This window comes from Bufo bufo, chromosome 1 (assembly GCF_905171765.1).
Source record: "Bufo bufo chromosome 1, aBufBuf1.1, whole genome shotgun sequence".
Lineage (NCBI taxonomy): Eukaryota > Metazoa > Chordata > Amphibia > Anura > Bufonidae > Bufo > Bufo bufo.
The window spans coordinates 199,569,558-199,641,646 of record NC_053389.1 but is presented as its reverse complement, the minus strand read 5'-3'; the positions used below and the strand labels follow the sequence as shown (position 1 = coordinate 199,641,646).

General features: G+C 43.5%; 1 protein-coding gene across 5 annotated transcripts; it reads left to right on the top strand.

Annotated features, from left to right (window-relative positions):
* The first annotated feature begins 33,354 nt into the window (after positions 1-33,354).
* LOC121002696 (apolipoprotein C-I-like) lies at positions 33,355-51,391 on the top strand. Of its 5 annotated transcripts, none has more exons than XM_040434190.1 (4): positions 33,355-33,359; positions 49,319-49,397; positions 50,551-50,701; positions 51,186-51,391. In XM_040434190.1, exons 2-4 carry the CDS (start codon positions 49,343-49,345, stop codon positions 51,235-51,237), a joined length of 258 nt encoding a protein of 85 aa, XP_040290124.1. In that variant the 5' UTR covers positions 33,355-33,359; positions 49,319-49,342; the 3' UTR covers positions 51,238-51,391. The 5 variants fall into 5 exon arrangements, with proteins under 5 accessions (XP_040290124.1, XP_040290113.1, XP_040290102.1 ...); XM_040434179.1 differs by lacking the exon at positions 33,355-33,359 and adding an exon at positions 43,356-43,391; XM_040434168.1 differs by lacking the exon at positions 33,355-33,359 and adding an exon at positions 43,371-43,460.
* Positions 51,392-72,089: the final 20,698 nt, after the last annotated feature.

Below are 72,089 nucleotides of genomic sequence, written 5' to 3'. Positions count from 1 at the left end.
CCCTCTGTCTCTTCTTTCTTCCAAGCTATACATATTAAGGTCCTTTAACCTTTCCTGGTAAGTTTTATCCTGCAATCCATGTACTAGTTTAGTAGCTCTTCTCTGAACTCTCTCTAGAGTATCTATATCCTTCTGGAGATATGGCCTCCAGTACTGCGCACAATACTCCAAGTGAGGTCTCACCAGTGTTCTGTACAGCGGCATAAGCACTTCACTCTTTCTACTGCTTATACCTCTCCCTATACATCCAAGCATTCTGCTGGCATTTCGTGCTGCTCTATTACATTGTCTTCCCACCTTTAAGTCTTCTGAAATAATTACTCCTAAATCCCTTTCCTCAGATACTGAGGTCAGGACTGTGTCAAATATTCTATATTCTGCCCTTGGGTTTTTACGCCCCAGGTGCATTATCTTGCACTTATCCACATTAAATTTCAGTTTCCAGAGTTCTGACCATTCTTCTAGTTTTCCTAAATCCTTTTCCATTTGGCGTTTCCCTCCAGGAACATCAACCCTGTTACATATCTTTGTGTCATCAGCAAAAAGACAAACCTTACCAGCGAGGCCTTTTGCAATATCACTTATGAAGATATTAAACAAAATCGGTCCCAGTACAGATCCCTGTGGAACCCCACTGGTAACATTACCTTGTTTTGAATGTTCTCCATTGACTACAACCCTCTGTTGTCTGTCACTCAGCCACTGCCTAATCCACTCAACAATATGAAAGGTCCATGCTCAATGACTGCAGTTTATTGATAAGTCTTCTATGTGGGACAGTGTCAAAAGCCTTACTAAAATCTAGATATGCGATGTCTACTGCACCTCCACCGTCTATTATTTTATTCACCCAGTCAAAAAAATCTATAAGATTTGTTTGACATGATCTCCCTGAAGTAAACCCATGTTGTTTTTCATCTTGCAATCCATGGGATTTTAGATGTTCCACAATTCTATCCTTTAATAGGGTTTCCATTAATTTGCCTACTATTGATGTCAGACTCACTGGTCTATAGTTGCTCGATTCCTCCCTACTACCTTTCTTGTGAATGGGCACGACATTTGCCAATTTCCAATCTTCCGGAGCTCATGGACATACCCTCTACCTTATAAATAAACCTGATCTGACCGCCATTTTACATTCAGTGTTTTGCCAGTGTAGGGAGAGGTTGCTGTGTGGAGCAGGGACAGGCTGTTAGGGACACCAAACACTAGCTAATAGGGCCACAAAAGTCCTTTTAAGGACTGGTATAGGTGTGCTATCGATAGGTGTGATACACAGAGGCATGTGATATACTTATAATATACTTTTATAATGAGTCAAAAACACATAGATCTATATAGGGATCATCTGGAAGTCAGGGGCCTAGGGGCTTACTAGGTGGTCAGTGGTTAGGCTATCAGGGCCAGAATAGCACCCCCTGTAGGGCAATATCAGGGACATCATCATCTAGCCCAGGAATAGATGTTTTTTGCTTTCCCTCCGGATTGTGGTAGGACATATGGTTTCTGATTTTGTGCCGCCGACCACCTGATTTTGTGCCGCCGAGCACTTGTTATTGCCTACCACATCTATGCTTTTTGCTAAACTTTAATCATTTAATTTATTTTCATTTTGAGGAATATCTTTTCCATTCACACGTCCGCAAAATGGGTCCGCATCCGTTCCACAATTTTGCGGAACGGGTGCAGACCCATTAATTTTCAATGGGGCCGGAATGTGCTGTCCGCATTTGAGAATCTGCATCCGTGCTTCCGTTTCCGCCAAAAAATAAAACATGTCCTATTTTTGTCCGCAATTGCCGACAAGATTAGGCATTTTCTATTATAGTGCCGGCGGTGTGCGGTCCACAAATTGCGTAATGCACATTGCCGGTGTCCGTGTTTTGCGGATCCGCAAAACACTTACGGACGTGTGAATGGACCCTCATAGTAACATTATTAAAGGTTACGTTTTATCCTTATGTATATTCTAATGGATTGCCTTCCTTGTACAATGTTATAGTATACTTTCTATGTTAGAAAGTATATTATAGTGCATTTGTATTGTGCGGCAGTTGTGTGCGGTTCTGCTGCGATACTGCAGGTATATAGAGGGACAAGCGTTATTGGAACAAATAATTTCTACTGGTGTGATAGACCAGTCGTCCCCCAAAAAAACTGATTGAAGCGGGGTGTTATATACCAATATACTTTCTTTATAGTGCATTTGGGTACTGTATAGAGCATTTGCGCATGCGCATACGCGAAAATTATATTGCCGATATTTCGCATAAAAAAAAAATAATGAATGGAGATCGCAAATTCAAATAATACATCTGGTATGTCACTGCCCATCTTATGGGACTATTTGTGCACTTCTAGTAATTATTTCTTGGCTGCAAATATGAGCTGAAGGTTTTTCAGGTTCGTCTGCCATTAACCACTTAAGGACCACAGGTTTATACCCCCCTAGTGACCAGGCCCTTTTTTTTAAAAATCGGCACTCCACAACTTTAGCGGTTTATTGCTCGGTCATGCAACTTACCACCCAAATGAATTTTACCTCCTTTTTTTCTCACTAATAGAGCTTTCATTTGGTGGTATTTCATTGCTGCTGACATTTTTACTTTTTTTGTTATTAATCGAAATTTAATGATTTTTTTTGCAAAAAAATTACATTTTTCACTTTCAGTTGTAAAATTTTGCAAAAAAAAACTACATCCATATATAAATTTTGCTCTAAATTTATTGTTCTACATGTCTTTGATAAAAAAAAAATGTTTGGGTAAAAAAAAAATGGTTTGGGTAAAAGTTATAGCGTTTACAAACTATGGTACAAAAATGTGAATTTCAGCTTTTTGAAGCAGCTCTGACTTTCTGAGCACCTGTCATGTTTCCTGAGGTTCTACAATGCCCAGATAGTACAAACACCCCACAAATGACCCCATTTTGGAAAGTAGACACCCTAAGGTATTCTCTGATGGGCATAGTGAGTTCATAGAACTTTTTATTTTTTGTCACAAGTTAGCGGAAAATGATGATTTTTTTTTTTTCTTACAAAGTCTCATATTCCACTAAATTGTGACAAAAAATAAAAACTTCTATGAACTCACTATGCCCATCAGCGAATACCTTTGGGTGTCTTCTTTCCAAAATGGGGTCACTTGTGGGGTAGTTATACTACCCTGGCATTCTAGGGGCCCAAATGTGTGGTAAGGAGTTTGAAATCAAATTCTGTAATAAATGGCCGGTGAAATCCGAAAGGTGCTCTTTGGAATGTGGGCCCCTTTGCCCACCTAGGCTCCAAAAAAGTGTCACACATGTGGTATCTCCGTATTCAGGAGAAGTTGGGGAATGTGTTTTGGGGTGTCATTTTACATATACCCATGCTGGGTGAGATAAATATCTTGGTCAAATGCCAACTTTGTATAAAAAAATGGGAAAAGTTGTCTTTTGCCAAGATATTTCTCTCACCCAGCATGGGTATATGTAAAATGACACCCCAAAACACATTCCCCAACTTCTCCCGAGTACGGAGATACCACATGTGTGACACTTTTTTGCAGCCTAGGTGTGCAAAGGGGCCCACATTCCAAAGAGCACCTTTCGGATTTCACAGGGCATTTTTTACACATTTTGATTTCAAACTTGTTACCACACATTTGGGCCCCTAGAATGCCAGGGCAGTATAACTACCCCACAAGTGACCCCATTTTGGAAAGAAGACACCCCAAGGTATTTCGTGATGGGCATAGTGAGTTCATGGAAGTTTTTATTTTTTGTCACAAGTTAGTGGAATATGAGACTTTGTAAGAAAAAAAAAAAAAAAAATCATCATTTTCCGCTAACTTGTGACAAAAAATAAAAAATTCTAGGAACTCGCCATGCCCCTCACGGAATACCTTGGGGTGTCTTCTTTCCAAAATGGGGTCACTTGTGGGGTAGTTATACTGCCCTGGCATTCTAGGGGCCCAAATGTGTGGTAAGGAGTTTGAAATCAAATTCTGTAAAAAATGACCTGTGAAATCCGAAAGGTGCTCTTTGGAATGTGGGCCCCTTTGCCCACCTAGGCTGCAAAAAAGTGTCACACATGTGGTATCTCCGTTCTCAGGAGAAGTTGGGGAATGTGTTTTGGGGTGTCATTTTACATATACCCATGCTGGGTGAGAGAAATATCTTGGCAAAAGACAACTTTTCCCATTTTTTTATACAAAGTTGTCTTTTGCCAAGATATTTCTCTCACCCAGCATGGGTATATGTAAAATGACACCCCAAAACACATTCCCCAACTTCTCCTGAGTACGGCGATACCACATGTGTGACACTTTTTTGCAGCCTAGATGCGCAAAGGGGCCCACATTCCTTTTAGGAGGGCATTTTTAGACATTTGGATCCCAGACTTCTTCTCACGCTTTACGGCCCCTAAAATGCCAGGGCAGTATAAATACCCCACATGTGACCCCATTTTGGAAAGAAGACACCCCAAGGTATTCAATGAGGGGCATGACGAGTTCAAAGAATTTTTTTTTTTTTGGCACAAGTTAGCGGAAATTGATTTTTTTTGTTTTTTCTCACAAAGTCTCCCTTTCCGCTAAATTGGGACAAAAATTTCAATCTTTCCTGGACTCAATATGCCCCTCAGCGAATACCTTGGGGTGTCTTCTTTCCAAAATGGGGTCATTTGTGGGGTGTTTGTACTGCCACTGCTATTCTCCTTATATTGAGCATACGGGTAATGAGATTTTTTTTTTCCGTTCAGCCTCTGGGCTGAAAGAAAAAATGAACGGCACAGATTTCTTCATTCGCATCGATCAATGTGGATGAAAAAATCTCTGCCAAAAAAAGAAAAAGGAGGGGAAAGGCGTCTGCCAGGACATAGGAGCTCCGCCCAACATCCATACCCACTTAGCTCGTATGCCCTGGCAAACCAGATTTATCCATTCACATCAATCGATGTGGATAAATAAATCATTGCCGGGATTTTTTAATTTTATTTATATATACAAAGTGTTTGCCAAAGTATATGAACACCGCCGCCTCCTCAGCTCATATGCCTCGGCAAACGTATCTTTTACTGCAGAGGAGAAATCTCGTCTTGCAGCGCCGCATACACCGACTTGTGTGTAATCTGACAGCAGCGCAATGCTTCTGTCAGAATGCACATCAGTGCTGCAGCTGCTTGATAGCTTGGTCCAGCTAGAAGGTAAAAAAAAAACAAAAAAAAAAAAAAAACAGGCCGCAACGCAATAAATTTATTAACATTAACTTTAGAGAACATTAACTTTTATAAACTTTTGAAACAGAACAATAACTTTTTTGCTTACCGGTGATTTTTTATTTTTTTTTACCTTTATAGGACAAACCTCTCCCATGGGACAATGTGCAAAGCGCAAATCGCCCAGAGATGTGGCGAAGTACATTATGCACTTTGTCCCAGGTGAAAGGAGAGGTTTGTAGCAGCTCTGTGTGAAAGGGCCCTAATAGCCCTGTGTGCCTGTCCTGTGTGACGCAATCCCTACACTAATAGTGTACCTGAGTGTGGATCTTGCGGAAACACTCCCCTATGCATAGGGCAGGCTGGTCAGGACAGTCAGGACAAAAAAAGGTGGTGTCACGCCTTATTCCACCCCTGCTGCAGACACGACATCTTTTTCTTGGGGAACGTTGAGTTGGGGTACCAGGATAGACAGACGGGAAGTGTCTGCCATGTAGCCGGCTCACTACATCAGGGCCTTGGGGCACGGACCCTCCTGGATACAGGAGTTCCGAAATGATCTCTTCCTGGAATTTTAGGAAGGATCCTGTTCTCCCAGCCTTACTGTAGAGAACAAAACTATTATACATCGCCAATTGAATTAAATAAAAAGACACCTTTTTATACCAGCGTCTGGTGCGTCGGGAAACTAAATAGGGAGCCAACATCTGGTCATTGAAGTCCACCCCTCCCATGTAAAGGTTATAGTCATGGACAGAGAGGGGTTTCACAATGACTCTAGTTGCCCGTTCAATTTGGACAGTCGTGTCTGCGTGAATGGTGGACAGAAGGTAAACGTCCCTCTTGTCCCTCCACTTCACCGCGAGCAGTTCTTGGTCACACAAGGCAGCCCTCTCCCCCCGTGCAAGTCGGGTACTAACGAGCCGTTGGGGGAAGCCCCGGCGACTAGGTCGCGCGGTGCCACAGCATTGAATTCCGACTAGATGTAAGTGCCGAAAGAGGGCCACGCTTGAGTAAAAATTGTCCACGTATAAGTGGTACCCCTTGTGGAGTAAGGGTGACACCAAGTCCCAGACAATCTTGCCACTGCTCCCCAGGTAGTCAGGACATCCGACCGGCTCCAGTTTTGAGTCTTTTCCCTCATAGACCCTAAAACGATATGTATAGCCTGTGGCCCTTTCACAGAGCTTATACAGTTTGACCCCATAACGGACGCGCTTGCTGGGGATTTACTGTTTTATGCCAAGGCGCCCGGTAAAATGTACTAGGGACTCGTCTATGCAGATGTTTTGATTAGGGGTATACGCATCTGCAAATCTGGATGACAAATGGTCTATGAGGGGCCGAATTTTATGGAGCCGGTCATAAGCAGGGTGGCCTCTTGGATGACAGGTGCTATTGTCCGTAAAATGCATAAAGCACATGATGGCCTCAAAACGTGCCCTAGACATTGCAGCAGAGAACATGGGCATGTAATGTATTGGGTCTTTCGACCAATATGACCGCAATACATTTTTTTTTGTTAGACCCATGCTGAGGAGAAGGCCCAAAAATTTTTTTAACTCGGGAAACGGTGACTGGTTTCCACCGGAAAGGCTGGGCATAGAAGCTTTCCGGATTGGCGGTAATAAACTGTGTGGCGTAGCGGTTGGTTTCTGCCACAACTAGGTCATAGAGATCCGCGGTGAAGAACAGCTCAAAAAACTGAAGGGCCGATCCTAAATGAGCCGTCTCCACGCGAACTCCAGACTGGGCGGTGAAAGGGGGCAATACAGGTGCGGCGGAAGCAGGGGAGTGCCAATTGGGATTTGCCAGCACCTCTGGGAGACTAAGGGTTCTACGGGCCTGTGAACGCGGTGGCTGCGACAGGGGAGTTACTGCACGTGCCACCGTACCAGCTGGAACTGCCCTTCTGGTGCTCGCCACTTCACCAGGGAATACGGCAGTGCTGGTAGAAGGTCCAGGATGTGCTGCGCTGCTGGTGTATGCCGCACCATAAACAAGATCAGCGCTAGCACCACTCTCCTGCAAATGAGGGTCATCATGCAGGGTAGGCAGAACCCTGACATGGGATCGGGTACGTCTGGCCGTAGCAGGGACCTCTACCTCGTCATCCTCACTAGCGGTTAGAGTGCTACTGCTGTCTACAGGTTCATATTCTGAACCACTGGATTCAGCGGGTGAGTCGTCCCCATCGCTTTCATCCATCAGGGCCAGAATCCTGTAGGCCTCTTCAGCGGAATACCCCTTGTTTGACATTTTGGGTTCACTAAATTTAGGGGGTATTCCTCTGAGACTAACCAGGAAAAAGAGCAAACCTACCTAGTAAAAAGGAGTGCTTGCGAAGTAAAGCTGCGACCGCTAATAAAGATCCAAAAAGCTCAAAAGTGATCTTTATAGCGGCGCAGCGATTTTACGGTGTTTTGCAGTGATCAGAAAAAAAAAATTCTGTCACTGCGGCGGGGCGGACTGAACGCAAGTGTGCGCACAAGATCAGGCCTGATCGGGCGAACACTGCGTTTTTTGTAGAACCTAAGGTGACCCTAATGTACTTATATAGATCTGATTGTGATTAGTATTGATCACTTACAGATACTATATAGTACTAGTGCTGATTAGCGACAGTGATGACGCTAATCAGCGACTAATCGGTGACTGCGGTGCGGTGGGGGCTAAACTACCTAACAAGTGGCTAACTAACTGGCGGTGATGAGGGACCCTTACAGGGGGGGTGATCAGTGACAGGGGGTGGACAAGGGGGTGATCAGGGTGATCAGGGAGTCTAATATGGGCGATCAGGTGCTAAATAAGGTGTTAAATAAATGACAGGGTAATGTCTAATGTGTAGTGTGGTGATTTGGTGCTACTTACTGAGCTGCCTGTGTCCTCTGGTGGTCGATCCAAGCGAAAGGGACCACCAGAGGACCAGGCAGCAGTTATATCAGATGCTATTTTCAAAATAGCGTCTGATATAAGCATTTCATTTGTCCATTCAAAAATCTACAGCCTGCCAGCCAATGATCGCGGCCGGCAGGCTGCAGAAGAACTTGTGCACTTATGCGTTCCTGTGAACGCGCGCTCCTGTGTGCGCGCGTTCACAGGAAATCTCGGCTCACGCGAGATGACGCCAATCGGCGTTAGCGTAGCCTGGGGGAGCCGCCGCAATGACGCCTTTCGGCGTTACAGTTGCGGCAACTGGTTAAAATGAATGGGTCCCGCCGCGAACTTGCGGTTCGCGAACATTTGATCGCGTTCGCGCACCGTCCCGGCAGATGTTCGTCCACTATTTGAAAATTTGCATCATAGGTTAAGTTATTGCTCACAATTCTTCTATGGAAAATCCACAGCATTTACACCATATGTGGTGTGGGGATTCGCTTTGTTAGTTAGGATTAGCGGATGCTGTATAGAGGCAAAGTGCACAGTTCTTCAATCAAACAGAGGTGTTTATTCACATATTGGTGTATAACAAAATGCAGATAAGCTGTATGACAAAACGCAGGTGGCTTGGTATTTGTTCACACACAACGAAAGTCCATAAACAATAAAAGTCACCTTTTCTCCTGGGTGTTAATTCACACCCTGTTAGCAGTTCAGCCTCATCAAGTCCATCGGTGGCCTGTTCGCCTTTAGAGGGGCCTGAGTCCTCCAGCCCGGCTCAAACCTCAAATCCCAGCACAGCCCTCAGTTCACAGCACACAGACTCCTGAGCTCCACTGTCAGAGGGAGGTAAATCCACACCTGACAGTGCTGACTGGTTTTTATGCCTGGCAAAAACCGGCCTGGAACATGGGGAGTAGTCACCCACCCAGCACTTTGACTACTCCCAGTAAGAGCCGTCCCGGCTCAGCTATAACAGCCATGCTAAATCTTTAGGTGTCAATTAGCAATAGCTGCTCCTGACACATAAAATACAGTCTCTTACTTCACTGAGGCCAGGAACCTCGGTGACACATACCTTCCATCCACGATGATTCCAGGTACCTTCTTACAGTGGTCATAGGTAAGGCAGCTTTCACATAGTCAGTATTTAGTCAATAAGTTCTAGCAGTATTTGTCACGTTTCAGACGGCCATGAATGGTTCCTGAAACATAGTGCATGTGACAGATGCATATACTGGACCAAATGCAGCTCATCTGATCCAAACTTACTGAATCATAGTGATATATGGTGCTGTGAGTTCCTGCTTAACCGTGGGTCTATTGTCCTGTACTCACATAATGCTATGCCTCAGAACAATCTGTTATAGTGAAAGCCTGGAATAGCCAAGGAGTTAGCATGCCGTCTGTGGTTTGTGACTTTTTACGTCAGTTTGCTGGTGTAGGGGCAATAATAAATGACCCCCAAAGCACTAATCTTTATGTATTCAATGTGCAAATGATCTGGAAGAGGATATTTTGCTATTTTAATATTTGGTATATCATTATTTGAGTGTTAAAGGATTGCTGTTGAGTACAGTACAGTAGACTCATGGCCGGACAGGAACTCACAGCATCATAGATCACTAAAATACAGTGAGCTTAGGTCAGACGAGCCATCGTTGGTCCAGTAAATGCTTCTGGTACATGGACTGAGCATCACACACCGCACATGGCTGTCTGGTGAACAGAAGGTAGGTGTGCATGTGCAACTGCTCTCTGTTCACTATAAGGGACCTCGTTCTGGAGATAGAACCAGGTCCCAGAGGAGCACTTGCATCTATCTGACATAGCCTATCCTAGCAATGTGCCATCAATGTCTGCTATGGGCCAATCCCTTACATATCTGTCATGTAATGAATCTGGCAATCCGTTGTAGTTTCCACTTATGATGGAAACCACAGCACAGATGTGAACGTAGCAAGAGAGCTATAATTCTGTTCTGGAAGAACTGGCATCCGTAAAAGCCCAATCTTATTTGCATTACATACTGTACATGGAGTGTTGCAGCCTGTACAAATTATAACCTTTAAATCAAATCATTATTATCTCTGTGTCGTCATTAACCCATAGAGGACCCGCGCCGTACATGTACGGCGCAGATGTCCGTGACTTAAGGACCAGCGCAGTACATGTACGGTGCTGTGATCGGGCGGGTGCAGGAGATGCACCCGCCCGATCCACTGCAGGGGTCAGGCAGTCACTGATAGATGGACCCCTGCTGCATGCACCGACATCGGGGAAATCACAGATGCCGGCACATTAACCCTTTATGTGCCGCGGTCAGCGCTAACCGCAGCACCGTGCTTCTGTGACGGGGACTCAATGGCATGGAAGGCATGACGATGCCTTCCTTAGGCATCGTGGCTGCCTTCTGGGGGAGAGCCTGTGAGATCCAGCCACCTGGATCTCACAGGCAGGAAGCTGTAAGTGTAATACACACTGTATTACACTTACAGCCAATGCATTCCAATGCAGAAGTATTGGAATGCATTTTAAAGGGAATCAGACCCCCAAAAGTTGAAGTCCCAGAGTGGGACAAAAAATAAAGTAAAAAAAAATTACGTTTTCCCCCCAAAAAATTTAATTTTCAAGTAAAAATAAAATAAAAATCCTTTTGATAAAATAAAGGGAAAAAAAATAGGGGGAAAATAAGTACACATATTAGGTATCGCCGCGTCTATATCGACCGGCTCTATAAAATTAACACATGACCTAACCCCTCAGGTGAACACTGTCAAAAAAATTAAATAAAAACTGTGCTAAATAAACCATTTTTTGGTCACCTTACATCACTAAAAGTGCAACACCAAGCGATCAAAAAGGCGTATACCCCCCAAAATAGTACCAATCTAACCGTCACCTCATCCCGCAAAAAATGAGCCCCTACCTAAGACAATCAGCCAAAAAATAAAAAAAATATGGCTCAGAATATGGAGACACTAAAACAGCGTTTTTTAGGTTTCAAAAATGGTATTGTGTAAAACTTAAGTAAATAAAGAAAAGTAGACATATTAGGTATCGCCGCGTCCGTAATAGCCTGCTCTATAAAAATATCACATGACCTAACCTCTCAGGTGAATACCGTAAAAAATAAAAACGATGTAAAAAAAGCAATTTTTTGTCACCTTACATCACAAAAATTGTAATAGCAAGCGATCAAAAAGTCATATGCACCCTATAATAGTACTAACCAAACCGTCATTTCATTCCAAAGAAAATTAGCCCCTACACAAGACAGTCGCCCAAAAAATAAATACAACTACGGCTTTCAGAATGTGGAGACAATGCCACCTTATCCCATAGTTTCCAAAATGGGGTTACTTTTTTGGAGTTTCTACTCTAGAGGTGCATCAGGGGGGCTTCAAATGGGACATGGTGTCAAAAAACCAGTCCAGCAAAATCTGCCTTCCAAAAACCGCATGGTGTTCCTTTCCTTCTGCGCAATACCGTGTGCCCGTACAGTAGTTGACGACCACATATGGGGTGTTTCTGTAAACTACAGAATCTGGGCCATAAATATTGAGTTTTGTTAGGCTGTTAACGCTTGCTTTGTAACTGGAAAAAATGGATTCAAATGAAAAATCTGCCAAAAAAGTAAAATTTTGAAATTTCATCTCTATTTTCCATCAATTCTTGTGGAACACCTAAAGGGTTAACAAAGTTTGTAAAATCAGTTTTGTATACCTTTAGGGGTGTAGTTTCTAGAATGGGGTCATTTTTGGGTGGTTTCTATTATGTAAGCCTCGCAAAGTGACTTCAGACCTGAACTGGTCCTTAAAAAGTGGGTTTTGGAAATGTTATGAAAAATGTCAAGATTTGCTTCTAAACTTCTAGGCCTTGTAACGTCCCCAAAAAATAAAATGGCATTCACAAAATGATACAAACATGAAGTAGACATATGGGGAATGTAAAGTAATAACTATTTTTGGAGGTATTACTATCTATTAAAAAAGTAGAGAAATAGAAATTTGGTAAATTTGGCATTTTTTTTATAAATATAACTACTTTTTTTGACTCAATTTTACCACTGTCATGAAGTACAATGTGTGACGAGAGAACAATCTCAGATTGCCCTGGATAAGTAAAAGCGTTTTAAAGTTATTACCACATAAAGTGACACATGTCAGATTTGAAAAAAATGGCCTGGTCCTTAAAGGGGTTGTCCGGGTTCATAGATGAACCCGGAGATACCCTAATTTTTACCCAGGCAGCCCCCCTGAGGCTAGCATTGGAGCATCTCATGCTCCGATGCGATCTCTTGCCCTGCGCTAAATTGCAATTTCATATTACTGTAAGGTTTACAAAGGCCTGAATGAAACTGTTTGTTTGGACTCTGGAATCTGCCCACATCCTGGTTTACATGGAAACTTGATCCATTAGTCTGTATAATAGCAATTGTCTGTAGTCAGTCTAACTGGGAACACTTGAATTCACATTAACTCTACGATGTCCAGGTAATGTACAATAGGGGGTGCTCTTGAGTCATGGTTAATCCATTATAAAATTACTTTGAGCGTCCTCACTGCTTTGATACAAGTTCCTCAGTCAGAACATAGGAATATTCATTATAGGTCAAAGCTGGCTTTCTACATGGGCGCCAATACAGCTGGAGATATCAGGATTGTCTGGGGCTTAAGGATAATGTCACAAACAGCTTTTTGTGGCAGTTTGTCGAGCCAAAGCCAGGAGGGGAGAAGCATATGTCCTTCCTTTATATTTCTCTTTTCCTTCCAATCCACTTCTGACTGGCTTAAAAAATTTCCACAAAAAGCAGGAGTGGAACTAGAAAAGTCTGGGTCCCATAGCAAATTTTTGAATGCCCACCTCCTAGCAACTTCCCCACAACCCCCACTAATTGAGACCGCCCATGTTTGCTATACAACATCCCCACACACTCAATCATGTAAAAAATATGACAATACAAAGCTTCCTAGCAATGGACAGGAGGAGGAGTTAAGAGTTTACTTTACAGCATGCCACTCGGCCATGTATGCCCCTTTAGTGCTCCACCCAGTAGTTATTTACCCGTAGTGCCCACTTCACAGTAGTGATGCTCTCTTAGTGTCCCCATGCAGTAAAATGCTCCCTGAGGGCCGTTATACAGTAGTCATTCCCTCTTACTGTCCCCACACAGTAGTCATAACCTCTTAGTGCCCAAACACTAGCTATGCCCCCTTAGTGCTTCCATATAGTAGTTACGCTCACTTAGGGTGTCATTTATCAAACTGGTGTAAAGTAGAACTGGCTTAGTTGCCTATAGCAACCAATAAGATTCTTCCTTTCATTTTCCAAAGGAGCGGTCCAAAATGAAAGGTGGAATCTGATTGGTTGCTATGGGCAACTTAGCCAGTTCTACTTTACACCAGTTTGATAAATGACCCCTTTAGTGTCCCCCTTATGACATATCTCCCAACCTTTGAAAAGCCCAAGGAGGGGGAAATACCTGAGCTGTCCAAGGACAGTGAGACAGACTCTGAAAATAGCAACTTTCCTACCGGATCCAGGATGACGGGGAGGGCCTACATTAACGCTAGCCCTTTAGTTCTCCCTTTACAGTAGTACTGCCCCCTTACTGCCCCCTTACAGTTTTGAAGACCCTGTAGTGTTAATACCATAATAAAAGTAATACTCACCTAGCCCCTTTCCCCTGATGAACAGGGCACATCATGCTCTCCATAATAGCAGGCGTGATTCAATAACATCATCCCTTCTGCTGAGCCAATCAGGAGAGCACAAAGGTCGGAGGATGATCCACGGCCTGTGCTCTTTCCTGTTTAGTTCGCCAGGTGTGATAACATCACAGCATTGTGCTGGGCCCGAAATCCTTACTCTGCGTGTACTGGCTGGCGAGTCCCATGCCTGACGGTCTGGGCCCCTGTGCTGCTTCAGGCCCCGTAGCAGCTGCCTGCTGGTCATTTATCATGCCATTTACACCAGAAAAATTTTGGTACATGCCAATTGATGCCAGTTGAAAATTTTGGTGCATGCAATTTATGTGTGACTTGTTTAAAGATTTGATGCCACTCTTGCCATTTTTTAAAAGTGGGTAAGAAAGTGAGCATGGTTAGCTATGTTAAGTACGTGCATGCCAGGTTTATCAACTTCGACTTTTTTAAAAATAGCAAATAAAGTCCCAATTTTACTAAAATGGGGAAGGGGGTGGGCGTTCAAAAATTGGAGTACGATTTCTAGACAAAATAGCCATATTTAAATATACAAAGAATAACATTCATTTGCTGACACCGGAATTAGAGGAATACCCAGATCGGTAAAGAGGAAGTTTAGTAAAGAATCATAATGATACTCATTGAATATCTAACGAACACAACATACAAGTGCAAGGATCTATGGCACTGAAATTCTGGTAATTATGTGATTCTCCACACTGCTAACATTGCAGTTCTCATAGAGAGGAGAGTCCTTCATTTGGTTGCTAAATTTGGGCCATTTAAGCACTGTTTGCGGCTAAAACAAGCCAAGTTTGCCAGGATTTAGGGGCAAATTTGGGACTGATGTCAAATATGGAATCATTGCAAGGGTCATGGGAAGAGGATGAGGAGGTCTAAAGCACTGGGCTCCACTGTCTTGGTCAACATGTCTTTGAGGAGACAGTTGATGGTGATTATGGTGTTCATCCTTTTCATGTTTACTGCGTTTTTTTTAGGCAAAATAATTAGAGGAATACTCCTCTTTCAAAAGAACAATTTACAACACTCCAGAGGTAAAAGCCACATAAAAAGTTGAGCAACTTTGTAAATACTTTGCTTTACTTATCGTGTCAATGATGTTGAGTTGCACAATGTTTTCTTCTCCGTTCATATCTACAGACAAATTCTTGTGTAGCTGTCGAGACATGTTGAGATATTGGCATGTTTCGTTTCTAAGCAGCTGGAGGCACAAATTGCTGGCTACTTATGTAGTAGAATGAAAGTTTCAACAATTTTCTAATATACTTTGGGCTTCAACTGAAATATTTCTGCTTGCTGTCAATGAATGGAATCATTCTTGATTACATCCAGAGGTTGAAAATCTGTTTTGGTCATTTCTAGTTGATTGATATTTGATATGGCGTATTAAAGGGGTTATCCCCTTCCGCACCCAGGCAGCCCCTTTGATATGAGCATCGAAGCATTTCATGCTGTGATGCTCTCCCTTACCCTGCGCTAAATCGCGTAGGGCAAGGGCTTTTTCTACAGATCCGGTGAGCAGTGAGCCTGGTGACGTCACCGATACTAATGGGTGCATTAGTGCTGGTAACATCACTGGCAACACTGCTAGGCAGGAGCCTCCGCCTAGCAGTGTAAAAATATAAACAAACAGCCACAGTGTAGGGCAAGGGAGAACATCGGAGCATTAAATGCTCCGATGCTCATCTCAGAGTGGCCGTCTGGGTAAAAAAGGGGATATGTCCAGGTTCAGCTCTGAACCTAGACAACCCCTTTAAGCCATGCACCTGTGTGAACAGTATATATCCCTGACTTTCAACCTCTAAATGCAAGAAATAAGGTTTGCATATACTGACTGCAAGCAGAGATCTTGACAATTGTGCAGAGTTCAAACAAAAAGTATTGGAAAGTTTAATGCAGATTTTCATGTGGAAAAAAATGCAGAGTAAAGCCTCATTCACACGTCAGTGTTTCACGGACGTGTGCTGTACGTGTTCTCCACGGACAGCACACGTCCCCATTCATTTATTGTGTGTATTCAGACCTCAGTGTTTTAGCGCGGTCCGTGGGTCAGTGTTTTTAGCAGGGATGCATGCTCTATTTTGTCTGTGCTCACGGATCCATCACGCCCATTATAATCTATGGGTGCGTCAAAACCACGGATGCCATCCGTGTTGCATCCGTGTTTCACAGATCATTAGGAAGAGATGCTTTGAAAATTATTTTTCAGCTCTTCAGTGTCAGTGAAACACAGATGACACATGGAGAGCAAAAAACTGACACACGGACCCAACACGTATCCTTCACGGACAGCTTCATGGATGCATGACTGACCACCTGCTCACGGATTTGAGAACGGACACAGACGTGTGAATGAGGCTTAATACAGTACTAGCAAAGTGTATGAAATTAGACAAATCTCATGTACACCTTGCTGTTTCTTTCTATGCTGAAATTGACCTGTCGTGTGGATTTTTGAAATCCTCATCCTGTCAATTCGTTTCTGCAGATTTTTTGTGTGTATTTCACCTGTTGTGATGTCAGGATGCCTCCACAATATTTTTTTCCTGATATTTTATTTGTTTTAGAAAAAACACCAAGAAATTCATACATTTTTAAGCATTTATTGCAGGTAGACTTTTTTAGTCACTCACAGCTTTTTTATGGCGTTCTTTCCCCCCAGATTTTATTCTTCCTATGTATATGGAAAAATGCACTGACAAAAAGACTACACCCAGAGCATGCTGCAATTTGGAAAAAAAAAGCCGAACGACAGAATACCAAGAAACTACCTAACCCTCCCCTATAAAAAAAAAAAAAACCTCAATATTTGTAGGGCATTTTATATTTTACTTACCGATATATAACATTGAGATGCAGCATTTTTCATAAGAAAAAACTTAAGAAACATAAGAAAACTTTTTTTAAATAAAACATAGTATGACACCACACTGGGAAAAACATGTAGTGTGACACCACTCTGAGGAAAAAACATATTGTGACACCACACTGAGGGTGACCGGATGGATTCCAGTAGATCTTTTAACACTGTGCTAACAAGAAAAACTCCTGGCAGATCGTGGGCCACATAATTTGCATAATGTACTGCAGCCTTGTAACATGAATAAGGATGATGTCACTTCCCTTTAAGACAACCTTAAGGGCTCATGCACACCAACATGGTTTTGGTCTGCATCTGATCTGTATTTTTTGCTGATCGGATGTGGACCCATTCACACTGTGTGCTGTCCGCATTTGTATGTCCCTTGCACAGCCCCACAAAAAATAGAACATGTCCTTTTCTTGTCCCTTTTGCAGACAATGATGGTACATTTCTGGCAGCAGGCTCTTGGCCGGTATCTGTGTTTTGCCGATAAGCAGTCTGCAGACCACAAAATCGGCAACGGCCGAGTGCATGAGCCCTAAACCAATTAAAATTGCATCAGATAAACACAGTTGCAATTACAAGGGCACTCAAGTGCCGTTTGGGGAGTTTGGCAACCCCCCCCCCCTTTGGACAGGTAAGTATGCTCCTCTTTGCAGGTCTGCCCAAGAGGGGGGTTTGCCAACCCCTCCTTTTCCCCCAATAAAAGTGCACAACCCTTTTAAGAGGTACCATAGTTCTTGGTGGTTGCAGCACACAAATTGGAGCAAATTCTTGAATGTTGTGAAGGAATTTTACTTGCCAGGCCTCAGTTTGTCTGGCAGAGACCAGGCCCTGACAATGTTGCCTCGTACAATCTCACTCAAAAGAGAGCACACATGTCCAATGCAAATTTCTCACTAAAGTCTCACCCCACTGTCAAGCTTGCCGCCAAGCACTCTTCCTGCCAAAAGCTCCAGAGTCCCTACATCTTAAGGGTTCTGTTTCTCACATACTCTGCTCTTTCTCGACCAATTGGCCACAGGACACAGACCACACCTCAAGTCTCCATGCTGCTCATGCTTTAGTCTGAAGGGCAGCTAGTCTTCCATAAAGCTGTATCAGTAGTCCATCAACATGTATCCTAATCCCACCTAGAAACTAACAGCCTCCCTTCTTGGTTTTAGCACAGCACCAAGCCCTGAAACCAAGCTGTCTATTCCTAGCTACATTAAGTTGATATTACTCTTCTCTGAACTTCCCACATAGCAATTCTCTGCCAGTTCTTAGGCTACTAATGGCCACCTGTCAGTGCATCAGCCTTTCTGCGAAATGTCTTCAACACCTTTGGTTAACAAGGCAGTTGAACCTCCTTCCTTTCCAGGACTTCAGTCCACTTATAAATGTGATCTTTTACGCAGATCAGCACAGACCTTATGTCATGCTTTCAGTTCTCCACCTCCCCAGAAGAGTATCAATTTCCTCTCCTGCCCTACTGCAGGATGACAAGCTTGCTCAAAGGTGCAGAGTTAGTTTGCTTAGTTACATGCGCATGCCCTCAGTAGCCTGACACCACACGCAGTTTGTCTGCACTTTACCTGAATGGTGCCAAGTGTGGTGGCGCACCATATTGGTGTCACCAAGGTCTGTCTACTTAGCTAGCACCAGACTCTTCCTGGGCTTAGCTAGTCAAACATAGTTTCCACTGTTACTGTCCATAGAAGGCTCTCACTTCCAAGCAGCCACAGCACCAAATTCACAGCCATTTACAGTGCTTGAAAGAGAATTCATACCCCTTGAACTTTTCCACATTTTTTCATGTTACGGCCACAAACTTAAATGTATTTTGTAGGGATTTTGTGATAGACCAACACAAAGTAGCAAATATGTGTTAAGTGAAAAGAAAATGATCAAAATCAGGAAAGTGTGGGGTACATTTGTATTCAGCCCCCTGTACTCTGATACCCCTAAATAAAATCCAGTGTGACCAATTGTCTTCAGAAGTCACCTAATTAGTAAATAGAGTCCACCTGTGTGTAATTGATACTTAGTAGAACTACAGCTGTACTGTGAAAGCCCTAGAGGTTTGTTAGAGAACATTAGTGATTAAACAGCATCATGTCATAAAAACCAAAGAACACAACAGACAGGTCAGGGATAAAGTTGTGGAGAAGTGGATAGCAGGGTTAGGTTATAAAAATATCCCAAGCTCTGAACATCTCATGGAACACTGTTGAATCCATCATCCAAAAATGGACAGAGTATGGCACATCTGCAAACCTACCATGGCTGTCCATCTAAAATAGCAGCTCAGGCAAGGAGAACACTAAGTAGGGGAAGCAGCCAAAAGGCCCATGATCACTCTGGAGGAACTGCAGAGATCTACAGCTCAGGTGGGAGAATCTGTCCACAGTCACAGAACAACGATTAGTCGCATACTCCACAAATCTGGCCTTTATGGAAGAGTGGCCATTTTTGAAAGCAAGCCAAAAGAAGTCCTGCTTGCAATTTGCCACAAGCCATGCAGGGGACACAGCAAACATGAGGAAGAAGGTGCTCTGGTCAGATCAGACCAAAGTTGAACATTTTGTCTCCTAAATGTAAAACGCTATGTGTGGCAGCAAACTAACACTACACAACACCCTGAGCATACCATCCCCACCATGAAACATGGTTGGTGGCAGCATCATGCTGTGAGGATGCTTTTCTTCAGCAGGGACAGGGAAGCTGGTCAGAGTTGATGGGAAGATTGATGGAGCTAAATGCAGGGCAATCCTGGAGGAAAACCTGGTAGAGGTTGCAAAAGACTTGAAATCTGGGTGGAGGTTCATCTTCTATCAGGACAACATCCCTAAACACACAGCCAGAGCTACAATGGAATGGTTTAGATGAAAGCATATTTATGTGTTAGAATGACTCAGTCAAAGTCCAGACCTAAATCTCATTGAGAATCTGTGGCAAGACTCAAATATTGCTGTTCACAGATGCTCTCCATCCAAACTGACTTGAGCTACTAGATGTGGTAGAGGCTACAGCGCTAAAGTGCCACATGTGCCTTTCCCCGCAGCGCTTCCTCCTTCTGCCTCCTTTCGTCTGTGACTCTGTGACCAGGGTCTACTGGGGGACCGAAACGTCAGAATTTAAGTCACTCTTTTGTTATATTGTATCTCACTAAGGATTTGAAATAAAGATATATTTTTTTGCATTTGACCAAAGAGTGTGCAGTGTTACTTTGTTACAATTGATTTGGGATTAAATCCATTACACTTTGCACCTGACCATCCTGGACATCGAGTACAACCCAATACTATTCTCCAGATATGGTAGATGCATACCCCAAAAGACTTGCAGCTGTAATTGCAGCCAAAGATGGTCCTCATTCCGCGCAGTCTCCGCCATTGTCCTGTGAGCTGAGCATAGGAACAGATGTGGCAAGCGCTCATGTGCTAGGGACAGTGTGGCTGAAAACGATAAATAGAAAAATATTGGAGAAGAAGAGTGCAGGGAGACTTATTCTGTGTCACTTTTATTTATTCCTACATTTACTTATTCCTACATCAGCAGTAACTATATCTCAATACCAATAAGATGGAAGCCTTTATTATTCCGGTGCCAGCATGCCTACCAATACCATCCAGTCTGCACCCCTTAGCAAGGCCAGGTCTTAATAATGACCATCCTCATTTTTCGCTGGCTTTACTTCTTCCAAATCATCCTTCAAAGTCTCCATGTCCTAGAAAAGTCAGAAAGATTCAGAGAGAGGAGGAGCTGGTTGTTCCTGATGACATATTCTCATCGATATTAGATGATGTGGAAAAGGAGGAAAAGCAGATGGCAGAAGGGCTCTTACCTATAGGACTGGAGATTGCTGGGGTTGGAGAAGTTGGTATGACAGAGCTGATTAATATTCTGTGTTTACTGTCAAATAACCTGGAGTACATTGCAGGCCAGAACAGCAATAATTTGCATATTGTGCCTCCACCTAAGCAGCCAAACCCCATACCAGCAACAGCCCCTGTTTAAAGGTGCATTAAAGGTGCTGCACAGCCATCAACAATGAAGACCAACTATACAGTGCGGCCTTTATTAATTGGCCACTCCATTTGCCCATACCCTAAGGGCCCTTGCACACGACCGGAGCGGCATTTATCGTGCGCACGGGAGTTTACAACATCATAGATTACAATGATTCTGTGAACGTTGGGCCGCCCGCGGGGCTATTGTCCCGCACTCATAAGAACATACGGAACCGTATGTCTCGGAGGGCATACGGTCGTGTGCAAGGGCCCTAAGGCAGAGTTGCCTGGGTATACCTGATTTACAGCGATTAGTGACTAATTCATTTGTAACAAATCAAATTTCTTGGCTACGTTTGGCAAAGTTGCCTAATCAAAGTTTTCTAAACTTTTAAAAACTTCTATCTCCAACATAAAAAACCAAAGTTATGTAGCTTTCCTAGTAACTTTAGTAAAGCCTCTGTCCATATATGTCAAATTAAAATGACAGTAAATTTGTAGAAGGATAGAGTATAGTCCATTATCTGCAGAAAAGGGTATCTGGTTCACCCCTCTTATAGCCTTGTGCTCTCCATTATGGGAAGTGTATTTTGGTTTTTAAGACTTTTGTAAACTCTACACTTCCATCAACATATCACAGCAAAGGACGGCTTGTGTAGTCAGTGCACTTGCGGTTGGGCGGGCGGGTGTATGCATGCAGATTTGTAATAGTGTGTGTTTACTAGAAATAAATATTTTTTAACTTTGTGCGTATGTAAGAGGTTTACACAAGGTTCTTATTATCTGATTGTAGGGGAGAGATTGCAACAAATAAGTAGATTATTAGACATAAAATCATGACTTTGTCCAGAGGTCTAGGAAACAAGTACAAAGGTTGCATCACATCCCCCTTCCATGTCATCCTGAGCCTTTAGCACTGATTACATTGCATTGATGACAAGGAAAATAAAAATGAATAAGAAATAACTTGAAACAACTTACTTAAAAATTTCCAAATACTACACGTAGTTATAGAGAGGAATATACTGAATACATGGACAGTCCCTTTAATTCAGACCCCTTCCTCAGACTGATGGTAGCAGAAAAGGCTGAACACATGGTTGTTTTCTGTCAGACACTACAAAGGGCAGAACAAAAAAAAACAAAAAACACCTGGTTGTTAACTGTCTTTAAATTGATGGTTGGCAACCATGCTGTGCAGTGTCCACAAATACAACATGAAAGAACGAGAGGAGATACTGATAATTACACCCAGTATACGGGACAGGAGAAGAGGTACTGTGCTGTATATTCTGTAAATACCCCTCATTATACAGGACAAGAGAAGAGGTTCTGTGCAGTGTCCATATACACTCACCTAAAGAATTATTAGGAACACCTGTTCTATTTCTCATTAATGCAATTATCTAGTCAACCAATCACATGGCAGTTGCTTCAATGCATTTAGGGGGGTGCTCCTGGTCAAGACAATCTCCTGAACTCCAAACTGAATGTCAGAATGGGAAAGAAAGGTGATTTAAGAAATTTTGAGCGTGGCCTGGTTGTTGGTGCCAGACGGGCCGGTCTGAGTATTTCACAATCTGCTCAGTTACTGGGATTTTCACGCACAACCATTTCTAGGGTTTACAAAGAATGGTGTGAAAAGGGAAAAACATCCAGTATGCGGCAGTCCTGTGGGCAAAAATGCCTTGTGGATGCTAGAGGTCAGAGGAGAATGGGCCGACTGATTCAAGCTGATAGAAGAGCAACGTTGACTGAAATAACCACTCGTTACAACCAAGGTATGCAGCAAAGAATTTGTGAAGCCACAACACACACAACCTTGAGGCGGATGGGCTACAACAGTAGAAGACCCCACCGGGTAACACTCATCTCCACTACAAATAGGAAAAAGAGGCTACAATTTGCACGAGCTCACCAAAATTGGACTGTTGAAGACTGGAAAAATGTTGCCTGGTCTGATGAGTCTCGATTTCTGTTGAGACATTCAAATGGTAGAGTCCGAATTTGGCGTAAACAGAATGAGAACATGTATCCATCATGCCTTATTACCACTGTGCAGGCTGCTTGTGGTGGTGTAATGGTGTGGGGGATGTTTTCTGGGCACACTTTAGGCCCCTTAGTGCCAATTGGGCATCGTTTAAATGCCACGTGCTACCTGAGCATTGTTTCTGACAATGTCCATCCCTTCATGACCACCATGTACCCATCCTCTGATGGCTACTTCCAGCAGGATAATGCACCATGTCACGAAGCTCGAATCATTTCAAATTGGTTTCTTGAACATGACAATGAGTTCACTTTACCAAAATGGCCCCCACAGTCACCAGATCTCAACCCAATAGAGCATTTTTGGGATGTGGTGGAACGGGAGCTTCGTGCCCTGGATGTGCATCCCTCAAATCTCCATCAACTGCAGGATGCTATCCTATCAATATGGGCCAACATTTCTAAAGAATGCTATCAGCACCTTGTTGAATCAATGCCACGTAGAATTAAGGCAGTTCTGAAGGCAAAAGGGGGTCCAACACCGTATTAGTATGGTGTTCCTAATAATTCTTTATATGAGTGTATACAGAATAAGAGCAGATACTGAGAATTACACCCAGTACACAGGATAAGAGAATTGGTACTGTGTAGTGTTCACATATACAGAATAAGAGCAGATACTAAGAATTACATCCGGTACACAAGATAAGAGAAGTGGTACTGTGCTGTGTCCATGTACATAGAATAAGAGCCAATACTGAGAATTACACCCAGTATACAGGACAGGAGAAGTGGTACTGTGCAATGTCCATATATACAGAATAGGAGCCGATACTGAGAAAATACACCCAGGATACAGGATAAGAGAAGTGGTACTGTGCAGTGTCCATATATACAGAATAAGAGCAGATACTGAGAATTACATCCAGGACACAGGATAAGAGAAGTGGTACTGTGCCGTGTCCATATATACAGAATAAGAGGAGATACTGAGAATTATAACCAGCATACAGGATAAGAGAAGTGGTACTGTGCAGTGTCTATATATACAGAATAAGACCAGATACTGAGAATTACACCCAGTATACAAGACAGGAGAAGTGGTACTGTGATGTGTCCATATTTACAGAATAAAAGTAGATACTGAGAATTACACCCAGTATACAGGATACGAGAAGTGGTACTGTGCTGTGTCCATAAATGCATAATAAGAGCAGATATTGAGAATTACACCCAGTATACAGGATAAGAGAAGTGGTACTGTGCAGTGTCCACCAATGCAGAATAACAGCAGATACTGAGAATTACACCCAGTATACAGAACAAGAGAAGTGGTACTGTGCAGTGTCCATATATACAGAATAAGAGCCAATACTGAGAATTACACCCAGTATACAGAACAAGAGAAGTGGTACTGTGCAGTGTCCATAAATGCAGAATAAGAACAGATACTGAGAATTACACCCAGTATACAGGACAGGAGAAGTTGTACTGTGCAGTGTCCATGTATTCAGAATAAGAGCCAATACTGAGAATTACACCCAGTATACAGAACAAAAGAAGTGGTATTGTGCAATGTCCATATTTACAGAATAAGAGCCAATACTGAGAATTGCACCCAGTATACAGAACAAGAGAAGTGGTACTGTGCAGTGTCCATATATACAGAATAAGAGCCAATACTGAGAATTACACCCAGTATACAGAACAAGAGAAGTGGTACTGTGCAGTGTCCATAAATGCAGAATAAGAGCAGATACTGAGAATTACACCCAGTACACAGGACAGGAGAAGTTGTACTGTGCAATGTCCATATTTACAGAATAAGAGCCAATACTGAGAATTACACCCAGTATAAAGAACAAGAGAAGTGTTTCTGTGCAATGTCCACCAATGCAGAATAAGAGCAGATACTGAGAATTACACCCAGTACACAGGATAAGAGAAGTGGTACTGTGCAGTGTCCATATATACAGAATAAGAGCAGATACTGAGAATTACACCCAGTATACAGGACAGGGGAAGTGGTACTGTGCAGTCTCCATGTATACAGAGCAGTTACTGAAGATAACACCCAGTATACTGGACAGGCAGCCCCTCTGAGTGGAGCGTCAGAGCATTTCTGTGCGATGCAGCGCAGGACAAGGGCTGTTTTGTTTATATTTTTTACACTGCTAGGTGGAGGCTTCCACCTAACAGTGTTCCTGGTGACGTCACCGACACTAATGGATAAGCTTTATCACTGCCCTAGGCTCACTGCTAGGTGGAAGTCTTCGCCCAGCATTCCCATACAGAGACCTGGTAGGTCACCGGATCTGCTGAAAAAGCCCTTTTCCTGCGCAATTCAGCACAGGGCAAGGGAGAGCATCGGAGCATTTCCACTCAAAGGGGTTGCCTGGGTGAAGAAGGGTTTATGTCTGGGTTCAGCATGAGCCCAGACAACCCCTTTAAGCATCAAAACTTTTTTTTTCCTCTTTGCATTCTGGCGATCATATTGTTTTTATTCTTTGTTCAGTTTTTTTTTGGTCAGTGAAGGTCCCCTGATCATACTTTTACACTCTAATGTTTTAGAGGTTGAGTGATCCCCTTTAAGTGCTATGTCATACCTTCCCATATTTCACAGTTTCTTTTGGTCAAGTTTCATGGTGCGATAAATCTGTGCTTTTATTGTAGTGGACTTAGGCCAGATTCACACAGGGCACTTTTGTGTGATTTCACTATGTTCTAGGTGTGGCATTCTTGAACTACTTGTTCCCGCTGATTTTCAAAGAGGAAACTATTTAGCATATGATTAGTTATGTGGATTCTTGTCATGTAACTGTATTGTTACTGTCTTGCTTCTAAAATTCTAAATTAAAAATTTTATTATTTTGTTAGTATTTTGTAAATCCACCTTTAGCTTTCAACACTGCCTGAATCCTTCTGGGCATGCTATCGATCAGATTCAAGCATGTCTAGGCCGAAATCTGTTCCCAGGTCTCTTCTACATGTTCCCAATGTTGGTGCATACTGGTCGAGTCACTTGGGTATAAACACAGCTTTTTCTTCAACTCTACCCACAAGTGTTTGATTGGGTTGAGGTCTGGGGACCATGGGGGCCAATCCAACATCTTTACTTCATTGTCATTGAAACATTTCTTCGTCAATGTCGACATATGCTTCGGGTAGGTGTCCTGCTGGAACACTATGTCGTCCTTTTCATACCGATAGTACTAAAGTGTACGAAGTAACTCATCTTGTAGGATACTCACATATAGCTCAGCATTGAGACCACCATCTATCCTGGTCTAGTATCTAATGCCCCATATCATCGGGCTTGCTCCACCAAACTTGACAGATCCTTCAATATCTTAATCCATTAGCCCTCTTTTCCCTTGTTTCTTTTAGACCCATTTGCATCCATTAGAGCCCAGTCAATTCCTTTCCTTTCATCTCATTGCTCTAAATCACCCATTTCCAATCTTCTACTATCCACTGTTCGTACTTTTTTGCAAACTTCTTATGACGATATTGAAGTCGAATATACAATTAGCCCGAGCACTCTCACCGCAGCTGTGTTTGGCCTGCTACACCACTTAGCTTACAAATTCCAAAATTCAAACCAATGGCCAGCTATTAATATAACAATTCAATCCATTTAATATGCACATGTGCAATATCACCATAAATAAAAATATAAAAGCATGCAAATGGCTATACCATATATTAATATAGTATATGTATTTAGTATATTAATATAGTATAGTATTAATATAGTATAGTATTTAGTATATTAATACTTAGTCACAGTCCCCCTCTCTTTGCATGTGTGGAGCTCTAGAGAATAGTTCTGTAGCAATTTGATATCCAAAGTCGCTCCCCCGGATGGGGTATAGATAGATTTGTATTCCCTCGAGCTGGATAATATTGTTTTAGATTAGTTTATATTCCTGCAATAGAGATATTCTCCCCACTTGCAATCACGTACTTCACATATACAAATCGCTGTATCCTCAAAAGCCTGGGCAATCGATCCACAGTAAGTATTATATAGTTGATTACCAGTCTGATATTGAAGTCAAGGCTTCTTCATCTTTTTTTGGGCCACCATTCCAGACTTGTGCAATGCGTGTCGCACGGTGCATACATGGATGTCTGTGATCTCGCTAGTACGAAGCAAACGAACCACCTCCACTGCCGCGTTTATCGCAGCAGAACTGATAGACCTTGTGATGAGCTGACTTGTTGACTCCGATATTTTGCCTGGACGTCCACCTCTTGGCTTTAGAATGGCTCTGATTGGTTGCTATGGACAACTAAGACAGAGTTACTATTAGGCAGTTTGATTTGGAGATATTGGACGCGGCTACGTTTTCGTGGGCTGCCCTGTATATGCGAAGTGGCTTGTACTATTGTACCAATGCTGTTATATATCAACTACCGATGATACTACCCTATATGCAGTACAAATTGTATTACCATGTATGAATTATAGCCGGCACTATTGTATGGATACTGTGAGTCGTACTATTGAATGGGCACTATACCAAACACTAGTTTTTGGGAAATGAGACGGGTATTACAGTATCTATATGGTGAATGGACCACAGTCTGAAAACATAGATATGTGTGCCAACCATTATACTCCACCTTTTTTACTCTATTATACAGACCTTAAAGTAATATTTTATTGTAATGAATATGTGATCAGAAACTGTATATTGCTAAGAGCTGAGGGTCGGGACAATTATCAGGGACATACATTCCTAAGAATGCTCATTCCTGATAACTGACCAATGTAAAGGTACTGCCGATCACCTGACACAGGAGCAAACATTTATTTGTTGGGTGCTCACATTGTTCAAGCAGCAACAAAAATCCTCGTTTGTTGGCATGACATTACCCAGCATAAATCGTGATGTGCTGCCAACAAACAATGAAACAGTACGGGGAAAGAATGATCATAGTAACAATCGTTCATCCCCATACATCATTGGATGCAGCTGAGCTGACTAGCACTGTGTGGCCTGGAATGAACTACTATATTCCTGATCAGTTCCTGCTCTTTTGGCCTATTAGACAGCCCAATTTAGCAGGCAAGCATCCTTCCCGGCAATCATCTGCTTGCTAGCGGAGGAGACCGCTGCTATTACATGCATAGTAATACCATTATACACTCACCTAAAGAATTATTAGGAACACCTGCTCTATTTCTCATTAATGCAATTATCTAGTCAACCAATCACATGGCAGTTGCTTCAATGCATTTAGGGGTGTGGTCCTGGTCAAGACAATCTCCTGAACTCCAAACTGAATGTCAGAATGGGAAAGAAAGGTCATTTAAGCAATTTTGAGCGTGGCATGGTTGTTGGTGCCAGACGGGCCGGTCTGAGTATTTCACAATCTGCTCAGTTACTGGGATTTTCACGCACAACCATTTCTAGGGTTTACAAAGAATGGTGTGAAAAGGGAAAAACATCCAGTAGGCGGCAGTCCTGTGGGCAAAAATGCCTTGTGGATGCTAGAGGTCAGAGGAGAATGGGCCGACTGATTCAAGCTGATAGAAGAGCAACGTTGACTGAAATAACCACTCGTTACAACCGAGGTATGCAGCAAAGCATTTGTGAAGCCACAACACGCACAACCTTGAGGCGGATGGGCTACAACAGCAGAAGACCCCACCGGGTACCACTCATCTCCACTACAAATAGGAAAAAGAGGCTACAATTTGCACCAGCTCACCAAAATTGGACTGTTGAAGACTGGAAAAATGTTGCCTGGTCTGATGAGTCTCGATTTCTGTTGAGACATTCAAATGCTAGAGTCCGAATTTGGCGTAAACAGAATGAGAACATGTATCCATCCTCTGATGGCTACTTCCAGCAGGATAATGCACCATGTCACAAAGCTCGAATCATTTCATATTGGTTTCTTGAACATGACAATGAGTTCACTGTACTAAAATGGCCCCCACAGTCACCAGATCTCAACCCAATAGAGCATCTTTGGGATGTCTTGGAACGGGAGCTTCGTGCCCTGGATGTGCATCCCTCAAATCTCCATCAACTGCAAGATGCTATCCTATCAATATGGGCCAACATTTCTAAAAAATGCTATCAGCACCTTGTTGAATCAATGCCACGTAGAATTAAGGCAGTTCTGAAGGCAAAAGGGGGTCCAACACCGTATTAGTATGGTGTTCCTAATAATTATTTAGGTGAGTGTAATTATACCATCACTCTTGCCCATACTGAATGATTGTTTGCCAGATTTTTTCACCTGATTTAGCTTGCCCAATGAATGAGCGTTTGCATTATTACACTTCAAGATGATCGTCCCTACGAACACTCATCTGACATCGGCAGGTGTAATACAGGCTTTATTTATTTATTGCACTTATATAGCTCTACTATATTCAGCAGCGCTTTACAGACATTAGCATCGTTCTGTCCCCAATGGGGCTCAAAATCTAAGTTCCCTATCAGTAGGTCTTTGGAGTGTGGGAGGAAACCGGAGTGCCCGGAGGAAACCTACACAAACATGGGGAGAACATACAAACTCCATGCAGATGTTGTCCTTGGTCAGATTTGAACCCAACACCCCAGTGCTGCAAGGCACCAGTGCGAACCACTGAGCCACAGTGGTTTACATATGCAATAGCTTTCTAGCCAGTGGGGGTCTGATTGCCCGGAAAACATTGATCCTCAGAATAAAGAGGTCTTTTCAAAGTTTTCAAAGACTCTCTTATGAAATTCTGAGTTAATAATTGCTGGAAAGGGTGTCTCTTGCTCTGGGGGACCTAGCGAATACATGCATTTACACAGATAGCCAATTGATTACATAGGGACTGTGTAATGCTGCATTTCTCCTGTGGTGGTTCTGCAGAGAATTGAACCCAAAATGCCAGCTTCTCCTACAGATTACAACTGATCGCTGGGGTTTCCTGTTGCAGGACAATTTGATCAACTAGAACAATGTAGGGATGGACAGCACTCTTTAGTATCAATGTGGTGGGTGCACGTCTCCAGGGGGTGGTAAAAAAGCCCCCTATCCAGCATACATATCAAAGAGATGAAAAAACAAAAAACTGGAGACAGTACGTCCAAAGTGGTGGAATTTAATCCTGATGCAACATTTCGGCTCAAATGCTTGACAAAGGCTATTTGAGCCGAACCGTTGCATCCGGATTAAATTCCACCACTTTGGACGTGCTGTCTCTGGTTTTTTGTTTTTTCATCTCTTTGACTTGCTCAACTAGTCATGAAAGACTAATTCTTTTAAAAATAGGGTTGTCTAAATTGAAGAACCCTGGAGCATTGTCAAGACTATGTGCTGTAATAATATAGAATCCTGGCATTTATGTTGGCTCTAAAATATACAGTACAGACCAAAAGTTTGGACACACCTTCTCATTCAAAGAGTTTTCTTTATTTTCATAACTATAAAGGCATCAAAACTATGAATTAACACATGTGGAATTATATACAGTACAGACCAAAAGTTTAGACACACCTTCTCATTCAAAGAGTTTTGTTTATTTTCATGACATTGAAAATTGTAGATTCACACTGAAGGCATCAAAACTATGAATTAACACATGTGGAATTATATACATAACAAACAAGTGTGAAACAACTGAAAATATGTCATATTCTAGGTTCTTCAAAGTAGCCACCTTTTGCTTTGATTACTGCTTTGCACACTCTTGGCATTCTCTTGATGAGCTTCAAGAGGTAGTCCCCTGAAATGGTTTTCACTTCACAGGTGTGCCCTGTCAGGTTTAATAAGTGGGATTTCTTGCCTTATAAATGGGGTTGGGACCATCAGTTGCGTTGAGGAGAAGTCAGGTGGATACACAGCTGATAGTCCTACTGAATAGACTGTTAGAATTGGTATTATGGCAAGAAAAAAGCAGCTAAGTAAAGAAAAATGAGTGGCCATCATTACTTTAAGAAATGAAGGTCAGTCATTTAGCCGAAAAATTGGGAAAACTTTGAAAGTAAGGGCTATTTGACCATGAAGGAGAGTGATGGGGTGCTGCACCAGATGACCTGGCCTCCACAGTCACCGGACCTGAACCCAATCGAGATGGTTTGGGGTGAGCTGGACCGCAGAGTGAAGGCAAAAGGGCCAACAAGTGCTAAGAATCTCTGGGAACTCCTTCAAGACTGTTGGAAGACCATTTCAGGGGACTACCTCTTGAAGCTCATCAAGAGAATGCCAAGAGTGTGCAAAGCAGTAATCAAAGCAAAAGGTGGCTACTTTGAAGAACCTAGAATATGACATATTTTCAGTTGTTTCACACTTGTTCGTTATGTATATAATTCCACATGTGTTAATTCATAGTTTTGATGCCTTCAGTGTGAATCTACAATTTTCATAGTCATGAAAATAAAGAAAACTCTTTGAATGAGAAGGTGTGTCCAAACTTTTGGTCTGTACTGTATATATACCTATCATGTAGTCACTGGATCTGGAAACACTCAATATATAGCACACAAAGAAATGAGGGTTGGTAATTATATCTAATAAGCCAACTACAATGTATTATGTGGGCCCAATGTATTAGACTACTGTCACACTAGCGTTTTTACTGGATCCGGCAGGGTTCAGCAAAAACACTTCCGTTACTGATAATACAACCATCTGCATCAGTTATGAATGGATCCGGTTGTATTATCTTTAACATACAGTCCTGATCAAAAGTTTAAGACCACTTGAAAAATGGCAATAAATCATATTTAGCATGGCTGGATCTTAACAAGGTTCCAAGTAGAGCTTCAACATGCAACAAGAAGAAATGAGAGTGAGACAAAACATTTTTTGAGCATTCAATGTAATGAAAACAACGAATAAACTGAAACAGGCTGTTTTTCAGCTGATCAAAAGTTTAGGACCACACCTCCAAAAAAAAAACTAAACCCCCCCAAAACAGAAATCCAACATCCAAACATGAACTCAGTAATGAGTAGCTCCGCCGTTATTGTTTATCACTTCCAAAATTTGTTTCGGCATGCTTGATGCAAGCGTTTCCATGAGGTGAGTGGGAACATTTCTCCAAGTGGTGAAGACGGCCGCACGAAGGCCATCTACTGTCTGGAACTGTTGTCCATTTTTGTAAACTTCCCTTGCCATCCATCCCCAAAGGTTCTCAATTGGATTTTGATGATGGGAACACGCAGGATGGGCCAAAAGAGTGATGTTATTCTCCTGGAAGAAGTCCTTTGTCCTGCGGGCATTATTGTACTGTAGCGTTGTCCTGTTGAAAAACCCAGTCGTTACCACACAGACGAGGGCCCTCAGTCATGAGGAATGCTCTCTGCAACATCTGGACATAGCCAGCGGCCGTTTGACGCCCCTACACTTCCTGAAGCTCCATTGTTCCACTGAAGGAAAAAGCACCCCAGACCATTATGGCGCCCCCTCCACTGTGGCGCGTAGAAAACATCTCAGGTGGGATCTGCTTGTCATGCCAGTAATGTTGGAAACCATCAGGACCATCAAGGTTAAATTTTTTCTCATCAGAGAATAAAACTTTCTACCACCTTTAAATGTCCCATGTGGTGCTCTCTTGCCAAAATCCAAATGAGCAGTTCTGTGGCATTTTTTGTTTTTGAAGCCCTTCAGTCTCAGATGCCGTCTGATGGTTATGGGGCTGCAGTCAGCACCAGTAAGGGCCTTAATTTGGGTCGAGGATCGTCCAGTGTCTTGACGGACAGCCAATTGGATCCTCGGCTCAGTGCTGATGAAATTTTTTGGGGTCTTCCACTTGACTTTTTTGTTCCATAACCCTCAGGATCATTTAAGAAATTCCAAATGACTGTATTACTGAGTCCCACCTAAGCAGCGATGGCGCTGTGAGAGACCCTGCTTATGCAGTTCTACAACCCGACCACGTTCAAAAAGGGAGAGTTTTTTTGCCTTTGCCATCACGTGTGACTACCTGACAGAAAAGTACAATGAATCCACATCTTTGCACAGATTTGGCCTTTTAAAGGCATGTGGTCCTAAAATTTGGATCAGCTGAAAAACAGCCTGTTTCAGTTTAATTGTTATTTTAAATTAATTGAATAGTCAAAAAATTTTTGGTCTTACTCTCATTTCTTGTTGCATGTTGAAGCTCTACTTGGAACCTTGTTAAGATCCAGCCATGCTAAATATGATTTTTTGCCATTTTTCAAGTGGTCTTAAACTTTTGATCAGGACTGTATCTTTAACATTGCCAAGACGGATCTGTCATGAACTCCATTGAAAGTCAATAGAGGGCGGATCCGTTTCTATTGAGGCAGATTGTGGCAGAGAAAACGGATCCGTCCACATTGACTTGCATTGTGGGTCATCTTGCTCCGCATCCCAGGATGTAAAGCAAACTACAACATGTTGCGGTTTTCTCTCCGGTATGGGAACACAACTAAACGGAACGGAATGCATTTTGGAGCAATCCGTTCAGTTCAGTTTTGTCCCCATTGACAATGAATGGAGACAAAACTGAAGCGTTTTTTTCAGGTATTGAGCCCATATGACGGATCTCAATACCGGAAAACTAAAACGTTAGTATGAAAGTACCCTTACACAGATCACCATTCCTTACAGCAAAACCTCTGTGATGTGTGTTTCTTTGTACTGTACTACCTTATTATTTTTATAAAGATGACCTTTACTGTATTTGTCAGTTCCCCTTTATGTCATATATTTATTCCCTCAGCTACTCGTGTCAGTTCAGCCGTGTTTATTTTCTACCATTTGTGCTTGACAAAAAAAAAATCTGAACACCTTTTGTGAGAATATCTCAAATAACTAATATTTTAATCCTATTACACATAATAGTATCTGTCCTCCATAGGCCAGCAAACTACTTTATCCTTTGAAACAGCCTGCACAAAGAAGTGACTATTAAACCAGCAGAGTGGTGTACCTGCCACTATAGAGCCAGATATATAGGAAATATATAGGTTTTCATTACTGTCCTATGAGCACTAATATATGTGGAAATAACTTTTTTATTGGCCAAGTCAGTAGAGCTCCATCTCCCACTGTCTAAAAGTCTGACGAGTGTGGACCTACATAAGTTATGTTAGTAATTGTTCCTACGGACCTACATAAGATATGTTAGTAATTCTTCCTATGGACCTACATAAGATATATTGGTAATTGTTGCTATGGATCTACAAAAGATTTGTTGCTGATTGTGCCTACGGTTGTCACGAGGGTGTCGAGGACCACGCCTGACTCCGTTATACCCGGGGTCAGGAAGTCGCAGCGGTTGGCTGCACGCTCTATTTAAGATAGGGCTGTTTTCCTTATGGTAGCTTTCTGGGTTTGCTTAGCAAACCCTTTTGGCTCACTCAGGGATCCGTAGCTCCTTCTCCTCAGCTGTTCCTTGTCCAGCACTCCCAGACCTCCTTATATTTCTCTCTCACACTTCTCTGGTTGCCAGAGATAGAGCTTCCTGCCTGGACATCTATTCTGACCTTCTGGAGCTGTGTTGCTGCGTTCGCTGGTAGTTGGTCCAGTACGCTACCCTCCAGATCCCTGTTGGACCTTTTTGGTTTATTGTGGTCGCCCACCTGGGTGTATGTGTTTGTATGTTTTGTCTGTCCTCTCCCTGGTGTTTCCCTCTTAGTGATAGTGGTGTGGACTAGCGATCCCACCGGCCTGTTCACTATCCAGGGCTCATATTAGGGAAAGCCAGGGTTTAGGCACGCGATCGCCGCACGGGTGAGGAACCCGTCTAGGGACGTCAGGGCAGTCAGGTGCCAGCCGCAAGGTGAGTTAGGGGTCACCACCTTTCCCTCTCCCTTGGGCAGGGCTTTCCCTGTTTTCCTCCCTGTGCGTGTCGTCGGTCATTACATTATCTCTGGCCATTATTTTGTGTAGGTAAAAAAAAAAAAATATATATTTTTTTTACCTACTTAGAATCCAGTATGGATCAAATTGCTGCTCTGTCCAAACAATTTCATGGCCTGTCTTTGGAGGTGGTAGGATTGAAGGCGTCGGTCCTCCAGCAACAGCAGCAATTACAACTGACTGCAAGCCCAGCGGTTGCTACTGGTAACCAGGTTGTTGCGGAACCCAAGGTCCCTCTCCCTGACAGATTTTCTGGGGGAAGGGACAAGTTTTTGACATTCCGTGAGGCCTGTAAGTTATATTTTAAACTGCGCCCTTACTCCTCTGGTAATGAAGATCAGCGGGTGGGGGTTGTTATTTCCCTGCTGCAGGGGGATCCGCAGTCCTGGGCGTTCTGTTTACCTACTGATTCCCAGGCTCTTCGGTCAGTGGATGAGTTTTTTGGGGCCTTGGGTCTCATATATGATGACCCTGACCGAGTCGCCCTGGCTGAATCAAGATTACGGAGACTCTTACAAGGAGAGCGGCCGGTAGAGGAGTATTGCTCTGAATTCCGTAGGTGGGCTACGGATACCCAATGGAACGACCCGGCTCTCAGGAGTCAGTTCTGCTCTGGGTTATCCGAAAGGGTTAAGGATGCGCTTGCATTATATGAGACCCCCTTTTCCCTTGATGCGGTTATGTCCCTTTCTATCCGAATAGATAGACGCCTTAGGGTCAGGTTGAAAAAACCGGAGCAATTGGTAACCCCTCCCAAGCAGCCGTTAGTCTGTACGGACTTAGACGAGCCTATGCAGCTAGGAGGAACTACTCGTCAGGTCCGTCCTCCTGAGGCTCGCCGTAGGCGTGGGGTTTGTTTTTTTTGTGGGGAGATGGGTCATTTCATTAATGTCTGCTCTTCTTTCCTCAGAAACAAAAGACCGTCGAAAAAAACTACTAACCCCAGGCTGTGTGGTGGATGTCAGCCGGGGGGTATACGTTTCCTCCATACGTACATCGCAATTTGTGTTGCCAGCGGTTATTATTTTTGGTGATAAGACGGAGACTATTTCTTTCTTTCTAGACAGTGGAGCAGGGGTAAATTTGATAGATGCCCATTTTGCCCGCACTTTGGGTTTGTCTCTCTGTACTTTACAGAGACCCATTCCCATATTCGCTATTGATTCTGCTCCCCTGTCTCAGAGAAACCTCACGCACATGGTTCATAATTTACACCTTCGGGTAGGGGACCACCATAACGAGATGCTTTCAGGTTATGTTCTGGAGGGGCTTCCCACTCCGGTAGTGCTGGGTCTTCCCTGGTTGGTAGCGCACAATCCAGTGGTGGATTGGCAGGCCAGGGAGATATTGGAGTGGAGTGAGCAGTGCAGAGAAAATTGCTTAAATAGCAATTGCTTAGTCACCTCCATAACTACCCTACCTACATTTATTTCGGACTTTGAGGATGTTTTTTCTGAAAAGGGTTGTCAGAAGTTACCACCTCATCGTCCTTATGATTGCCCGGTTAACCTTATTCCCGGCGCAAAATTACCCAAGACCAGGTTATATAATCTTTCGGGTCCAGAGAGACAAGCCATGAAAGATTATATCTCCGAGAGCTTGGCTAAGGGACACATCAGACCCTCTTCTTCACCCGTGGCTGCAGGGTTTTTCTTCGTTAAAAAGAAAGATGGGGGCCTGCGTCCTTGCTTAGATTTTCGCAAATTAAATCAGATAACCATCCGAGACCCATACCCTCTTCCTCTCATTCCTGACCTGTTTAATCAGATTGCGGGTGCTAGGTGGTTCTCCAAACTTGATCTTAGGGGTGCCTACAATCTGATTCGTATTAAGGAGGGGGATGAGTGGAAGACAGCGTTTAACACCCCTGAGGGGCATTATGAAAATCTAGTTATGCCTTTCGGTCTGACCAATGCTCCTGCCGTCTTTCAACATTTCGTTAATGACATTTTTAGTCATCTAATCGGCAGGTTTGTGGTAATATACCTAGATGATATTTTAATTTATTCGTCTGATCTGAAAACACATGAGGTGCATGTCAGACAAGTACTGCAGGTCCTACGGACGAATGAATTATATGCTAAAATTGAAAAATGTGTCTTCGCCGTTCAGGAGATACAATTCCTGGGTTATTTTTTATCTGCGTCAGGTTTCCGTATGGATCCTAGGAAGGTCCAGGCAATTTTAGATTGGGATCTTCCTGAGAACCTCAAAGCACTACAACGGTTCTTGGGCTTCGCGAATTTCTATAGGAAATTCATTAAAAATTATTCACTTATTGTAAAACCGCTTACTGACATGACTAGGAAGGGGACTGATTTTTCTAAATGGTCTGACGCCGCTAAAGTTGCTTTTTCGTCTCTAAAAGAGAGGTTTACCTCAGCACCTGTACTGGTCCAACCTGATGTCTCTCAGCCTTTTATTGTTGAAGTCGATGCGTCAGAGGTGGGAGTGGGGCGGTGCTGTCTCAGGGTCCGTCTCCTGGCAAATGGCGTCCTTGTGCTTTCTTTTCTAAAAAACTATCTGCAGCAGAAAAGAACTACGATATTGGCAATAGGGAACTATTAGCTATTAAACTTGCGTTTGAGGAGTGGCGTCATTTCTTAGAGGGGGCAGTCCACCCCGTCACTGTAATTACGGACCACAAAAATCTTCTGTACCTCGAATCAGCTAAGCGTCTCACCCCTAGACAGGCTAGGTGGTCGCTATTTTTTACCAGGTTTAACTTTGTGATTACCTATCGTCCTGGGGCAAAGAACACCAAGGCTGATGCACTATCTCGTTGTTTCCCTGGAGGGGGTAATGTGAGTGATCCGGTACCCATTCTTCAAAGAGGAGTGGTTGTTTCTGCGGTACACTCTGTTTTGGAGGGGAAGGTGTTAGAGGCCCAGGGGGACGCCCCGGTCTCTTGCCCCTCAGAGAAATTGTTTGTACCGTTGAACTTACGTTTCGAATTATTAAAGGAACATCATAATTCGGCACTTTCTGGGCACCCGGGTAGTAAATCAACCTTGGAACTATTGTCTCGTCGTTTTTGGTGGCCAAGGTTGCGTCAGGATGTATTGGATTTTGTGTCTTCTTGTTCTATCTGTGCGCGCGCAAAAGTTTCACATACACGTCCTGCAGGGTCTCTATTACCACTCGTCATTCCCAATAGACCGTGGACACATCTGTCAATGGATTTTATCACTGACTTACCTTTGTCTGCGGGTAAAACAGTTATTTTGGTAGTAGTGGACAGGTTTAGCAAAATGGTACACTTCATTGCGTTACCCGCACTACCTAATGCTAAGACTCTTGCTCAGGTATTCGTCAGTGAAATCGTGAAGCTTCACGGGGTCCCCTCCGATGTTGTTTCGGATCGGGGTACCCAGTTTATTTCTAAATTTTGGAAAGCTTTTTGTTCTCGTTTGGGGGTACACTTGTCCTTTTCCTCTGCTTTCCATCCTCAGCCGAATGGACAGACTGAGCGTACCAACCAAAACCTTGAGACATATCTAAGATGTTTTGTGTCTGAAAACCAAGAGTTGTGGTCATCATATTTACCGTTAGCTGAGTTTGCCATAAATAATCGTCGTCAGGAATCCACTGGCAAGTCACCATTTCTTGGTGCATATGGTTTTCATCCCCAATTCTGTACTTTCAAAGAGGGGGGGTCTTCTGGGGTTCCCGAAGAGGAACGGTTTTCGTCATCTCTTTCATCGGTATGGCAGAAGGTGCAAGCTAACTTGAAAAATATGGGAGGTAAATACAAATGCATGGCTGATAAGAGACGGTCGCCAGGTCCGGACCTAGGAGTGAATGACTATGTGTGGTTGTCTACTAGGAATATTAAATTGAAGGTTCCCTCTTGGAAACTGGGTCCTAGGTTTATTGGCCCTTACAAAATTGTAGCCATCATCAACCCCGTGGCTTTTCGCCTGGAGTTACCTCAGACTTTTAAAATTCATAATGTTTTTCATAAGTCGTTACTCAAAAAATATGTTCCACCTCTAGAACCATCACCGCTGCCACCCCCTCCTGTTGTCGTAGATGGTAACCTAGAATTTCAGATATCCAAAATTGTTAATTCTCGTCGGGTCCGCCGCTCTCTTCAATATCTGGTGGATTGGAGAGGTTACAGTCCCGAGGAAAGAATGTGGGTTCCTGCGTCTGAGGTAAACGCCGACAGGTTAGTTCGGGTTTTTCATGCCTCTCATCCTGGGAGACCTGGTCCTGAGTGTCCGGAGGCCCCTCGTAGAGAGGGGGGTACTGTCACGAGGGTGTCGAGGACCACGCCTGACTCCGTTATACCCGGGGTCAGGAAGTCGCAGCGGTTGGCTGCACGCTCTATTTAAGATAGGGCTGTTTTCCTTATGGTAGCTTTCTGGGTTTGCTTAGCAAACCCTTTTGGCTCACTCAGGGATCCGTAGCTCCTTCTCCTCAGCTGTTCCTTGTCCAGCACTCCCAGACCTCCTTATATTTCTCTCTCACACTTCTCTGGTTGCCAGAGATAGAGCTTCCTGCCTGGACATCTATTCTGACCTTCTGGAGCTGTGTTGCTGCGTTCGCTGGTAGTTGGTCCAGTACGCTACCCTCCAGATCCCTGTTGGACCTTTTTGGTTTATTGTGGTCGCCCACCTGGGTGTATGTGTTTGTATGTTTTGTCTGTCCTCTCCCTGGTGTTTCCCTCTTAGTGATAGTGGTGTGGACTAGCGATCCCACCGGCCTGTTCACTATCCAGGGCTCATATTAGGGAAAGCCAGGGTTTAGGCACGCGATCGCCGCACGGGTGAGGAACCCGTCTAGGGACGTCAGGGCAGTCAGGTGCCAGCCGCAAGGTGAGTTAGGGGTCACCACCTTTCCCTCTCCCTTGGGCAGGGCTTTCCCTGTTTTCCTCCCTGTGCGTGTCGTCGGTCATTACAACGGTCCTACATAAGATAGGTTGAACCTACACAAGATATGTTGGTGATTTTTCCTAGGGCTCTAGATAAGATATGTTGGTGATTGTGCCTACGGATCTACATAAGATATGTTGGTGATTGTGCCTACGGATCTACATAAGATATGTTGCTGATTGTGCCTAAGGATCTACATAAGATATGTTGCTGATTGTGCCTAAGGATCTACATAAGATATGTTGGTGATTGTGCCTATGGACCTGCATAAGATATGTTGGACCTACAGAGCTGTAGACCTACAAAAGATATGTTGCTGATTGTGCAAGTTTCCCCACTGATCTCGGTACTACTACAGCACATGGTTGGCTGACTGGTCACATTTGCGAGTCAATAGGGTCTTTGAAGTACGGAGACCAGCAAGAGTCCTGGGAATCATTGGAATGGGAGTGGTGGGGGATATGAGTATTACTTCATCTTAAAGCAATACAAGCTTTTTCACGTGGCGTGACAACGTCTTTAAGACATCTATTCTATTAAATCTATGGGCAGTTTTACTATAGATACACCTATTATTAATATGGCTGCTCACACTTTACAGTGAAACCTCTACAGATGACCGCCTCTTTGAGAAGACCACTCATTTATCTAGACCAGCTTTATGATAGATTTCCAACTCCTTTTTATCCTATGTATATTGAACCTCGTCCTAAAATTGACACCTCTTGAAGGAAACAAAAGAATCTAAAGAGGCTCTTTTCTCTAACAGACCATTTCTCATTGCAGTTTTAGGCGCTGTACCTGCTTGTTGACCAGAAGCACCAACAATCACAGGATGTGACACTCAATTAACTCCCTTTGTAGTGATTGCCTCATGTAAATGTGAGTCTTTTTCAGTCATCACCTTAAAATGACCAGACTCCCATTGAAAGTAATAAATGAGGATGTAAGATGACGTGATGGGTCACCAAAGGCCCTTTTACACAGGCTGATAATCTACCCCTAGACATAGACTCATTGACATTATAGTTGATGGATACTTCTTTAGAACATTCAAAGGAGTTGTCTATGGGAAAAAATCTATTTAAAAGTTCACTTTAAAAGTAAGTGAATTTAATAATGCCTGGAATAAATATATATTTAACCTAAGATAAATATATAAAGGAAATAATTAATATAAGAACAGACTAGATGGACCATGTAGTCATGTTTCTTCTGTCAGTCTTCCATGTTTCTTCTAGCTCCCAGCATGGTGAAAATAAATTAAAACTGACATACTCACTTCACTGATTCCTTTCATTCCCATTCGGACGATGACTGGTCCCTTCCATACTGCCAGCTGCTTGCAATGGCGTCCTAACAGAAGCACATGTGACTGCTGCAGCCATTCACTACCCCCATGGAAACCGGGCATCCTTGGAACGGACATGATGAGAAATCAGTGAGGTGAGTATGCCGGTTTTCAAATATACAGGTGAAACTAGAAAAATTTGAATATTGTGCAAAATTCCATTTATTTCAGTAATACAAATTAAAAGGAATTGCATTAATGCAGCTTAAAATTTTGTGAAAAGGTTCAATATTCTAGGCTCAAAGTGTCACACTCTAGTCAGCTAATTAATCCATACCCCCTGAGCAAAGGGGACCTCAAAATTGTGACTTTGGGGTTTCATAAGCTGTAAGCCATAATCATCCAAATTATAACAAATAAAGGCTTGAAATATCTCGCTTTGCATGTAATGAGTCTATCTCACCTTTTAAGTTGCATTACTGAAATAAATTAACTTTGCACGATATTAAAAAATTTTGAGTTTCACCTGTATAGTTTCTTCCTTGGACAACCACTTTATTTTGGCACATGTCAAGGGAAAGAAGAATACAACTGCATCATGCCCTATGCTTTGCTCCTGTGGTAGTAAAAATTCTGGCAGAAGAGTCTGGCAGCCACTTAATCCCCGCTTCTCATTGACATAAACACGTATACCTGGCTGAGCATGCTTGTTCATGGTGGCAGATATAGCTTTTGGTTGAACATGTGTTCAGAAGATATGACTGATCTTGTCATTATTATGTTCAGGCTTGGACTGGCCCACAGGGGTACAGGTGAATCCCCCGGTGGGCCCCTGAGCAAGGTGGACCCCTAGTCTCCTACCCCCTGCACAAGTGGCACATAACAAAGTAGACATACATATGTACAATGTACAGCACCTCAACCAGCCTATGTTCATATAAAAAACCTGATAGATTATTGGAGAAACTCCCCAGTTTATTATTATAGACATGATCAGAGCTGAGATGACTTCTAGGTGCAGAGGAAAGCCACCAGTGTCCTCTTCTCTCCAGGACCTACCTTCTCAGAGGTGCTGTAGGGACCTCCATATTCAATCATCTGGTAGCATCCTGCTGCTGTGTCAGCAGGTAATATTTTAATGTATCTGTACGATGGGCCCCCAAAATAGGCACCCCAGTCGGACATTGATTATGGTCATCAGATAACTGTATCAGTAGCTATCTCACATTACTCCCCCATACGAATGTGTATATGATTTCTAGGGTGCTAGAAGGGATAATTAACAACAAGGTACCTCTGGTGCCACTTATCTTGATGGAAACAAAAGAACCTGAATCTAAAGTATTTCCTGAGATTCTACAGGCACTTAGGATTCAGGCCTGCAGCTTCAGTGGCTCAGAAATATAAAAATCATAAAGTCTCATAAGCATAATGACTGAAAGTGAGCAAAAAGCGATTAACTGGAAGATATTAATAGCCCTTATAGTTCACAGAACGGAACAAACATTTATATTTTGTTCATAATCATCAAAAAGTAAAAATGAATAAATTCGGTTGTGATTGTGAAATATCACTATGGCCCATATTTACCCCTGAAAAAAGAAATGAAGAAGTCACTGACCTAGAATAACCAGAGCAAGAAAGATAATGTCCGTTTACGCAGGATGATTATCAGGATGATTACTGGGAATGGCCGTTCACATGGACACTTGTTCCTGACAAGAGGCCCCGGTAAAGGTGCTACTGATCATCAGATGAAGGAGCAAATGTTTGCTCATGGGGGAAAGCATTCTTGATGTGGACCCCTAAATCTTCATTTAAAGGAAGCAGATTGACCTGTATAAACTGGGACCTGCTGCCCAGAAATAATAAATCTTGTATGGGGATGACTAATTGCAGTAACAATTGCTCGTCCCCATACAGAGGAGATGATTGCTGCATGTAAATGCAGTTCGTACATCTTCTTTTGAGTAGGCAATTATTGAATCCCAGGGGCTGACTGGGAATTTGAAGTGGCCCTGGAAAAAAGAAACTAAAAGTGTCCCCAAATACCACACTATAGCACTAAATACTGCCTAAATTAATGGTGAGAGCATAAGATCTTTATGTACCTGGCTTTTGGCTAAAAGGAGGGTTTAGGTGGCCCTCTAAGCATCGGCCCACTGGGAAATTTCCCTGTAGGTTCTATGGCCAATCCACCCCTGTTCATTGCCAATAATTGCCTGCTTTGTTGGCTCGTGTAAATGGGATTTGATATGTTTGCCTGTGTTATGGAGTCACTTTGGCTAGCATTATTTTTGGGACACGGCCAAAAACACTCCCTGATGTTGATAATGCTGGTGCTAATAGAAATTTTAATTTGTTCTTTCCCAGGAAACCAGCATTTCCCTATAGTCCACTACAAGGTTCTATAGGCCCAAACAGGGCTGACTTCAAGTATCACCACAAGATCCATAAAGAAAAGTTTTAACAAAAGCAACTTTTTTTTGTATAGTTTTTTTTTTTTTTTTCTGAGTAGCTTTCAGTAAACCTACTGATGGCTGTTACTTAATACCACATAGGCATCTTAAAAGGATTTGTGAATTTGCATGCAAGACTGCAAGCCTTTATGTCCCTTTTGTTCACCCTCCTTATTAACAGGGGGTGGGAATTCCTGTGAGGAGGGCATGCTGGGGAGGGGATTGAGCACATAAGAGGATGTCTGCCTATAATCACAGGATCAGAAGCTTTTTGTTTGCGTCCAGGTGAGTGTGCTCCCAGCAGATCAGTGTACTTGTGTCTGTGTATCAGGGCATGTAGTCTCGAGTACTTGGGTAATGCCAGTAGACATTTTGATTGTTATGTAACATGCAAATGATTCATAATATAATTATACAACATGTCTGTCCTGATTTATAAGATATATTGCCTGTTTAGCTATTTGGTTAGTTATAGTATGATATGGATTTCCTGTGTGAGGTTGACTAGAGATGAGTAAATCACTAGACCAGATTTGCTGATTTGCATATAATCATGTTATATAGCTCCAACGTATTTGGCAGCACTGTACAGAGTCATTCCCTGTCCCCAATAGAACTCATAATCTGATTTTCTTCTAATACACACACGTCAGGGCGAGTTTCATAAAAGGCCAATTATCCTATTATGTTGTTTTACATATTTGATTCTCTAGTTGTAACTTAAAGAAAGACAATGTCCCTGTAGATGATCATATACTTGCAACCTATAGATAGCCTTCTGATTTCCCCATATACATGAAAGCTAAGAGCCATTGGCAGACCTCAAAGGATCAACAAGGTCCAGTAATTCTTTCTAGATCATTGGGGAGAGTCAGGTGATCCCTTACTTATTAGATGTTTGGCCAACAATTATCTAATGTGTATGGGCACCTTATGGCTCTCTGGAATGTGTCTAGAAAAACTGATTTGCTGTAAATGCATCCCAATAATTGGGAACAGATCATCAAGTATTCTTATGCTGCCCATACGTATTCAATAGCAGTCGTCCGAATGATCGTTTGTCCAACAGCTATCTCTCCCATCTCCTTATTTATTTTGTCCGGTCGAGATGTTGAGAGTTGGGAGATCCCCATACACAGTGTGTTGGCTGAACCCGTTGTTTTCAACTGGTTCAGCTGACAAAAGTATAATGTTTATGGCCTTTAGGGTTGCCATGTTACAGTTCCTATTAAACATTAATTATTGTAGCATGCCGTTAAAATGGCTATTCATTGCAACCCAAAATTATTGCTCTGAATAGTGCAAGCAATTGAATGATTGTAGATTCAAGTCCATTAAAGTGGTTGTCTGCGTTCAGAGCTGAACCAGGACATATCCTGTTTTTCACCCAGACAGCCCCTCTCTGATGCTCTCCCTTGTCCCTCTCTGTATCGCAGGGCATGGGCTTTTTTGTTTACATTTTTACACTGCTGGGCAGTGTTCCTGGTGATGCCACCGGCTCTGATGGGCGGGCTTTAGCGCTGCCCTAGCCGTTTTACAGGCTAGGACAGCGCCAAAGCCTTCCCATTAGTGCCGGTGACATCACCGGGATCACTGCTAGGCGGAAGCGCTTTAGCTCCACAGAGAACACGGCAAGACGTGGTGTGCCTCCGCCCCTTGTCATCATAAACGTTTGTTCCCGAGAAAAGGTCAGACCCCACAATATTTTTTTCAGTTTCTCAATGAAAACTATAAACCATTAAATTGTTACATTAAAAAGTCCTGCAAAAACCAAGCCCTTATATGACTATGTCAATAGAAAATAAAAAAAGTTATGACTTTTTGAAGATAGGGAGGGTAAAAATTAAAATGTTGTCAATTGTAGCAGAAATGTTAAAAAATGATCAAATGTAACCTTAGGCCAGTTTCACATAACCTTAATTCCATATGGTTCTGTGGTGATCTAAGTTCACTTTCTGTGTTTTATAAATAAAGTTAAATGAAATAAAAAAGGAAGTTTTAAAAAGGTTCTCCAAGATTTTTATACTGATGACCTATCCTCTGGATAGGTCATCAGTATCTGACCGGTGGGGGTCTGACACCCTGGATCAGCCAATCAGCTGTTTGAGAAGGCACTGGCGCTCCTGTGAGTGCACAAGCACCAAGCACAATGCTGTATATTGTATAGCGGCTGTGCTTGGTCTTGTGCTCAGCCCCATTTACTTTTATGGGACTGAGCTGCTCCTAGGCCACGTGACACATGAACGTGATAGGTTATCAGCATAAAAATCTCAGAAAACCCTTTTAATACTTTATAATATATAATACACCCAGCACTAATTCAGTCTCCAAAAGCAGATGTTAACAAACATTATGAAGTTATAGTATCAACTAACAGAAGTTAAGTAACACAAAGCTGTGGCTACACATTGACTTTTCACAGTCCTAGATATTGAGCATTACGCAACAGCACGTGACTGGTCATTTTAAACATTTCCATCTGATATTACCTCTATTATATCAGATTGTGGTTTGGGTTCATCATGAGATCAACCATCATGAGGCCTTCACAACTTTGTTGGTTTATTTTAAGAACTGAGTCACACAATAGTTTGTTTTTAGTAACTTGATGTTAGTCTGTGGGTTCTGATGCTATAAGCCAACTATTTTTCATGATATGCTATTTTTGTCCTCTCTTGATTAGTATGACGAGATATAATTAAGCTTATACTCAGGATCTAGCTTGAAGAACCCATCACCCTAATATGACTCTTCTATGGCATGGAGTGTAGCATAATCATATCCATGACATGGCATCCCATCAGTTGAACGACATTGTAAAAGTCTTCAATACACATTAGATTATAACAGGCTGAACCTGCCATATTGTGCGCACGTCACCACCAGGCCAGTGATTGGCTGCAAAAGTCAAGTGACTACAATTGATACGTCATAATTTCTGATTTGTCAGGGACTGAAAAGGGGAAGGGTGGGAGCCATGGGGGTAGAACAGGGTGGCCTTCAAAAGGTAACTGTTTACTATAATTTTTGTTAAACCATTTCCCACTTGCCATCCTATCTCCTAATATGATAAGTTTGCCAATGTAAATTTTTAAAAAGCTTGGGAAATACAATAATATCTAACAAAGTCTGTTCTTTGCTGCTGGCAGTTACGCTGACTTTATCCATTAGGTAACAATTTTCTGAAATTCTCTGATAAACAAATCAGAGGCATTGGAAAATGATCTAATGTAAAAGACTGATTGGTCATTTTGCATAATCAAAACAGTAATATCAATCTATAGGTCAAAGGTTGGTCAAATGAGTGTCCTGCATGGCCAACTTTAGTGGTGTATTTCTCTATATGGGATATTTTTGGGCTCAGATATCTGGATAAACATGGGGAACAGGATAAAGTGTTTGATAGTCAATTTATTGTTTGTACATCTTCAAGCACTAATGGCTGAATGATCCCCAGAGCTGGGCTGTTACAGAGGGGTGCACCCTATCTTCCCTTGGGTGGTATGAGTTTGGTACAGCTGCAAGGCAGGAGATGTAGGTGCTTTTGTGGAAAATGGCCAAGTCATTGCAGAATGGGAGTTGGAGTACATCCAGCAGTATAAAAAACACAGTTAGTTACAAACAACTTACTGTGTAAATCTTTTATGTTAGCAATGTATGGATATGAGCATTGATGGGGGTTGTAGTACTCATTTCTAAAGTGTCTCTCAAAATCTAAGGCAAAAAAGTTCTGGCAAATCTTGGCAGAAATTCCCAGGCTGAGGATTACAGGATCAAGACACAGATGGCCAGGACCATGTCAAAGTGTGGAAGGGTGTATTAGGAATGTCCCTCTCACTCCAGTAAAGTTTCTATCAGCCTTAAAGAGCACCTTTCGTCGGTCCAAACATTGTGAACTAAGTATCATGATATATACAGCGGCGTCCAGGGATCTCACTGCACTTACTATTATCCCTGGGCGCCGCTCCATTTTCCCGTTATGTCCTCTGATATGTTCGGGGACTTGGTTATAGTAGGAGGAGACGGCCCTTGTTCTCCTGGGTGTCTCCTTCTCCTAGGCTGTAGCGCTGGCCAATTGCAGCGCAAAGCTCACAGCCTGGGAGAAAAAACCTCCCAGGCTGTGAGCTCTGCGCTGCGATTGGCCAGCGCTACAGCCTAGGAGAAGGAGACGCCCAGGAGAACAAGGGCAGACTCCGCCTACTATAACCATGTCCTCCAAGTCTCAGCCTACTATAACCAAGTCCCCTAAGTCTCTGCCTACTATAACCAAGTCCCCGAACATACCGGAGGGCATAACGGGAGAACGGAGCGGCGCCAAGGGATAATAGTAAGTGCAGTGAGATCCCTGGGCGCCGCTGTATATGTCATGATAGTTAGTTCACAATGTTTGGACCAATGAAAGGTCCTTTTTGAACAGTGAATACCTTACTGACTGACTTCAGTGCTCGGCCTCACAGATTCTGGATTGTTTAGTTCTTTCTTTCTCTCTCTTGAGTCTGTGGAGTAGAGATGGCTTTCTTGATGCAAATATCTCCAAGATAGTTATTCTCTGGCACTCAGGCCTAGTTTATCCAAGGATTGAGCATATGTAGCCCCTCTCTCTTCCTCAGCTATCACTAGACTTACACACTAAACTAGGGGCAGACCTAGGTCCATCTTCTACAAGGGCAGAGTCAAGATTGTTAACCCTGACATAGAACCAAGTAATTTTGCAAGTACCCTGTTATGGGCTACTGTATCAGCAACATGTAGGATCATGGTAGGTAAAACTTTCAGAAAACTTTGTGGAATTGCTTGAAGTGGTTTCCTAATGAACAACATTTATCACCTGTCCACCAGATAGGTGATAATTATGTGATCACTGATGTTAGGACCACTGGGCTTCCCACCGATTATGATAACGTGAGTGCTGTGTGTGAATGGAACAGTGGTGTGCATGCATGACCACCACTTCATATGGGACTAATGAAGACGGCAAAGATCTCAACTCAGCAGTTCTATTAAAGTGAATAGACCTGTGGTCAAGCATGCATTCTATTGGTCCATACACACAGGGAATTTGATGACTCCCATTTTTTATGATTGGTGGGGGTCCCAGGTTTTGGTCTTCCAGTAATCATATCAGCTATCATGCGGAGTTGCACAGTTGATTGTTATTTGTTCTCATTTTTGAGGTATACCATAATGACCTTTTTAGAGAGGTTACAATCTACACACAGGGAGTTCAAATGATTGCCTCATTCCATGTATCTGAGAACCTCCAGAAACATGTTCACGGACCTCAATTCCTAAAAACAAGCTTTAGCAAGTGACCAAAGTGTATACACGTTGGCTAATCAAATATCATAGGTCACTCTTTGTAGTTGAGTTCATTGATAAGACAGGCTCACAGATAATGCAGGCAAACAAACAGCACTTTGATAGATTTTGCCACAAGTAAAATTATAGTCAATAAAAATGTTGCAACTTCAGAACATACAAAAAAGACCTGAAATTTCTAAGTTTTAAATACCAGGCAGGAACAGCTGGTTGTAAATATGGATTATGTCCATTGTACCAGCAGAAACTGATCATCGTGTTCATGACAGTTGTGTGATCCACTATATTTGGACATCACATTATCCTATTCAAGGGTGGTTAGATTAAAGATAAACCTTGTGTTGTATTATATCCTAGACATACATATTTGATCTAGGAATGAAAGGTGGCCAAAGTTCAAGGAATTGGTTGGCCAACCAACCAAAATCAATGGTGCCCTTGTTTGCTGTGCTATCAGTGCAGTTGTCGATACAGGATCTATAGATGAAGAACACCACAATCCTTGCCTGATAATATTTCTTAAAGGGCATGCTTTACAGTTTCACATATAAAACATCTACAGATATAGACTGTTAACGTCTGTAGGGTGCTGTCAGAAGTGGAACACCCATTCCTCTGAACATATCTGTAATAGAGATATTATAGTCACTGTAGTTGCAGATACCACTGAAAAGTTATAGGGACATGAGTCCTAGTAGTGGATCACTAAGAATAAATTATATTCTAGTGTTAGCCTCTTGTTCTAAGCACTCTAATGGTCTTGTTCATTTTATTAGTTAATGTATTGGAATCCGTGCAGGAGAATAGGAAGCATATTTTCATGACTGTCATTTTTGTTGTGTTGTTTTAGGTTTATCCACACAAAACCCTCTAATTTCCTGTTTTCTTACCAGGTGTTTTTCCCAACTGTGGTGAAGATGAAGCTGCTACTCGCATTGTCTGTTGTCCTCATTGCCCTCTCTGTGTTGGCAGGTATATCACAGACATTTCTTGTGGTGCATGATGTACTATGAAATCAATCTGTATTACATTTAACAGATGTAGGTCTACACTGAAATGGAAACCCTAGGGAGTGTTCTCAGCCTTGTCTAGAAGTATAAGCCATCGATCTGAGCTCTGATTTTCACATAACAGTACCTGCATCTGCCCCCTGAGGGAGCTCAAGAACCACTTCTTCTCAGCCGGTCACCCCTGTTCAAAAACCTGATGCATTTGATGTCTCGGTGCATTGAGTATTTCTACAAGAGATTGTCCTGCCTCTGTGCCTCAGTATAATACCTGATCACTACACTAGGTTCACACCAGCATTAGGGTGCCTTTCCACACTGCAGACTATTTGTTGCAGACATTTCTGTTTCTATTCACATGAATGGGGCTGAATTTTCAGTCGCGGAAAATTCTGCACCAAAATCAGCAGTGTGTGAAGGCACCCTCAAGAGATCCGGCAGCCTGTTCCAGTGGCGTGTTCCGGCATAAACGCTGGCTGCCGGCCAGTCTTAACAACATTTGTGCTTTGTACATTTCGTTTTATCAGTTGATGGCCCTGAGAGCTGCACACCCACCTCTCAAAAACAAATGACATTTTAAGATTAAATTACAAAAATGCTTCTAAATTTGACCAGCAATATTCAGTATCATCATACTGAAATATCTCTGTGTATTATCCATGCAATAAAAAAGATAATGTTCAGGCAACTGTGACATCCATCCTCAAAATGTGTCTGGTCCCACAATGTCCTTGAAGAAACAACAATGGTGATAAAAGTTTGATATACAGTATGTATTTGTAGGGTTGTGTATATCATAGACTTGTGGTCTCCAGTATGTGACCCTACAGTTATAGCAAACTTACAACTCCCATTTAGAGGTTGTCAAGACATGCTGGAACTATAGTTTTGCAACAGCTGGAGAGCCATAGGTTTGCACTATGATCTCTACCATGGTATATACAGTATGTCCAGTTGTGAGAAGTTCTGAGTAGAATAATTTGCATACCTAGATGTGTGTGATATCAGCAGCTTGTTCATAGTGGATTTGGGGAGGATTTTGGGATCCCAGTGCACATTTCCGCACATTTTATTTTAGCAGTTTTTATACCTATTTATTGTGTCTTCCTACTTTACAGAACCCAGCTCAGCAGAGTCCCAGGAGCCCTCCGTAAAAGAAAAGTTCAAGAATATTGGAGAAGCCATAAAAGATGCAGCTGTCAAAGTGGGAGAAAAGGCCAAGTCTGTATATAAAGACCTGCATGAAAGTGAAATTGGTACAAAGACCAGGTATGAACATTACTTATTACTTGCATAATACTTGCACCGATATACTGGATCACAGCTAGGCCTATGTAGTCATTTAATGTAGCTGTTACTGTTCTCATGGCCTTAGGAGTGGCAGCAACCTAGGTTAACTTTATTTCAACAGCATATACATTCCTTTGTCTAAAATGCACCTAACATGCAGCTGTCCTGTTGTGAAGGATGGGAGTAGAACCACCTGTCCAATGGATGAAGCAGTTAGTGTACCGCCCATGAGGACTTCTAGCCTTTTTGCTGCCTGAATCAAAATGTAAAATACCCCCTGCCCCACCTAAATAAGAGATAGCAATGTACAGGGATGGATTGTATTTCTATTAAAGTGCTGAATCATCCTACTTTGTTATACCTGTTAGAAGTCCAGATGATATAGAGATGCACTAAACTTATCTGAACCTCCAAAGTACCACACTGCAGGAATTTAATACATAATTTTTTTCTTTCTCAATAGGAACTTTTTTACTGAAAGCTTTCAGAAAATCAAAAACAAGTTCTCTAAGTAATCTGAAAAGAAGAATTTAGAAGAATCTCTGCAGAACAGGAACCCTTCACCTAGCTAAATATTTCCAAAGAATGATATAGACATTTCCTTTCTGAGTATAGTGATTTTAATTCTCCCACTTTTCTTGAGAAAATAATAAACTACGTGACTCCCAATCTCTGTCGTTTTTCTTTATTTTAGCAAAAACATAGCTGTATGTCCAGATACTACAGTGCCCTTATCACAGTGGAGAGTGTCATGGAGGTACTAGGGCATTCAACCACTTTAACTTCCTTATAATTTGGCCCTATAATAATTCCTGCAAGATATTATCTGGGAACCCATGTATACTGTAGGTCTCCTGCCTTGATGACGCCTTCCAAACTCCTAGAGCTCTACTACTGTTTTATTGCATAAAATGTATGATACATGCAGGTCCCACTTCTGTAACCTGCAAATAGCTTCAGTATGGTAGTCCTCTGACACTTATTCCACCTGGTGAGGCAGGATATATAATGTAACCATCTATCTCTATTAATTTCTATGAAGTTTATGGAAATACCCAAGCTGCACAGAAAAAGGTAGATGTGAAATGTCCCCCCAGCTTGGATCATGGTGCAAAAGTTTGACATGGAGGAAAGTGAGACCATAAAAGACCCTAAACTACTGCACCTCATTTAGAGTACTGGTATTTTGAAAGGAACCATAATAGGACTTCCATAGGGATAAGTGGGCCCTCTATTGTACCCCCTATTGTGTCTGCAATGTTATCTCAAAGACCAGCATCTACTGTATGTTGAGAATGGGGCCCCGTTTGTCAGCAGCAGTGTATGGCTAGGTGGTTGTATATTCGTTGCTCTCTCCATTCACTTCTATGGGAGTTCAGAGAACAGGCGAGCACAGCCTTAGAGCTTCAGTGCAGCCAGCAAATGGGGCCCTGTTCTTGAAACTTCCCAGATATGTGATCTGCATCTGTTGGATATATACAGCAAAAGTCCAAGATTGGACTGCTTTTTTTCTCCTACTTGGGGAAAATATCTCTATACATACAAAGCCAGTACACAGGGGTGGACTGGGAACTGGTCCTGAAAGAAAACCTAAAAGTGGACCCATATTGGGTCCGTATAGATAGAAGTCATGGTCAACACAAGGAGTCAAGGCTAGAAATACCATATTGTGGCACAAAGTACCACCCTAGGGTGATCAGATACCACAGTGCATCACAAAATAATGCCCCTGCAGCACAAAATAGCTCCGCAGAAGCTGCCCCTCTGTGGTGACACGTTATGTCCACCTACTCCAGTTGCCTCAGGGTGGCAGTACAGCTGAATTCAGAAGTCAGGAGGGCACCTCCAGCTGCCAGCCAGACAAATAAGTACTAGATGCTCCCAGCGTTAATTAACACCAGAGCACAACTTATCTTGCTGGTGTCCATAAGAAGTTCTCGGGTGGCCCCCTGGGCATCAGCCCACCAGAAAGTTTTCCTGTAGGGTCTATGGCCAGTCCGGCCCTGCCTGTACCGCAGAATGTGGAGAAAATATGTCTCCATAACAAGGAGCTGTACTATCAGAACAGAAAAAACCCATCCGAGAAATTGCTACACTATTAGCAGTGGCAAAATCTACAGTTTAGTACATCCTGAGAAAGAAAGAAAGCACTGGTGACCTCAACAATGCAAAAAGACCTGGACGCCCACGAAAGACAACAGTGGTGGATGATCACAGAATAATTACCATGGTGAAGAGAAACCTCTTCACAACAGCCAACCAAGTGAACGACACTCTCCAGGATATAGGCGTATCAATATCCAAATCTACCACAAAGAGAAGACTGCATTAAGTAAATACAGAGGGTTCACTGCACGGTGCAAGCCACTCATAAGCCTCAAGAATAAGAAGGCTAGATTGGACTTTGCTAAAAAAAAACATCTTAAAAAAACAGCACACTTCTGGAAGAACATTCTTTGGACGAAGGAAACCAAGATCAACCTCTACCAGAATGATGGAAAGAAAAAGGTATGGCGAAGGCATGGTACAGCTCATGATCCAAAGTATACCACATCATCTGTAAAACACGGCGCAGGCAGTGTGATGGCTTGGGCATGCATGGCTGCCAGTGGCACTGGGTCCCTAGTGTTTATTGATGATATGACACAGGACAGAAGCAGGCGGATTAATTCTGGGGTTTTCAGAGACATACTGCATGCTCAAATCCAGCCAAATGCAGCAAAACTGATTGGCTGGTGTTTCATAATACAGATGGACAATGACCCAAAACATAAAGCCAAAGCAACCCAGGAGTTTATTAAAGCAAAGAAGTGGAATATTGAGGGATTGAGTTGAAAAAATGCTTTAGTTCCTCACATTTTTATGCAATAATTTTGTTCAACCCACTGAATTAAAGCTGAAAGTCTGAACTTCAACTGCATCTGAATTGTTTTGTTCAAAATGCATTGTGGTAATGTACAGAACAAATATTAGAAAAATGTTGTCTCTGTCCAAATATATATGGACCTTACTGTATCAGTTTTCCTAGTGATTTGCAATGAGGTTGCATTACTTTTTTTTATTATAAAGCTACAACTCTAAACAGGCCCTGATTGCCATAGGTTATGAGATACATATTTTCAATGTACTTCTCCTGTACAAGTTGTGTGGCAAAAAACTGCAGTAACTAATGGCAAAACCACATGGCAGTCACATGGCACACATCTCTACCTGTACAGGCACCCATAAGGATAAGAGAGAAACATTGCCCACAACCTGTGCAAAGTTCTGCTGTAATGAAAGTGAAATATGTCAACGTGAATGGAATCCATCAACATATAAAAATGTTCCTATTCATGGCCAAAATAAAGATGAGAGATTTTACCCCCAATCTGACCAGTTCCCCCAAATTGGTCAATGGATGTGACGGGGTATATGTTACAAAATGCCAGAAATGCTGAAGCAAGTTCTATATTTATACTGAGTAATAGATGAAGTTGTTTCTTTATCATTAATAATTTTGTACATTGCCATCTTGACTCGCTAATAAATGTGTCATTGGTAAAGATGAGCGAAGTTTTAAAAAATTCAATTCGCCTGGTTCGCCAAACTTCGACAAGAAATTCAATTTGTTATAAATTACTTCCTCATAAATCGCTTTCGCAATGACAGGGAACAGCGAACGCACCCCACCCCCCATCATTTAAGCCTCAGGTGCTGCGTTCAAAGCTGATTGTGGCATCTGTGACTCACATTCAGCCTTTTAGGGGTTAATCACTATGCTCGGCACATGTCGGTACTCGGCCGAGTACCACATGTGCTCGAGTGCCATGCTCGAGTCTCCTTCCCGCACGTTTTGCGGCTGCTAAGCAGCCTATAAACGTGCAGGTAAGTACTGCCATCACTGTAATGCCAGGAGCCATGTTCGCTACTGGCATTACAGTGATTGGCTGGCCGGAACTCGTCATCGGGTGCTATATAGCAGGGAGAGCTGCGCTTAGGAAGGGACAGATAGTGTAGGGAGATTGTGATCGCAATATATTCCAGTGAATAACGTTTCAAAGACCCAAAAGTCCTTTTAAGGACTATTGTGTGTGGTGGCAGCAATTTAATTGTGCAAAGTAGTACTCGATTTTATTTTTATACTTTGCGAAATAGCGAATAACGGCATCCGTGGCCGTTGTGCCGTTTTCAATTTTTTTTCGCGGACCCATTGACTTTCAATGGGTCCGTGGAAAAATCGGAAAATGCACCGTTTTGCAGCCGCATCCGTGATCCGTGTTTCCTGTCCGTCAAAAAAATATGACCTGTCCTATTTTTTTGACGGACAACGGTTCACGGACCCATTCAAGTCAATGGGTCCGTGAAAAAACACGGATGCACACAAGATTGGCATCCGCGTCCGTGGTCCGTGGCCGTAGGCTACTTTCACACAGACGGATCCGCTGAGATCCGTCTGCATAAAAGCTTTTTCAGAGCTGAGTTTTCACTTTGTGAAAACTCAGATCTGACAGTATATTCTAACACAGAGGCGTTCCCATAGTGATGGGGACGCTTCTAGTTAGAATATACTTAGAACTGTGTACATGACTGCCCCCTGCTGCCTGGCAGCACCCGATCTCTTACAGGGGGCTGTGATCCACTACTGCAGTCCTGGTTGCCATGGTTACTTAGCAATTTTTAGAAGCATTATACTTACCTGCGAGCTGCGATGTCTGTGACCGACCGGGCGCTCCTCCTACTGGTAAGTGACAGGTCTGTGCTATAAGCAGCTCGCAGGTAAGTATAATGCTTCTAAAAATTGCTAAGTAACCATGGCAACCAGGACTCCAGTAGCGTCCTGGTTGCCATGGTTACCGATCGGAGTCCCCCGCACTGGCCACCAATGTGTTAACTACAGGGGAGGGAGGGGGGGGCGGCCGCACTGGCCACCAATGTGTTAACTACAGGGGAGAGAGGGGGGGCCGGCCGCACTGGCCACCAATGTGTTAACTACAGGGGAGGGAGGGGGGGGGGCGGCCGCACTGGCCACCAATGTGTTAACTACAGGGGAGAGAGGGGGGGCCGGCCGCACTGGCCACCAATGTGTTAAATACAAGGGAGGGAGGGGGGCCGCACTGGCCACCAATGAGTTAAATACAGGGTAGGGAGGGGGGCCGCACTGGCCACCAATGAGTTAAATACAGGGGGGGGTCGGGGGGGGTCTGCCCCCTGCTGCCTGGCAGCACCTGCCAGGCAGCAGGGGGGCAGTCATGTACACAGTTCTTTTAGTATATTCTAACCTGAAGCGTCCCCATCACCATGGGAACGCCTTTGTGTTAGAATATACTGTCGGATCTGAGTTTCACGATCTAACTCAAATCCGATGGTATATTCTAACATAGAGGCGTTCCCATGGTGATGGGGACGCTTCAAGTTAAAATATACCATCGGATTGGAGAAAACTCTGATCCGATGGTATAAAAGGAACTCCTGACTTTACATTGAAAGTCAATGAGGGACGGATCCGTTTGCAATTGCACCATATTGTGTCAACGTCAAACGGATCCGTCCCCATTGACTTGCATTGTAATTCAGGACGGATCCGTTTGGCTCCGCACGGCCAGGCGGACACCAAAACAACTTTTTTTTCATGTCCGTGGATCCTCCAAAAATCAAGGAAGACCCACGGACGAAAAAACGGTCACGGATCACGGACCTACGGACCCCGTTTTTGCGGACCTTAAAAAAAAACGGTTGTGTGCGTGAGGCCTATATAGAAGGTGTGTGCAGTGACTTGTGACATCTGTGCAGCAATACCTTATGTGTGTCAGGGGCAGAGATAGGAAGAATATTATTGAAAACAATTATATTTTTTCCATAATTTATCCACATAATTCCTATAAACGGTCCCTGCAATGAATTGTCACATCTGTGCTGCAATAGCGTGTGTGTGTCAGTGCCAGATATTGGGAAAAATATTAGTGACAACAAATATATTTTTCCCATAATTTATCCATAATTTTCCTATAAACGGTCCCTGCAGTGAATTGTCACATCTGTGCTGCAATAGCGTCTGTGTGTCAGGGCCAGATATTGGGAAAAATATTAACGAAAACAATTATATTTTTACATAATTTATCCACATTTTTCCTATAAACGGTCCCTGCAGTGAATTGTCACATCTGTGCTGCAATAGCGTCTGTGTGTCAGGCCCAGATATTGGGAAAAATATTAGGGACAACAAATATATGTTTTCCATAATATTCCTATAAACAGTCCCTGCAGTGAATTGTCACATCTGTGCTGCCTGAGCTACTGGTGAGGTGCGCCGCGTGTGTGCACATTTCCGCAAGTCATCGACAGCTTCAGCCGGTCTGTCAACGCTGCAGCAGCGCTTGAAATTGCCACCTCACCGGCTGTTGACTTTCAATGTAAGTCAGGACGGATCCGTATTGGGACTTAGAAATTAAAATCTAATACAAACGAATCGGTCCTGAACGGATGCATTCGTTTGTATTATCGGTGCGGATCCGTCCTGTACAAGTACAGGACAGATCCGCACGAACGCAAGTGTGAAAGTAGCCTTAGGGGGTGATGTTTACATGGGATTGTGCGTTGGAGGCGGCTGGGGAGGAGGTGATGTTATTTACATGGGACTGTATGGTGGAGGGAGGATTATAACTGCAGGGGTCACTGCAGATCAAGGGGACATTATAGGCGGTCTTATTACTACTGGGGGCTCTATAGGAGGGTCTTATAGATCCGCCTTATTTCTACTAAGCGCACTATGGGGGCCTTATTACTACTGAGGGGTCTGTAGGGAGCTTTATTACCACTGGGGGAACAATAGGGGGCCTTATTTCTACTGGGGGGCTCTGTGAGGGTATTATTAATATGGGAGGGTTCTTCTAATAATGGCGGCATTGTTGAGGAGCATTATCACGGTTGGGGCAGTGTTACTAATAAGGGCATTCTAGAAGGGAATTACTATTGGTGGGACTATGAGGAGCACTATTACTATGGGGGGCAGTAATGTTTCTTCAGGATAGTATTTGGGGGTATTGGGGGGGGGGGGGGCAGGGGCGTAACTAAAGGCTCATGGGCCCCGGTGCAAGAGTTTAGCTTGGGCCCCCCTTCCCTCAGTGCTTTGTGTGTCTTATGTGGCACAAGGGTCTCTGGGCCCCTTCATGCTCCTGGGCCCAGTAGCGACTGCTACCTCTGCACCCCCTATAGCTACACCCCTGGGGGGGGGGGGGGGGGGCACAGCAAGCAGCAGAATAACACTGTGGGGACTCCAGTTGGGGGATAATGATAGAATGTGAGGAAGCTAAGATGTCTGTGTGTCACACTCTGCAGAGACGAGGCGGCTGAGAGAAGTTGTCCAGACCGAGTGGAGAAGATGATGAGAGAGAAGATCTACAGAGAAGATGATGACAGAGAGGAGACGTCACCTGGAGGCCCTGGACGTGACAGGTAAGTGCTGCTGTATAGCAAAGTACAGCAAAATGCGGGGGGGGGGGGGGCGGGATCCAGGGGGCCCAAGTAAATTCTTGCCCAGGGTCCAATCAATATTAAAGACGGCCCTGCCCGCAACTCAAATTTTTTAAAGGGTCAGCTCACCTGCAGGCCCTCAGCTGATTATACCTAATAGGTAATTTGCGCTCATGCTGCCTTGCTTGGATGTGGTAGCCGTAGCCGTTTCTCAGGCTCCCTCTCGGGAATAAAACACTGATTCCCCGTTAACCATAGTTACAATGGTTTTGACCTTGAAAGTTGATAGGGAAGATATCCAAATGGATCGTGGACTTCACGGGGACGTGCGATCAGGCAGAAGTTATCTAGAGTCAACAAGGCGGCCTCAGGGTCTTTCCTGTATAAGGTTTCCTCATACAAAATACCGCAGTGACATTCCCTGTAATTTTTTATTACTCATTCCAATAACAGGGTATCTTAAGAGTACTGTATTGTTTTTCATCGTCACTACCTCCACGAGTCGGGAGTGTGTGATTTGCGCGCCAGCCGCTTGCCTTCCTTGGATGTGGTAGCCGTTTCCCAGGCTCCCTCTCCGGAATCAAATACTGATTCCCCGTTACCCATAGTTTACAATGGTTTTGAGCTGACAATTACATCAAAAGTTGATAGGTCAGACATCCGAATGGATCGTCGCCGTCACGGGGACGTGCCATCGGCCCCAGGTTAACTAGAGTCACCAAAGCGTCAGCAGGCCGCCGCCCATAATGTTTTAGATGGTCAGATCAGCAGGCCCTTGCTCCTAATGTTTTTGAGGGTCACCAGCAGGCCATCAATCATAATTTTTAAAGGGTGTGTATGATGCCCTCCTATGTGTAACTAAGGTTGTATCGGAGTGCCTCTTTCTCGCAATTTTTGGCAGCACTTGCACTTTATATACAAGTAAATATTCAGGAAAGAATGTTTTCTAGAAATCTTTCCTCTAAAATCGATTTTTGTTCTTTAAAGGGGTTGTACAGGTTGAAAAATGGTGGTGTTTTTCTACAAGTAGTGCTACACCTACATTTGGGTTATCTCGATTATTGCAGTTCAACAGCAATAAAGTGAACAATGCTAAAATGCAATATCACACACTAGATGGTCAGATGTCGTGCTGTTTTCTAATTATGTACCAGACTTCCAGATATACATTGTATATTCATATTCTTATATTCATTTCTATTACCTTAAGTAGAAGAAGACTTTAGCTACGTCTTCCTTCACTTGTATCATTGTCAAAATGCATTTACCAGGATCCATTACAAAGAAAGAGGGAACAGCCACAAATTTTTTAAACTGTACAGAGCCATGAACTCCAGAAGTCTCCTTTAACCACTTCCAGAATGAGCCATTTACCCCCTTTACTTGCCAGGCCTAATTTTGAAAATCTGACATGTGTCACTTTATGTGGTAATAACTTTGGAACACTTTTACTTATCCAAACCTTTCAGAGATTGTTTTCTCGTGACACATTGTACTTAATGTTAATGGTAAATTTAAGTCAATATGTTTTACCTTTATTTATAAAAAAAAAATCCAAAAGTTGAAAATTTGAAAAAAATCACTGTTTTCTAAATTTGAATCTCTCTGCTTTTAAGACAGATAGTAATGCCTCATAAAATATTAATTAATTAACATTCCCCATATGTCTACTTTATGTTGGCATAATTTTGGTAATCTGATTTTATTTTCTTAGGACACTAGAAAGTTTTGGAATTTTAGAACCAATTTTTTTAATTTTTAAGAAAATTTCCAAAGACAACTTTTTTACGGACCAGTTCAGTTCTGAAGTCACTTTGTGGGGCTTACATAGTGAAAAAAAAACATAAATGACGCCATTGTAGAAACGACACCCCTACCTGTAATTTCTTTGTTTGTTTCAGTTTTACATAATAAAGCATTTTTGAAAGAAAATTATGTTTGTGTCTCCATTTTCTGAACGCCATATTTTTTTATTTTCCTGCTGATAGTTATAAAGAGGCACCAGCTGGAACCACCGCCAACTATAGGGCTTTATTAAGGCTGGCGTCTAAAACGCCGATCTTAACATATGTTCCCCATAGTTCGATAAGCTGAAAAAAGAGGGAACAGCCCTCTGTCCATCCAGTTCAGTCTCTTATCCTGCAAGTTGTTTCAGAGGAAGGCAAAAAAAACCTGTGAGGTGGAAAACAATTTTCCTCATTTAAGGAGAAAAAATTCCTTCCAATCAAGCAATCAGAATAACGCAACAACCCTTCTCCAGAAATCTAATAACTATAACCTGTAATATTATTATACTACAGAAATACATCCAGGCCCCTCTTGAGCTGACTTGTTTAGTGAACTCACCAACACCATCTCTTTCGACAGAGAGCTCCATAGTCTCACTGCTCTTACCATAAAGAATCCTCTTCTATGTTTGTGCAGAAACATTTTTCCTCCAGACGCAGAGGATGTCCCCTCGTCACAGTTAGAGATGAGCAAATTGAAGCTGATGAAGTGGAATTCGATTCCCAACGAATGGGAATTTCCTCGCGTTTCGTGGTAATGAATCACAATTTTTTCTAAAATGGCAGCTACACGTGCGAGGAAAGAGGACATGGGTCAAGGAACTCTGGGAAGGCAGGATCACCCGGATTGACATGCATGCTTGCAGCCAATCAGCAGCCAGCCAGCCCTGTGATGTCACAGCCCTATAAATACGGCAGCCATTTTAGATTCTGCCATTTTCCAGCGTTTTAAGTGTAGGGATAGATGTGAGAAGGCGCTAGGGACAGCAATAAGAAAAACCTCATTGCGAACAAAGAAACTGAAAAACGAGATAGGGAGGAATTATTTCACAGCATCTTAGTGCAGGGAGAGACGTCAGAAGGCGCTAGGGACAGTGCTAGAAAAGCGATTTACAAGTGCAGGGAAAGATTATTTGGGGATCCAAATAGCCATTATACAGCTCTGTCATTCCAGCAATTTGTTCTTTGGGTGCAAGTGCTATGTTGAAAAGCCTTTTGTGGCTTATATCTGTGGAAAAAGAAAAATATATTCTCAGTTCACTTCTGCAGTTATATGTATTGAAAGCTTACAGAAAGAAAAAAAATATACGCACTTCACTGTTGCAGTTATTTGTGGTGAAAGCGTTTAGTAGAAGAAGCGCACTCCTTTTACATCGTCGCCAGATGATTCCACATAGATATCTACAGAACCTATTCTATTAAAAGGAACCTGTCACCGGGATTTTGTGTAAAGAGCTGATGACATGGGTTGCTAGATGGCCGCTAGCACATCCGCAATACCCAGTCCCCATAGCTATGTGTGCTTTTATTGTGTAAAAAAAACGATTAGATACATATGCAAAATAACCTGAGATGAGTCCTGTCCCTGAGATGAGTCAGGGACAGGACTCATCTCAGGTTAATTTGCATATGTATCAAATAGTTTTTTTTACACAATAAAAGCACACAGAGCTATGGGGACTGGGTATTTCGGATGTGCTAGCAGCCATCTAGCAACCCATGTCATCAGCTCTTTACACAAAATCCCGGTGACAGGTTCCTTTTAATAGAATAGGTTCTGTAGATATCTATGTGGAATCATCTGGCGACGATGTAAAAGGAGTGCTCTTCTTCTTGGCGCTAACATCGACCTGTAAGGCTGAGTTGATACTTGACTTATTTTGTCGGTTTTGGCCCTGTGACTGCCCTAATAAGTGAAGTGTGCAGTGATTCTGAAAGCAACGCCTGTCATCTGCATGTCATAGGGACTCACAGTATTATTTCACTACCAAAGCAGACTCCCTATGCGTGTTACTACAAGGTACAGTGTTCCACACCACTATAAAGGCTTTAAGCAGCGAGGAAATAGCCGTTTTTAACGTAATTTGCCGCAAATATACTTGGATCAAACCAAATTTTTCCCGAAAAATTTGGCGAACCGGCTCATCTCTAGTCACAGTCCTGGGGATAAATAGATAATGGGAGAGATCTCTGTACTGACCCCTGATATATTTATACATAGTTATTAGATTTTCCCTCACACGTCTTTTTCTAAATTGAATAACCCTAATTTGGATTATATTTCTGGTTACTGTAGTCCACCCATTACTTTAGTTGCCCTCCTCTGAACCCTCTCCAGCTCTGCTATGTCTGCCTTGTTTACAGGAGCCCAGAACTATACACAGTACTCCATGTGTGGTCTGACTAGTGATGTATAAAGTGGCAGGACTATGTTCTCATCACGGGCATCTATGCCCCTTTTGATGCAACGCATTATCTTATTGGCCTTGGCAACAGCTGCCTGACACTGGTTTCTACCAATGTCTGCTGTTTACTAAAATTCCTAAGTCATTTTCCATGTCAGTATTACCTAGTGTTTAACCATTTAGTATGTACTGGTGACTTGCATTATTTCTTCCCATGTGCATAACCTTACATTTGTCACTGTTAAACCTCATATGCCACTTCTCTGCCCAAGTCTCAAATCTATCCAGATCCATCTGTAGCAGTATCTGTTAGCAGTACACTATTTTACTGTGCAAGCCTTATACAAGATCATTAATAAATATATTGAAGAGAATAAGGCCCAGTACTGACCCCTGTAGTTCCCCACTAGTGACAGTGACCCAATCTGAGTGTGTACCGTTAATAACCTATGTTCTCATCACGGGCATCTATGCCCTTTTGATGTTACCCTATATCTTATTGGCCTTGGCAGCAACTGCCTGACACTGGTTTCTACAGCTTAGTTTGCTTCTCACTAAAATTCCTAGGTCCTTTTCCATGTCAGTGTTACCCAGTGTTTTACCATTTAGTATGTACGGGTGACTTGCATTATTCCTTCCCATGTGCATAACCTTACATTTGTCAGTGTTAATCCTCATCTGCCACTTATCTGCCCAAGCCTCCAATCTATCCAGATCCATCTGTAGCAGTATACTGTCCTCTTCCGTGTTAATTACTTTACACAGTTTAGCGTCATCTGCAAAAATTTATATTTTACTGTGCAAGCCTTCTACAAGATCATTAATAAATATATTGAAGAGAATAGGGCCCAATGCTGACCCCTGTGTACCACTAGTGACAGTGACCCAATCTGAATGTGCACCATTAATAACCACCCTCTGTTTTCTATCACTCAGCCAGTTACTTACCCACATACAGACGTTTTCTCCCAGTCCAAGCATTCTCATTTTATATACTAACCTTTTATGTGGTACAGTGTCAAATGCTTTGGAGAAGTCCAGATATACGACATCCATTGACTCACCCAGGTTAAGTCTAGAATTTACCCCCTCATAGAAACTGATTAAATTAGTTTGACGTGAACGATCCCTCATGAAGCCATGCTGATATGGGGTTATACACTTATTTCCATTGAGGTACTCCAAGATAGCATTTCTTAGAAAACCTTCAAACAGTTTACCCATGACAGATTTACCGGCCTATAGTTTCTGGACTCTGCTTTTGACCCCTTTTTGAATAATGGCACCACATTTGCTATGCGCCAATCCTGTGGAACACTCCCTGTCAATATAGAGTCCTTAAATATCAGAAATAAGGGTCTGGCTATCACATTACTTAATTCTCTTAGGATACAGGGGTGTATGCCATCTGGTCCTTTACAATTTGTCTATTTTAATCTTTTTAAGACACCGCTGCACTTCTTCCTGGGTGAGACAGGCCAATTTTAATGGGAGTTACTTTTACATTCTTTATTTCATCTGACAGTTTATTTTTCTCAGTAAATACAGTGGAGAATTTTTTTTTTTAATAGATTCGTTTTCTCCTCGTTGCTTTTTACAACTTCTCCCTCATCACTCTGTAAAGGGCCAACACTCAGGTTTAAACTTTTTACCATTTATATGATTGAAGAACATTTTAGGGTTAGTTTTACCCTCTTTGGCAATTAATCTCTCTATCTCCAGCTTGGCTATTTGTATTTGTCTTTTACTTATTCTATTTTTTCAAGGCTTCCTTGATAACTTCCTGTTTTAGTGATTGAAATGCTTTCTTTTTGTCATGTATTGTTTCCTTTATAATTCTATTTATCCACATTGTTTTTTTCTTACTCTTTTATTCCTATACAGTATGCACCTCTCACAATTAGATTTTAGGATGCTTTTAAAAATATCCTATTTTGTGGCTGCATTTTTATGTAGACTGATAAAATACTATAGAGCAAGTTATTTCTGTTATGGTCGTGACTACGGATACTGGTGCTGGCGCAGTGGTGCCCAGGAAAGACCTATCTGTACTGCTAAGTAGGCCTGGATTGTGCCCATAGCCGCGAATGTGGGTAGCCTATAAGGGGGCATACCCTGAGGAAACCCTTGAAAAAGGGGAGGGAGGGTGGGGCACAGGATGATGCCAGCCGCTGGATGACTGTGGGAGGGGAGCTTATAAAGCCTACGCCCCTCCCACAATAACAGGCTGCAACAGCCTTGACAATTATGGTCGTGGCTACGGATACTGGTGCTGGCGCAGTGGTGCCCAGGAAAGACCGATCCGTACTGCTAACTAAGTAGGCCTGGATTGTGCCCGAAGCCGCGAACGTGGGTAGCCTATAAGGGGCCAAAAAGTCAAGCAAAGGTGGATTTTGTACTTTTATTGAATGTTACATGGTTTACAATGCAAGCTTGCGGAAAACTTCTGAAATTTCCTGATGCGGATTGGGAATGTACCTGGTGAAGCAAGATGATTCCCAACGTCCCATTTTGCGGATGATATGACTGGGTACACTGTGCTTGGATGCTGTGGAAGCCGCCCCGATCCGAAAGGAGTGTCCTGATATGGTTTTGGGATCAAAACCTAGGCCTGAAACTAGTAGACGAATGTGGGAAACTTATTGCGCGGTCGTGAGGGGCTTGGATTTGAAGGGCAGTAGCGGGCTGTCTGGGGAGGAATGGCCCAAGGAGCTCATTAATTGGTTGAAGACCTGGACTGGGCACAATTTATTGAATAATTTAAAGTATTTGACTTGGACTGGAGGCCCTGATTGCGACGTTTTGGTGGAAGGCAGTAGCAAGATGAAATGGTCATGATTCCAGGCTAGCTGGCTCTTGGTCAGACCCTTGGATTTTGGGGAGAAACCTGTGAATTCCCCTGGTCGCAAAAAAACATAGAAACATAGATACAGGGCTGCCTTGATAACGGTGCTGGGATGGAGCCCGAAAGGGTTGCTGTCTAGGGAATTGGAAAGCTTCCTAAACAGATCCCCTGAAACTGGTTGTCTGATTGGAGTGCATGGTTGGCTGCTTTTTTGAATCCCCCTAAGGACGGCCCTGATTGCGGGGGACGCGAATATCGCCTTACTACCAGGATGTTTTAGGGTGGAGTAGTATTGCACCCCTGCCATGTACAATCTGATGGAATTGTAGCCAAGTTTGAGGTGATGGTGACAATAAGCTAAAAATGCCATCAAATAGTTGGTCCTATCAGTGCCGCTCCTAGGATGGAGAAGTGAAAATTTTTGGAAGCTGTTCCAACCGGTTTTATAGTTTCTAGCTGCGTCGGCTGATAGTGATTTTTGTATGAGGGATTTGGCGGATGAAATGATATGCGCTAGTCCATGTGTAGGGTATTGAACTCTGGAGGGGACAATCCTGCTGGCTCCGCCTCCGGCATGACCTGGAAGAAATGTTGGGAATGGAAGCTTGACAGTGCGTCAGCCGAAAATTGTGCTGTAGGGAGAGCCAAACTAATTTGCGGACAAAAGGCATGATGTGACGTGATTTTGACCTGCCCTTGGTGATGATGTCCACTACCGTCTGATTGTCCGTGATAAATGTCACCGGGGAATTTGCCCACTGCCTGCCCCAAACTTGTGCGGCTGCTACGATTGGGTAGATTTCTAGGAGGGGGGAGGATCTGAGGTACTCGCTGAGTGAAGAGATTTCGGGAGGCCACTGGCCTGCGTACCACTGGTTGTTGTAGATGGCCGCGAAACCTTTGGAGGCAGCTGCGTCAGAAAAAATGGTGGGAGAAGAGGGACACCATTGAGGGACGAATAAGGAGATCCCATTCCAGTAGGTCAGGAAGGAATTCCACATGGATAAATCGGCCATCGCTTGGGTGTCCAGTACTATCGGGGAGTCCTGCTCTGTGGCCGTCGGGAGCAGATCCAACAATCTGGATAAGAAGGCCTTGCCCTGGGGCATGATTCTGCCGGCAAAGTTTAGCATACCCAGCAGGGATTGTAATTCCTGCTTCAAGACGACCCTGCTACCCACAAATCTGGAAATGATTTCCTTGATTTTTTTCAGTTTGTCCTCAGGCAACCTTGCTTCCATATTTTGGGTGTCTAAGACAATGCCGAGGAAGGTGATGGTGGTAGAGGGCCCTTCTATTTTGGAAGGGGCGACAGTAATGTTAAGGCTGGCAAAAACCTGGAGGAGACTGTCGAGTTTGCAGGGTGTGGCGTCGGGTTGTTCTATTAACAGAAAGTCGTCCAGGTAATGGATGACCATGGGGCAATCGCAGTGGTTGACCAGGACCCAGTGCAGGGCCTGGGCGAACTGGTCGAATAGCCATGGACTGCTTTTGGAGCCGAAGGTGAGGCTGTGGCAAAATAGTACAAGCCGTTCCATTTTAAGCTGTAGAATTTCCAGAGTTGTGGGTTGATGGGTAGCAACTTGAAGGCGTCCGCCAGGTCTGCCTTGGACAGCCAAGCCCCTGGGCCTGCCAGGAGAATCAGAGAGATGGCCTCGCTGAGAGGGGAACTCCTCAGATGGGACTAGGGAGTTGAGGCTGGGGATGTTTGAACCATGAGGAGCTGAGAGGTCATAGATTAATCTCTTTTTATTTGAATTTTTTTTGGTGACGATGAGGATAGGGTTTATCATCCAATAATCGAAGGGAATACTAGAGAAAGACCCGATGAGGAAACCCTTCTCCAGCTCCGCCTCGATTAGAGGACCCACCGAAGCGGCATCGGAAACTGCGGACCTGAGGTTAGGGCCTTCCCAGGAAGACTGAGGAAGGGCCACGAGACCAGTGTGGAAACCCTCCGTGAAACCCTTGATTAAGAAGTGAACCTGGTGGGGTTTGTGGTGATCACAGAGGAGTGCGGATAACAGGTCCACGTTGACCACGCCTAGTCACTTGTTTCTGACGGTTCTGTTTGGGCAAACCGACATGGGGTGGGCCCTGAAACAAGTGGAGCAGACATGGAGTGCTCTGCACTGGTTGTAATTGCAGGTTGCAAAGTTATAATTGTTGCAAACCTGACTGTTGCCTAGGAAGACTATAGGACGACCCAGTTTGTCCGTGCCCGTGTTGTGTCTTGGCTGGGACCCTGAAGTGCCTGCCGCGGGCCTAGGCTGGGACATTGGAATGCTGGGATTTGGGCACCAATCTGAGGAATGCAGAATCGATTGGCATGACGAGCAAGCAGGGGCTTTGAGCCCGGCGAAATGTCGGCAAAAGATCTCCATGTCCAATGATGCCCAATTGGTGACCCGTTGGAACTGGGCGAGGGCCGCCGCGGCTTTGGCCGAGAAGGAGCGATGGCAATCATAAAATGCGTACCCTCCGTACTTATGCCCCAGGTCCATGACCCTGTAAAAGTACAAATCTAGCTCCTCGCGCCTTTCAGGGTAGGCGGAGCAGATTATGTCCCTGAACAGGCTGAATGCCAGGACGAATTCTGGGATGGAAAGTTTTCTGTTTAATCAGGCATCCCTGGACCTGAGAACTATTGACACGTTTTCGCAAGCGATGGTCCTATTCTCAACCGTGTCGTTTGTGGCAATGAGAATAGCGGCCAAATTGACGTCCTTTCCCTCCAAGATGTCCCGTTTTATGTTGTCAGTCACGAAATGGGACGGGGCTACTTCGGACAAGACGGGAACCCTACCTGAGGTTGCGGATTGGGACGTGGATGCGACTGGGAGAGCAGGGATGGGGAGGCTGGGAGGCAGATCTCTGGACTCCACTGCCGACAGCCTGTTCTGAATGTCCGAAATAGAAGTCAATGACAACTGGATTGTCGACATTGACACCTGCTCTCCGGAGGGAGAGGAATCTGACACCAGGAGTCGGTATAGCTCTGCCTTCCTGGCCGAAGCTGGGTAACGAATCCCTCTTTTGTTCAACTCTGCTATGATTTTGGGGATCGTCCAGCTCCGGAGTGACTCCACACTAGCATGGCTGGATGCCAGGGATTCCGGAATGCAAGCAGTGTCAGAATGACGTGACATGTTGGAAGCTGAAAGAGAGAGCATTTTTTAGTGTTTGTGGTAAACAAGACGTAGCCTTTGAAACATTTGGGCCCTGAAACCCAAGGCGGCGTGTTGTGTTTGCTGCCCAAGAGGAACGCTTGGATTGACGGGACGTGGAAAAACGTGACAAGGCTCCGTGAATGGACGAATTTAGATAAAGAGAGGACCAGTACCTGACATTTCCACCTGGTCTAACGAGGGCACTCAGGTCCTGAAAGTTCGTGGCGGCGCTGACGGAATCGGTTCTTGACTGAGACAAAAGAAAAATATTTAGCGGAGAGGCCTATGACCAATGAGCAAGATTGTAGACGAATGAACCTGATGCCTGGGTTAGGCCACCAGGAGGACAGATGAACATGGATAAGAGAACAAAGTGCGGCCTGACTAACGTGACAGGCGTGAGACCAAGGATGACAGGGGCGTTACCAGAATAAAAACCAGGCCGTGTGCATGAGACGGAGTAGCCTGAATGACGGATGCAGATGGGATACATGGATGATGAATATGGCTTGGAAGAAAGACAGGCCGTGAATATGACCGAGGTGGCCAGACATGGATGACAAGATATGACCTGGATGACGTAAACAGGCGTGAGACATGAAAGAGACAAGATGTGGCCTGAATGACGTAAACAGGCGTGGGATGTAGATGACAAGACGAGGCCTGAATAACGTAAACAGGCATAAGACGTGAAGAGGCAAGATGTGGCTTGGATAACATAAACAGGCGAGGGACGCGAAAGAGACAAAACGTGGCCTGAATAATGTAAACATGCGTGGGACGTGAAAGAGACAAGACGTGGCCTGAATAACGTAAACAGGCGTGAGACGTAAATGACAGATGTGGCCTGAATAACGTAAACAGGCGTGAGACGTAAATGACAGACGTGGCCTGAATAGCGTAAACAGGCGTGAGATGTAAATGACAGACGTGGCCTGAATAACGTAAACAGGCGTGAGATGTAAAGGACAAACGTGGCCTGAATAACGAAAACAGGCGTGAGACATGGATGACAAGACGTGGCCTGAATAACGTAAACAGGCGTAATGCGTAAATGACAAACGTGGCCTGCATAACGAAAGCAGGCGTGGGACATGGGTGACCAGACGTGGCCTGGCTACCGTAACCAGGGCGTGATCGCAGACAATATGGTGAATGTAAAGCAAAAATACCAACCTTATGTTATTGAATTTGACGGGCAAGTTTCAAATAAAGTACGGGTAAATTCCACTTTGTTTGTCCTTGGAGCACAACAGCCCAGCCAGAACAAAACCAGCAAGGTATATCAAAAATGTAAAACGAACGACATTGCCACGTTTTTTTTTTTTTATAAAACAGAAGTTAACATGATATATATTTTTTTTCTTTTAACAGAAGTTATCGTGTTTTTTTTTTTTATTGCAGTTAACATGACGTTTTTTTTTCTTTTTCTCATGTGACCTCTGATAACAAGGATTGCAGAAAATTTGGAGTGTCTGTAAAACTGATTTATGAGGAGCTGGTGGCCAATACTTGAAGAAAACTCGACTTGTATAACAGTGCTGGGAAATGTGGAGGGGAGCGTGAGCAGTGCGTCGCCTGCGTCTCCCCTGATGCCTGTGACGCAGAAGGGGCGTGGACGGGGAGGAGCCTGTACCGCCCCGCCCGCCCTGGATCGCATGGGACGCAAGAACCGGGTGACAGGGCACCGCGTCTGCCGGGCCGGCCGGTCCCTGGAGCTCCGCAGCCAGAGGTTGGATGGGACAAGAGGGTACGGAGGACGGGAGGCGTGCCGGAAGGTGAGCGGTGTCGGGGAGGCGGAGGCAGGTGGGCGCTGGAACGTGAATGGGCGTGGACGGGGCGGAGCCTGAACCAACCTCCCCCGCCCTGAATGGCCACAGAGACGAGAGCCAGACGGCCGGGATGCCAGTGCCTGCCCGGCAGGCGAAATCCGCAGGCGCCGCACCCGGTTTGTGGGGTAAAACAAACGGATGTCCGAACCGGCCCTTGCTGGATAGGAAATGAGGTGGCAGGGACGCGGCGTGGAAGGTAAGAGCCAGCGAACATACTTACCTGGCTGATGCCTTGTGCGTGCGGGACTGGCGTAACCGGATGCACAGAGAGAGAGCACAGGATGACGCCAGCGCTGGATGACTGTGGGAGGGGAGCTTATAAAGCCTACGCCCCTCCCACAATAATAGGCTGCAACAGCCTTGACAATTGTTATTACTAACCTACATTTCTAGGCTTAAAGAGGTTGTCTGGGCTGCAAGTATTGATGACCTAACCTCAGGACAGGTTATCAATCAATATCTGTAGCCCGGACAATTTCTTTACCATTTCTTTAAAAATGCTTTTTTCAGCACTATGATAATGATGGACTATGCACCAGCTGATCGGCTGATTGAACAGTCCCCTAACACTCATTGCATTTTTTTCACCAGAGAGCATTACATTTAGTAATGGCTGTGCCTGGTTCTGCAGTTCAGTGCCATTTACTTAAATGCCACTGAGTGTGTGCAGTAAGTGCAACAGCAACAAGTACTGTGCCTGGTAAGCAATGAAGGGGCAAATGATCCATCCAGTCAGCTGATCAGCAGGTCCCCGCCGAGCAGGGCCATTACTATGGTAGTCCAGGAAAACTCCATTTCTGGAAAGCTTTTAGTGCTTTCAAATACAGTGAATCAAAATTAAAGTAATTTAGGGCAATAACTGTCATATTACAGTGATGTTATTATCTAATATATAAAGCTGAGTGTGTGTGTGTATGTCCACTAAAGGAATCCGCACCGTCGCATTTACAATCATGAAATTTGGCACACAGGTACATCGGGTGTCCGGGAAGTTTTTAGACCAGGTCTCAGCTCTCTAGGACGTACCGTTCCTGAGATATTCCCAAAAAATGGGAATATAACCAATAGAAGCTGGGTCACATGACCCTTATCAGCCAATAGAAGGTCGCAGGTTCTCCAGCCTCCACATACACAGTTTTACTCCAGGTTTCCATAACAATCCAGCCATGTAGGACCCTGCTGTAGGAGAGCTTTAAAGCAAATCTGTCACAAGGATAATTGCTATTGAAGTAAAGCCACGGCCAGTTAGCACTTAGTACGTTATTTCAAGATGGGCCTTTGTTCCAGCAATAGATGTTTTTATCCGCTAAAAATCCAGTTTATTTGGTATGCAAATGAGCCACTAAGGTTCCCAGATGGGTGTCACTCTTGCAGAAAGGAGCCCAGACACGCCCCCCTGCCACAATGTGTCCACCCTCAAAAGACCTAAAACCCCTCCCCCAGGTCCTTCTAAGCCACACCCCTGATATGGTTAGGCCATGCCCCCTCCCACTCCTGAGCCAACGGGGATTGAAAAAATGAAGGTAAAAATCAACTTCTGTCAGCTGCAGGGATAGGAGGGAGGGTGACTTTCTCCCTGCAGCTCACGCTCAGACAGCACAGTGCTGCTGTCTTAGAGTGAGCTGTTCAAAAGGACACACCCCTGATCTGGTTAGGTCACGCCCCCTCCCATTCCTCAGCCGACTGAGATTGAAAAAATGAAGTTAAAAACCAACCTCTAGGTTTCGCTAAGCCACGCCCATATCTGGTAAGGCCACGCCCTTCCACTCCTCAGCCGACAGGAATTTAAAGAATTAAGGTAAAAATCAACTTCTGTCAGCTGCAGAGGTGGGAGGGACATTGACTTTCTCCCTGCAGCTCACACTCAGACAGTACA

Coding starts and splice junctions, on each gene's coding strand:
- LOC121002696 (XM_040434150.1), top strand. CDS start 46,084: ATGGGGGTAGAACAGGGTGGCCTTCAAAAG. Junction 46,114..49,318: donor AACAGGGTGGCCTTCAAAAG/GTAACTGTTTAC, acceptor TTTTCTTACCAG/GTGTTTTTCCCAACTGTGGT. Junction 49,398..50,550: donor TGCCCTCTCTGTGTTGGCAG/GTATATCACAGA, acceptor CCTACTTTACAG/AACCCAGCTCAGCAGAGTCC.